Source organism: Gopherus flavomarginatus, chromosome 24, assembly GCF_025201925.1.
Source record: "Gopherus flavomarginatus isolate rGopFla2 chromosome 24, rGopFla2.mat.asm, whole genome shotgun sequence".
NCBI lineage: Eukaryota > Metazoa > Chordata > Testudines > Testudinidae > Gopherus > Gopherus flavomarginatus.
Window position 1 is genome coordinate 10,717,580 of NC_066640.1, and position 69,161 is coordinate 10,786,740.

Here is a 69,161-nt window from a genome sequence, read left to right on the forward strand (position 1 = left end):
CAGCAGCTTCTGAGCATCCCGGGCTGCAATCTAACCTCTCTGCTGTGTGGATTTGCCTGTTTTCCTGTCTGGATTGTCTTGAGTTTTCTTTCCAGCAAGAGCCCTTCTGCTCTAGACTGCTGGGAAGAAGAGTGTTATTGGCTTTGAAGAAAACAAGCTTTGAATAGAACTTTTTTTTTTTTTTTAATCGCCACTCCCTTCGTTCTAAGCCAAAGAGTCTCTTGCCCCTTGGAGGTTGTATCGGTAGTGCCCGACCCTCTTTCCTGACCTAGCTGCCCTCCTTGTAAGCTCCGTCTTTCTCCTCTGTGCCCTCTTCCGCTCCCCTGAAACCCACACTCTATCCTCTGTGGCATGGGGATATCTAATCCAGGGGAGAGTGTCAATTAGTTTGCAAGAGCACAAGCAACTCTGCTTGCTTCTGTATGACTCTCCGCATTTAGCTCAACAGCTGACTCTCAGGGCCAGCAGTCACTCCATAATTGCATAATCTCTCTGCAGGAGGGACCTTTGGGGAGGAGCATCCAAAGGGTGACCCAGGGCTCCTGCACAGGAAGAGATGTGACAGAATTGAGCCTCGTGTGCAGCAAACCCAAGGTGGGGAGCGGGTGTAAGTTTGACTTCGTCATCTGGGCAAGCAGCATAGAGGCAACGGTTCAACAGCATTGGGTAGCCCTGAGCGCTAAGTTACCAGAACGGAGAAAGGGACCAATACAACCAGCAGGGTTAAATGACCTCTCACCCCCACCCCCCATGGGCTAGCATGGAAGAGGGGACAGGGAGGTCGGGCTAAAGCGCACAAATCAGTGTCAAGTGGGGGCCTCTTAATGGCTCTGCCACTGACTTGCTTTGTGAACTTGGACAAGTCACTTAATCTCTTTGCTGCTTCTCCTGCCTTGTTCTAGAGCCAGTGATTCCAGCCCATAACCCTGGAGTTGGCAATTCCCCAGTTCCTTCTGGTAATTCCAGCTCCATCTAACTTCCCCTCCCTGCCCTTGAAGGGAATCTAGAATGGAGTTTCACATACCAGGTTTCCTGGCGTCAGTTATCTTTCATTTCAACTACAATGTAAATCCCAGATCAGAGAGAAGATACCATTAAACGTCTGAGCTTCTGCTTGTCATTAATCTTCCCTGAAGTGATGATTAGAAGTTAAAAATACCATCTCTGTGTTGGGGGGCGGGTTCATCTTGCTTTACTTTGATTTGCGCTCAAGCTGATGTTTCAGCTAATTGGAGTTTCAGGTTTAGTTGGCTGGCTTTCTCTGGAGTTTTGGGACTCCACATACAGAGCACAGGCCAGCTGGGGCACTGAGCTGCGCTCTGACAGACTGTTGTTTCTCCTGCTCTTGTGGCTGGTAATCAGGAATGCCCTGGAGTGAGTTGCAGCTTGAGCATCCTCTGTTGTGAATTCCATCTGTGCATGAAACCTGAAGCCATAGATCAGGAGAATGAAAATGCCCAGTGTGCTGCTTGCTGTTAAACTGCTCTCCAACCAAGGCTCGCAGCTGTTCAAACAAGGTACTTAAGAGTGCTCAATGAGGTTCAGGGCCACAGTGTGCTACAAACAGAGGAAGAGGTAGCCCATCCCCTGAACCATGTGCAGTTAAGATGACAAACATAGGAAGGGTTGTAGAAAGGAGAGATTGAAATGTATGTGCCCATGCTATGTACGCCAATTTGAGATCCCCAGTTGTCCCTCTGCTTGGTCGTAATTGGCTGATTTCTTACAGGTGTCCAGTAGAAGTGAAACTTTTTGGTAGTGGTTTGAAGATGGCAGTTCAGGAAGAGTTTCTCTCACCCAAAGGGCAGCATGGATGACGTGGAGAAAGTTGATAAACTAGTGAACTATGCTGGTGTCACCTAAGCACAGGGGATGGCGGAGAGGGTGACCTGATGAATGGATGAGCAGAGAGGAGCAGAGGTATGAAGGGCCTTGAAGATGAGGGCAAGCGGCTTGGATATGAAGGGGAGCCAGTGGAGGTATTCAAAGAGGGCCAGAGAGATTGCCACAGTGCTCCTGGATGGTGATCTTAGCATATGGTTTGCATGGATTGGAGAAGGGTGAAGTGGATGTCAGGCTAACAAAGAGGCGCTTACGGTAACAGACAGGAGACAATATGAGACTTGGGTGAGTGTTTTGGCCATCTAGACTGAAAATTTAAAACCAGGTTTCGGGAATGTGACGGAAGGAAAGGCAGCGACAAAGCTGAGATGTGCTCAGAGAGAGAGAGAGAACAGTCGGAAATGACCTTGAGATTACAGGCGTGAGTTGCCTCTTAAAGAGATCCTCATCCATGACCAGTGCTGTAGAGGAAGTGCCCTGGGTGGCCGTGATAGGCATTCCAAAGCGCCGGGTATTTTCCGGCATGAGAGAGGCTAGCGGGAGGCAGTGGACAAACCTGGCCGCTTTGTGGTTAACAAAACAAATAGGAATCTCCCAGAAGTAATGGTGGAGAGTCAGGAAATGGATTTGCTAACACAGGATGGAAGAGAACCAAAAAAACCCAAAAGCCATAAATCATTCGGACTTTGGCTGTTCTCACACAATCCAGTTCCAGGATGTTTACGTAGGACTTCCTTTGCCATCAGGAGAAAGTAAACTGTCAGAGATCCATTAATTATCCAGTTATCCGGGGAAAAGAATACGCCATGTGCTAGCAGCCCCCTGCATCGAGTGCTCTGCTGGGAAGTCACTGGCTCTATACAGACCTCTCCAGTTTCTGTAAGAACCTCCAGGGGCCAAGAGTCTTCTTCCTCTATAGAGCATTGTGATGGGAAACTGGAGAGGCCTCCATGGAGATCCAAACCAGCTGGTGCCTGTTGCTTCCTGAAGCTACTGCACTTCCCAGGTAGCCCAGGTCCCACAGTAAGTGAAGCAGACCCACCTGAGCGGGATGTAGGCAGCAGTGATCTTTTTCCTCCCCCCCCACCCCTGGTGTCTCACTGGGGAGGCAGATCATTAAGGTAGAAGCAGTCACAAGACCACCAGCACAGAGGCTAGGAACCATCTCTGTGGCATGTGTGTGAGAGAGGATGTCAGGAGAAATTCTTCAGAACGTTACCGACACCATTGCAAGAGACACCCACCCCTTCACCCATCGCATGTTACTGACCTTCACAGAAAGCGCCATCTGCTAACCCCTCCTTTGTCCATGCGCAGCTACTGTCCTGCGTATACACACTGTTTCCTTACCCAAGGGGATCTGGCATCCTGTTACGGGTCGCCTTCCCTTCCTGCCTTAATGATGTATCTTTGCAGCCTCAGCACTTCTGGAGAGTTGCATCCTTGACTGACAAGACTAGTTCTTCCTGTACGGCCCATGGCCGCCACTTAGCCTCTGCAATGGGGAAGTCACCTCCAGGTTCCTTAACTCCTGCTCCTTTTGTTGCTCCTTCCTATAGCCAGACTCTTGGAGGTACAGGAACTGAGCGCTCAGGGGAGAAACCCTCATTGGTTTGCTTGTGAGATGCATTGACAAATGTTTCAGCTGGTACCTCTCACTTTCATTCAGTCCTAGGCTTACCCTTTATTGCTCCATCAAAGCCCCCTCCATGCCCTCGCCAGGGTGAGATGCAACCGTCATCTTTGGCAGGGGCCACGAGAGTGTCTCTATGTTGGGAATATGGCTTTCCTCTCACAGCTCACCAGGAAAGTCAGACCCTAGATCAGTGGTTCTCAACCTATTTACCATTGTGGGCTGCATATGCGTCTCTCTGTGTTGTGTGGGCCCCATCCACATGTGTATGCACTGCACTGTATGGCCCTGAATATGTCACATGGGCCACAGCTCTGTGCTGACTGGGCCATAAGTGGGTGGCAGGTTGAGAACCACTGCCTTAAATGGAACCACTTCCTGGGCTGGAATGGAGTCTTGTTACCAGATTTGTCCATTACTTTGTGGTATGCTCATGTATTAGGGTTACCCTTCCTGCGGGGGAGGAGGAGGATCTGTACTTCTATCAATATACTGCTGGTGTCACTTGTGTTCTCATATGGAGATCTAATTCTCTCTGCTGCAAGTTCATAGAATCTCAGGGTTGGAAGGGACCTCAGGAGGCCATCTGGTCCAACCCCCTGCTCAAAGCAGGACTAACCCCAACTAAATCATCCCAGCCAAGGCTTTGTCAAGCTGGGCCTTAAAAACCTCTAAGGAAGGCGATTTCACCCTCCCTAGGTAACCCATTCCAGTGCTTCACCACCCTCCTAGTGAAAAAGTTTTTCCTAATATCCAACCTAGACCTCCCCCACTGCAACTTGAGACCATTGCTCCTCATTCTGTCATCTGCTACCACTGAGAACAGTCTAGATCCATCCTATTTGGAACCCCCCTTCAGGTAGTTGAAAGCAGCTATCAAATCCCCCCTCACTCGTCTCTTCTGCAGACTAAACTATCCCAGTTCCCTCAACTTCTCCTCATAAGTCATGTGCTCCAGCCCAAATAGTTCCCTCCCAACAGAGCTATCCACGTTCCCCAGGGCTGGGTTCTTCCAGCTGCAGAATCAGCTGAACACACATACACGTTAACCAAGCGTGTCTGAGAGGAGCAGGTTACTCAGCGCTTCCAAGCTGCCGCCATCATCTGTCCCAGGTTCAGCGTGTCCCTACCCCCACTTTCACATTAGAATTGTGCTGGTAGTAACACACTTGATGAGCAAACCCCACAGGATTTTGGGGCTCTGCAGGGATCTTTAACTTGGGTACGAGGAGAGTTGCTGCAGAACGAATGGGGAAGCCAAGAAAACACCCACCCGGGGGTGGGAGAGAGAAGCAACCAGCTTAACCATGAAAGTTATTTATTGCCAGGTAATAACCATACTAGGGAGCCAAACAAACCAACCAGTTATGTTAAATTGAACTTAAATTTGATTATAAAAGTCAGGTTTAGAAAAGCATAACTGATCCCACTGGTCAGGGTCAGAAGGCTACACCGAGAGCGGGGTTCTGTCTGTGAAGTGTGAATTGATTGGGGGTCCCAGGTGGCGGTGGTAGCTGAAGGTCCAGAGTGCTGGAGACAAGGCGCAGAGCCCCTAACGCAATCAGGAGAAGATGAAGTCCCAATGGAACAGATGCAGATGTTGGATACACTCAGAGCATTGGTGGGGGTTTGTAGGGAAACAGTAATGATTCAAGGTAGAACACTAGATCTATTTATGGGTAAACCAATGACTCAAAAGAGTATCCAAAGTTGTTTTGTTCAGGCTAGACAATAGGAACTGATCATTCCTGGCTATGGGCAGTGCTCCTTCCAGGGAGCTCACAATGCAATCAGGGAACTTCAGTATTTTGGATCCTGATAACATTTATTACTAGAATCAGTCTGATAACTGCTGAGCTGGGTGTGGGCAGGCGGGTTCACTGACATCTGGAGCAGAGATCCCCCATCATGCTCTGCTTTCCTGCATTTCTGGTCGGTGCGGTTCTTGTCTTGCAATCTCTGTTCTCCATTCTGTACGCTAATAGAGATGCCTCCCTGTGCCATCTTTGAGGCAAATGAGGTTAGGGGAGTTTCCTTAATCCTGTCACCCTTGTCCCAGGGATTTAGGTGTGTCTCCCACGGCCTTTTCATTGTCTTCCGATCGGTTTGGGTTAAAGCAGAGGCTGGGCGACGGGGGTGAGTCAGGCTGGGTACTGCGCCCTGGTTCCCCAAGAACACAGAGCTGATGGGTAACAGTCTCCCTGGGCATTCTGATCTGTATGCAGTGGTGGTGGAGCCGTGGTGGTCTCAGAATATTAGAGAGACAAGGTGGGTGAGGTAATACATTCTGTGGGTGAAAAAGACAAGTTTTCAAGGGTGCACAGAGCTCTTTTTCAGAAGCTCGGAGTGAGCTCAAAAGCTCGTCTCACCAACAGAAGTGGGTCCAATAAAAGGTATTACCTCCCCTGCCTTGTCATTCTGATCTATGTCAATTAAGTCCAACCCTGGCCTGGAATGTACCCTCCTCTGCTTGACATGAGCTGTAGGCTGTCCTTTGCTGTTCCTTTCCTTGGAGAAATTCACTACAGGATCCTGGTCTTTTCTTTTCTGCTAAATGGGTACCAGGAACTTCCCCATCATCTTCGTAATTCTTCAGCATCAGGAAGAGGATCCTTTTTGGGGGGATGATAATGGGGGTGATCATCTCCCTCCTGGGACTGTTGTCGGCACATAGGTGTACCCTATGAATCCCACTGTAGTTACTGGCTGTAACTGCAATTGTTACCAGGCCAGACAAACTCACTACACCTAACATGCTGTTTATAATGTTTATCCAAAGAGTGTCCTGTAAGGTATCATATGAAAGTTGGTGACCTCTTGTCACTGATATTCTTGGGTGATGTATGCATGGTTAGCGTCTAAAGAGTTATGTAGGCATGCTGAAAATGTTCCTGAAATGTGTTTAGACCAAGTAATCTATGTAGAGCTAATAACCAGGTTTCTTCTAGACAAAGCAATGTATATTGGCTGGTCTGCAGGAGTCAAGCTTTGTAAACCAGAGACTGTGGATCATACATGGGCATCTGTGGTAAACAGTTCTATCACTCTAACAGACAAAGGGTGAAACAGCCTGGGCTGATTACAGACAAAAGAGAGTGAAAACACATTTGCATATAAGGTAAACAGCGATCAGGAAGAAGAGCCCAGGATGGTAGAAAACAAACAGCACGGTCAGAGTCTGAGCCTCCAGGGGGTCATCGGGTTTGGGGAAATACAAGGAGAAGCAAAAAGCCATTTTGGCATCCATCACTCAGGGGACAAAAGGGTCAGTGCCCTCCGATTCTGAGAACGGGAGAACCTGCCTGCCTGTGGGGCTGGAGATGTAAGTGAGAAAGCTGTGTAGGCAAAGATCGTAGCTTGCTAGAGCCAAATTGTCGCAGCTAGAAATTGCAGTTACACTTGTTTGATTTGTAACCATTTTCTGTTACCTCTGCGTAGCATCACTTAAATCTGTGTTTTTATTCGTGGATTTATTCTTGTTTTATTATAAATTCCTCTCAGTGCTGCTCTGCTAAAGGCAGGTGGGTATCCTCAGTTGAACCAACAGGCTGGTTTTGTCTCTTTGGAGACCACGAAGTTGGTAATTTCAGAATGGGTCCATTGCTAGGGGCTGAGGGCTGCCGGGGAATCCTCTTCCAGCAGCTTGTGGGACCGATGCTGACTGAATGCTACCTGCAAGGCAAGGGTTAGAGTGGCAGAGTTGAAAGGCATTTGCTGGTCAGGCTGACAGATTAGCGTGGCAGAGAGCTGGCTCATTCAAGCTCCACCAAAAGCGCCGTCTTGCGGAGGAGCAACACAATGGCTTATGGTTCTGAGTGCCCCAACAGTGTCACAACAGGTGCCAAGGCCTGGAACCTCTCACTCAGTTTAGCTTCCTCCTCTGCCTAGCTGCGGTGGTCATTTAGGATTTTGGGGTGGGTTCTGTGAGCTTTAGGTAATCTTGTAACCTGGTCCATGCATGAGTGTGCATGCGGTGGGATAAAAGTGAGATTTGATCAGTGTGCCTTACTCCCTGCAAGCCTTCAGGTCATCTCTGTAAGTTGCACTGAAGGGGCGATAGGCATGAGCGCACTGTTGTTGCTGAGAAGCACCTCTGGCTCCATTTTTGATCTCTTGCCCTTGTGCTCTGCAACATTCTTTGCTTCCCACCTCTCCTCCCTTCTGGAAGCACGTTGTGATAAAGCTGCATTGTGCCGCCGCTGATCAAAGCCAGATCCATTGGGCTGCCTCTCCCGGGCTGAGGACACTCAGGGTGGGGTCCGTAAACCGCCTCACACCATCTAAACAGAACTAGGTTTGTCGTGAGATTGAAGGCCATTATCTAAAGGAGATGATTTTCCTCCGGAGATGATTGCGGCTTTGGTAAATGCTTCCACAGGCTTCTTTTGAAGTTCCTGCGCTGTAAACGGAGCCAAGTTCCTGTCGGTTTATGGAAGGAGGGTAGTCACGGTCCAGGGGTCAGCAAGGAGGCAGGAGTGGGGAATACCAGGCGGCCCCTGATAGCCAGTTAGGATTACAGGAGTGATCTGGGGAAAGCGCTCTCAGCTCCCAGTGGCCATAGTTGGGAATTGCACTTTTATCACACGATAACTATTTATCTCACCTACATAGGGTCCTCATCTGCCTAGTCACACCTGTCATGTATTTATCTTCCCACCAACCCTATGGGGTTGGGGATTTTACAGAGGGGGAATTGAGGCATAGACAGAGGAGCTATCTCACCCACCAAGAGTGTGGCAGAGAAGGTCTCCTGAAGCCCGTGCTAAGGCCCAAACCACTGAACACCCTTCCAATGAACGTGAGCTTGGACAGCACAAATTGTAGAGCTAAGGGATTGCTGGTGAGCTGAACCCCCATGAAGGGCCCTGAGATACTGGTCAGGGAACTAAATTTGAGGAGCTCGATGTTTAGTGGACCCAGATCCCGTTCAGCCTTCTCTGGCCACGAGCAACTCCTTGAAGAAACCTCATGTACCAAGAGTGATGGAGCAAAGGGTGCTCTCCCTTGATTCCCCACCTCTGCATGAAGATCGAAGAAGAAAGAAACAGAGGATCTTGCAATGGCGAGTCTGCTATAGACCACCAAATCAGCAGGGTGGAGGTGGATGAGGCATTTCTGGAACAAATAACAAATATCGCAAAACCTGGTAGTCGTGGGAGACGTTAACCACAACAGCTGTCTGGGTAGTTAATGTCCCATATAGAGTAAAACACAAAATCTCCAATAACTTCTTGTTTCAGAAGGTGGAGGAAGGAACTAGGGGACACCAATTTTAAACTTGATTCTCATGGAAGAATTTTCTAATCTGAAGGTCAGAAGCAATTTGGGTGAATGTGACCATGAAATGATAGATTACTCAATTCTAAGGAGCGGAAAGAGTGAGAGCTGCAGAATAAAAACAATGGACTTCAGAAAAGCAGAGTTTAATAAACGCAGAACTGGTACATTTTCTTCCCCTGGGCTCTACCTAAGGGATAAAGGAGGTCAGGAGAGCTGGCAGTTTCTCAAAGAGACAGTATTAGAAGTGCAACAGCAACCTATCCCAATGCAAAGGAAAGATAAGAATAGTAATAGACTAATCGGGCTCCATCGGGAGCTCTTTAATAACCTGCAGATCAAAAAGCAATCCTACAAAAAGTGGAAATATGGATGAATTGCTAAGGAGGAATCCAGAAGAGTAGCACAAGCATGTAGGAACGAAATCAGAAAGGCTAAGGTGCAAAATGTGTTACACCTAGCAAGGGACACAAAAGGTAACAAGAAGAGGATCTTTAAATACATTAGGTGCACAAGAAAGACAAAGGAAAGTGTAGGTCCTCTGCTTAGCAAGGAAGGAGACCTAATAATGGACAGCATCAAGAATGCTGAGATACTTAATGCCTATTTTACTTCAGTTTTCACTAAGAAGAAAATTGGCGACCAGATACTTAACATGATAAATATTACCAGCAAGGGGAAAGGAACACAAGCCAAAATGGAGAAAGAACATTTTAAATAATATTTAGATAAGTTAGAAGTATTCAAGTTAGCCGGGCCTGATGAAATTCACCCTGTGGTACTTAAGGAATTAGGTGAAGCAATGTCCGAACCATTCGTGATTATCTTTGGAGGATGGGTTTGGTCCCAGAGGACTGGAGGAAAAACAGGCATAGTCACTGTCTATAAAAAGGAGAACAAAGAGGGCTTGGGGAATTATAGGTGAGTCAACCTAATGTGAATACCTGGAAATATACTGGAACAAATTATTAAACAATTAATTTGTAAGCACCTAGAGGACAATAGGGTTACAAGGAATAGCCAACATAGATTTGTCAAGAACAAATCATGCCAAACCAACCTAATATCCTTTTTTGACAAGGCTACTGGCTTAGTGGATGGGGTGGGGGAGATGGGGAGGGGACTGTAGACATGATATAACCTTATTTTAATAAGGCTTTTGACACAGTCCCACATGATATTCTCATAAGCGAACTAGGGAAATGTGGTCTAGATGGAATTCCTATAAGCCAGGTGCAAAACTGGTTGAAAGACTGTATTCAAAGAGGAGTTCTCAATGGTTCAGTGTCAAACTGAGGGGAATGTATCTATTTGGATCCTGCAAGGATCTGTGCTTGGTCTGGTACTATTCAATAGTTCAGGAATCGGCAACCTTTGGCCCGCGGCCCGCCAGGGAAAGCCGCTGGCAGGCTGGGACAGTTTGTTTACCTGCCATGTCTGCAGGTTTGGCCAATTGCAGCTCCCACTGGCCACGGTTTGCCGTGCCAGGTCAGTGGGGGCTGCGGGAAGGGGCAGCCAGGACATCCCTCAGCCCAGCGCAAACCAGCCCACCAGCGGCTTTCCCTGGCGGGCCGTGTGCCAAAGGCTGCTGATCGCTGCAAGAGTTTCATAAATGACTTGGATAATGGAGTGGAGATTGTGCTGATAAAATTTGGAGATGACACCAAGCAGGAAGGGCTCACTAGCACTTTGGAGGACAGGATTAGAATTCAAGAGTCTTGACAAATTGGAGAATTGGTCTGAAATCAACAAGATGAAATTCAATAAAGACAAGTGGAAAGTACTTCACCTAGGAAGGCAAAATCAGCTGCACAACTACAAAAAGGAGATTAACCTGCTAGGCAATAAGATCAGTCAGAAGTACTGCAGAAAAGGATCTGGCATTATAGTGGATCACAAATTGAATATCATCTACAATGTGATGCAGTTGTGAAAAAGACTAATATTCTGGGGTGCATTAACCCTGTATGTAAGGCCCTAGAGGTATAGCGAGAGGGCGTGGCCTCCCTCTGAGGTGCATAGGGAGGAAACCAAACCCATCTCTGGGTGGGCAGAGCCGGGCAAGCCACACCTGCCATGCCAGAAGCACGCACCCCATACATACACCACACAGTGATTTTGGAGCTAGCGTTTTACCAGTTTGTATCTGATGCCCTACGTGACACCTTTTAGATACGGATTATGACAACGGTGTTAGATGTAATGAGCATGTCAGGCCTAACAAGTTGCTGACATAGCACAGTGAATCCTCAGTGGGCCTCTGTCTCACAGTCCCACTTTACTTAGCGTTGATGAGACCTCAGCTAGGGCACTATGTCCGATTCTGAGGGCCACACGTTAGGACAGACTGGAGGGAGTCCACAGGGAGTAACAAAAATGATCAAAGTTTTCCAAGGCCTGACCTATGAGGAAAGGGTCAAAAGCTGCGCATGTTTACTCTTGAGAAAAAAAGACTGAGGTGGGAACCAGATAAGTTTTCAGTTGTGCTAAGGGTTGTTATGAGGAGGCCGGGGCTCAGTTCTCCACGTCCACTGAAAGTAGGGCAAGAAGCAATGGGCTTAATCTACAGTAAGGGAGAGATGGGTTAGATATTAGGAAAAAAATTCTAACTATAAGGACAGTTAAGCTCTGGAATAGGTATTCAAGAGAGGTTGTGGAATCCCCGTCATTGGAGGTGATTAAGAACAGGTTGGACAAACCTGTCGGGGATGGTTCTAGGGTTACCTGGTCCTGCCTCAGCACAGGGTGCTGGACTAGATTACCTCCTGAGGTGCCTTCCAGCCCTGCATTTCTATGTTCCGGGCAATGCTTTCCGCCCCGCTCTGAACTGTCTGGGACATCTACTCAAGAAGATCTCTTCCTGTCACTAGTGCTACAGACGCCACCTCAGGCAGTCCTCTTGTGAATAATAGGAGCTGTTGCACCTGGAGATGAGAGTGTAACGAGTTGTGTGTCTATGCTGTGCCACCTCCTGTACCGTGCTCTTGTAATGGCTCCCCAGAATAGTGGGCCCAGAGTAGGTGAATTCTTCCAGGGGAGTGCTCCCAGAAATGTCTGGGTGCTTGAGGTAGTTTTCATGATTGTGGGGGGGGTGTCCTTCCTGGCAAAGCGGTAAGGAGTCCTACACCAACAGTGCCCACACCACACTTGTAAAGTGTCAATGCTCACAAGCAATAAGGACCTTGGTTAAAAGGCAGCCCTGACTCAGGATGAAGAGCTCTCTGCAGCATTGCTCTCATTTCCTGGCTGTAAATGAAGACTTTGTTGACAGGATTACGATATCGCTGGCTGCAAATATTAAAAAATCATGAGTCTGAAACCAAAAAAATCAAGACTAGCTTAAAAAAAAAATGTTAGGGTATTTTCACGTGCCCTCTAGTTTCTGAGCCTTTAGGTCACGCTCAGGTCACATCTTCAAGCTTTTGTCCACAACCCTGAGATCTAAAAACTCAACTATTTTTTTAATGACGGTTCAGATCCTATTGTGATTCCAGGAATTGGGGCTTTCGTAAAAAGCCAAATAGTGAAAGACTTGTGATTAAACCCATGAGAGTTGGCAACCCTGGGCCAATAGATTGGCTGAAAACAGCTTCCACTTCGGAAGGTCTGTGGGACCTTTAATGTGCATCGGAATCTTGTGACCCCACCTCTGCTTCCAGTTCTGGGCCCATTTAAAACTAGAATGAGTAAAGATAGTGAAAGATAGAAAGTAGGGCACAATCATGTGTTGGCCAGGGAGGTGGACTTGATGGGACCTACCAGACCTTTGGGCTCTTGTTTCCAGCCTAAGAGGAAGAGCTATTTCTGAATCGGGCCTGTAGGCCCCTGTGCCCCCAGTCTTTTTCTGACAGAGTGAATCTTCAGGTTCGCTTCATGATTTCTGCATCTGTTGGATGGTACAGCTTCCCTACAAATAATAATCCTTCCTGTGTGCTTAGAGTTCTTCTGTAGGTCACAAAGACCCGTTAGTTATTTGATGGATGGGGCAACAAGGTCATGGAAAAGGGAATGTGATTGGCCTACGCTCACACAGCACATCCGTTAAAGAGCTGCGAATGGATCTCAGATGTCCTAGCTCCTACCCTTGTGCCCTTGTCGCAGGACCAGCCCCCATAAGAACTGTTATTTAATTCAACTCACTGCTATTCTGTGCTATTAGCTTCTCAGTCAGGATTTAGATGGATGCAAAGAGCAGAAGGGGCAGGTTTGCATTAGGGGTGTGTGTGACGGTCTGAAGGTGCCGAGAGCAGCTCTATAATTTAAGGCTGCATCAAGCAGGAACCTTTTCTCTGACCCTCACTTTTGTTTATATATAAAATCACGGCGTTGAGGGGCCTTAGGCAGTCTCAGAACCTGCTCTGTGAAACTGACAAGGAAACATTTGCTGGGAACCGGGAGGTTATTTGGAAGACTTTGCAGATCACATTCTTCCCAGTGTCTGGGAGAAGCTGGTACAAGTTAACTGTAGAGAACATAGAAAGGGTAGCTGTGTAAACTCCCACTGACTGAGCTGCTCTTTACCTTCCAGCTTTAACCCTTGCTGTGCCACAGGACTCAAACCCCATCTTGTTACTGGCAGATGCTTTTTGAATGCCACTTAAAATGCACGCTCCCTTCTTGTCAAGAGTTACGGCATGGCCTTGGACTTCTTCCCAGGCATATGTGGCTTTCCTTCCCTTCCTGGCCAATACCCGTTCTCTGAAGCCCCCCCGATTTCACTCGTTTCACTAGTCCTCCTCACTTGGTGAGAAATTCAGTGCCCAGTGAAGGCCATGGCAAAACCGCTATTGACTTCAGTGGGGGCAGGATTCCCTCCCTGGGCTCTCCCTTCCATCTCTTTATTGAGGGGATAGGATTGGCTGGGGGAGATTCTGGGTCTTCCTTCCTTATGTTGCTGAGAATTAATTGGAAACTTGAAAAGCAGCCAGTCTGTTTCCTGCTGTCCCCTGGCGCTCCTGGAACAAGGGGGTGCAGCATGTCTGACTGCTTGCTTCTGAGTCCTTGGAGAATCTCTCCCCAGACACATCACCTGAGCTGATAATGCCCTGTGTTCAATAGCTCAGAACTGGGAGCAACTGTGGACATGGCTTCCAGATATTGAGACAAAGGGGTTTCATCCTCCAGGGTCTTGGGTTGAATTCCTACATCCTGCCTCTCCAAACGCTTCCTGCAGAAGGATCTTGTGGGTGACCCACTATCCCCTATTTTAAGGGATCACCCCATAATCCACCAATTTGTAATGAGCTGGACGTGTTCTCTACTATCTGTTTTATGCAGCACTGATGTATTCTTCCCCAGAGGTAACTGCATTTCAGGGCTGGGCAAAGCAATTTGTGGGTGTACAGTCTAACCCGTTTATGAGCGCCCATGGCTCTTTGGGTGGCTGGGTTTCTATAAATGTCTGATGATTATTATTATTTATTGATTATAGGTACACCTCAGTGTCTGTGAAGTCATGAGGATCCCAGTGCTCTTGGGAAATTGAAGTAGGTGGGGGAAAGGGGACTGCTCTTTGGACTCACAAGCATGTCAGATCAGAGAGTTTATTGAAAATTCTGAGGGCTTTTCATCTATGGATCACAAAGGGCTTTACCATTGTCCCCATTTTACAGATGCAGAAACTGAGGCACAGTGAGGGGACGTGACTCACCTGTGGTCACTGGCAAAGCAGGGCTTAGGCCTTAGGTCTCCTGACTCCCAGTGCAGTGCCCCATCCACTGCATGGCCAGGATTTTCATCCCCTCAGTGTATGCCCATGCGTCTGTATGCAGGGGTGTAAATGGCTGTGTGGCAGGAGGGGGTGGAAGAGAGCATATAGGACTGTGTGTTAGGGAGTGGGGTGAAACATGTCTAGGCATCTACTCGGTGTATCGAATGGGGAGGGGAGTAACACAGTTCTGTAGAATGGGAGGGGTGGGTGGCACATATGGGGTTCAGTGGCAGGTTTTGTATAGAGATGTTGATAGGGTCTGGGTGCTTATTTGGGAGAGACGAGGCATGTTCCCATGTCCTGTAATTCACCCATCCAATCCAGGCAGTTCGCATTTGTTTCCCTGTAGGAGGCAGTTGTGATTTTGGGGGTGTCTATGCAGAACAGAATCCTTAGCGTGTGGAGCCAGGTAGTCTGAGGTTAAAGCCATTTACCACAAGGCTAAAATTCCCCGGGCTGGAAATTCCCAGCTGACCAGCAGGGTCAAGAGCCTATTATCTGGGCTGGTGCTTACTGTCAGCGGGCGGTTCCTATTTAAGACTTTAAAGAGGTGCGTGAGGATGGGACTTCTAGGCAGAAAGAGATCCGCCCCAGGCAGAGTCCATCCAGCTGGCTGGTGGGAAAGAAACAGCTGCCTGCAGATCCCTGTCACAGAGAAGAGATTAGCTGGAGTGAAAACATTTCCCTGTAGCCACAGCAATGGAGCCAACTCTTCTCCTCTTGCTCCTCAGCCTTGGCTGGACTTGCAGCGGTAAGTTCCCTGGAGACCACAGCAGATCAGAGGTTCTCTCTGGGCTGGAGGGATTGGGGGTTCCCTGCCTCGTGAAGGACTGAGCTATTCTTTTCAGCTATTTCTCCATGCTGGTCCTGGGTGCTGTTCTGAAGTTTTCCCTGTTTGCGGTTCACTACACAACTGCTTTGCCGATGGCATCCCCTGCAGCTCTGCTGCCTGGTGTGTCGGCGTGAGCAGCTGCGGCTCTGTCCAGATGTGATCTGTGTGTCAAGGGCTCCCAGCGATGCTCTGTGCCCAGTTTGGATTGGCTGTGCTAGCCTCGGGGTGCTCAGGAGGGGACTGTTAACAGAGCTGTCTCCATCCTTGGGTACACATGGGTCTGCATTTTGTTCTGTGGTTATACAGTGCCTGGCACAGTGGCTCCTGGTTTGTGACCAGGGTCCTGGGCACTCCAGTAATATAACCAATAATCCCACTTTCTTTCTGACGCCCCCTCTCCGCGAACCTCCACTGCGCACGGATCTTTGAGCTTGGAGAAAAATAAATCAGCAACTTAAACATTGTTAAAACTGATTCCAAAAGAGAGGGAAAAAACACATCACTTGTCCCCCGGACTTTGGCTCCGTCTTGAATGAAATGAATAGGGTTATAGAACGGTGACACATCTGAATCTCAGAGAACATTTAGTTTAGCTCTTAGAACAATACAAATCACTCAGAGCCTAATTTTTACATCCGCGGATGAATATTGGCCCATAGACAGGTCTACGCAGCATCAGTGACATGAGATGTGAGCATACTGGGCTGCTAAGCGCTCTCGAAAAGAAACACTCTCGTAACGGTGCCAACGGCTACAACAGTGTCACTGCCACATTCGGGGCTAGTGCTGGCGTACTTTTAGAAAGATGCAATGAGATGGCTCTATTGCACAGCTTTACTTTTGAGACAATCCTTCATACAAACAGCATCCCAGAGTGCTGTGGCGCAGGGGTGCTCATATTTTCATAGGGGGACCACGTAATAGACCGCTGGTCTCATGGACCCTCTTCCTTCCCATGTGCCATTGCCCACCCCGCCCCTCCCATTCACGATCACCTGTGGTCCTGCCTCCCCCCTGTTCTTCTTCATCTAGTTGGCACAGGGACACTGCACAATTACCTGCATTGAAAATGAATGTTGGGAAAGCATTTAGGAGCTGAGTACCCACCCCCTGCAACTGAAGTTGTGGGAGCTGCTGGCTCTCAGCACCTTCCATCATCATGCCCTTAGGGGTATTTTAGCTGACTTGTGATGCCCTCTAGCAGCTGGAAATCAGACCCACGTAACCAGCTGCAAGTGCTCCGCAGACACCCAGTCCTGCCCGGAAAGCAATCTGGGAACTGCCTTTGCAGAGAGTTAGTTAAAGCCGGATGCTCAGTGGCTGTAAATTGCTGTTGCTCCGTTAGCTTCAAGGAGTTGGGTCAATGTTCTCCAGCTGAGGGGCTGACCCAGACAGTACAAGAGTTGACAGCCTGCTGGGAAAAATGGGAAACGATTTTGTTTTGTTCCCTGGGCCACTCCAGTGAGTCATTAAAAAGCAAGCTGCTGCCCTCTGGGTCGTTGCACAGACACTACAGATCTTTGGGTCGTTTTCAGAACAGCCAAGGTTTGTCCTTTGTCAAAATTTCCGCCCTGTTTGCTGCGCACCCCAGAGGTGGCTGCATTTCAGCAGTGGTGTGGGCAGGGCACCTTAACATGAAAGTCTCTAGTGAGATGTACAGATTCAATCCAAGTCACTCATGGTTTACCTCTGCATTCTCTCCTTTAACGTTTGCAGTGGTTTTGTAACAAAAAACAGTTTAAATGCATATGTCATTTTCTTGCTTGGGCAAACCAAAGCTAAAATATTCTGGATTTAATTAAAATCAAGTATTTAGTGCTTTGTCTTTAAACACAGTAACCAGAGTGTGGGATTTGTATGCTTTACGTCTGATTGGCAGCCTGGTTCCCAGGAGAGCAGCAGCAGCAAGGGGTTAACCGGTGGAGGATGACGGGTGTTCAGGCTTATTTTTTTGAATAACCACTTGTAAAATCTTTGTGGAAAGTAGAGACTCAGATGAAGTTAAACCCAGGCTGTGTTACAGGGAGAATCTCATCCCATGGAAACATCTGCAGTTAAATAACATTCCTTCCACTGTAGCGGCATCTTTCCTCCCTGAGGGATCCTGGGGATCAGCACTGAAATGCTGCCACCTCTGAGGTGGAAGAAACCTGCCACTGCATTGCATGACAGTTGTGGGGAGGGGGAATCAGAGCCAACAACCCAGGAACAAACACTTGCTCTTCTGGAAAGTCTGAGGGAATGTTTGAATGCAGTTTTGTTTTTGAGGTCACGGTGCAAAGAGGGGAAGTTTGAGGGGAAGTGGAGTGAAAGCGAGAAATCCTGCCTCTTTTTGCCATGATCTTCAAATTACCCTTAACTTCACCAGGGCCAGAATTTCACCTATGTTACATCTGCAGTGTTACTGACCCCTCCCATTTTATTGCAAGTCATGTGATTGGTGTTTTTTTAAAAAGCCCCAGCTCCAGGAGTCCTGTGATTATGGGAGCATCTCAGCTTTAAAAACAAAACAAAAACAGTTGCTAGCCCTCTTGATTGTGGAGGTGATCTGAGTGCACCTTAGCGGTTCAGAAACCAGAGCACTGAACCCAAAATCTCACCATGTCCGTGCTGCCCTTTCCACTGGGAACAGCTGCCTAAGCTAATGCTGGATATTCACTGCTCTTCTCTGAATGACTCTTGTTTTCTCCACTTGCTGCTTTTCCCCTTCCCTCCACTCCACCCAGGCCAGCTGACGGTGCTGCCCCAGGAGCCGCTCGTCCAGATTGGAGGATCCATTCAGTTGAACTGCTCCTTGGACTGTCCGGATGGGAAGCCCCAGTGGAAGGGGCTGGACACCAACCTAGGGAACATCATCTCCACCCCCACCTATAGCCTCCTGCTCGTCACCAATGCTGCCGTAGCCATGGAGGGCATGAAGTTCTGCATGGGGAACTGCCAAGGGAAGTCCCACCAGGGGTCGACCAACCTGCAGGTGTACTGTAAGTGCCCTGGGTTGATGCAGTTACCCCCCAGCTGCAGGACGGTCTAGACTCCAAACACATTGTAGCCCAAAGGGGGGACAGTCAGATTGAAACCTAGAGGTTTTACCGTCACATTGGCCTGGTGTTTTTCTAACCCAGGCAAACAGGAGGGACTGACCGACCGTGCTGGGGAACCAGCCAAGCCGACCCTGCACAAAAAGTGCTGCCAAATCACAAAGACTTCAGAATGAAAGAAAATCACTTCCCCGCTCGTCCCTTTCAGTTAGTGTTGCCTCCGGAGCCACTCGCAACAAACCTCAGATAACGGGCACTTGACTGTGTCCATTTGGGGGCCTGATCCTATATCAGCTGCAATCTTCCACCCTCCCCGCTTCACAGAATCCAGCTAACCTTGGAACTGCCCAATGGTCCATCCTGACACTGACCAAGGCAGAATGTTTAGAGGAAGGTATCAAGCCTTCGTATGCCATCCTGTACCGTAGGATTCTTCCTGGCTCAGCTGATGATCAGTTTATGTCCAGAAGCATGAGGATTGATCACTAAAATGCAGTCCCTTCTGGGGTGGAGGATGGCCACAAACCAGGGCAAGAGAGCAGTTAAGATCAGAAGGCCTGGTTCTCAGAGGTGAGGGGCACCTGCAGCACCACTGGAAGCAATGGGAGCGGCTGGTACCCAGCCCCTCTGAACATCGGGCCCTGGGGTTTAAGGGCTGACTTGCAAGGCTCTCTCCAATGCCTGGACTCCCCCCGGCAGACATGGCCATGGGAATGGCCATGATAAGTCAGCCAGGAATGTAGTTTTGTGGCTTCTAGAGTGGATCAGAAATTGGCCACTGTTCCCAGGAGTGATCTCAGTGATGAATCCTTAGGGGAAGAGGGCAAGAACTGATTGCATCCCACTGACTCCCCTCTGCATGGAGGCTCTGCAGATGCCACAACTGACAGGACGTGCACTTCACACCTGAAAGTGGGTGGGAGCCTCAGAAGGGGCAAGTGACTTAGAAGCACAAATCCTGCAGATTTTCAAAGGGACTTTGTGTATCTAACTCTCATAGGTGCTTTTGAAAATCCCACCTAATGTCTCCGTTGGCCACTCCCGGCCCTGATCTCCTGGGCACCCTGTCCCATAGTAGGTGATGTAGCTAGGAAGCCTGCCGTTCCTCATGTGCCATTCATTTTTCAGCTCTTCCAGACACCTTGCAGCTGGAAACCCAGCCAAAGGAGCTGGTGGCTGGTCAGCCAGCCCATCTCCACTGCTCTATTAGCAAGGTGTACCCACCCGGCTCCTTGACTCTGAGCTGGTATCGGGGGGACCAGAGACTGGAGAGCCCAGACCCTGAAGAAGCGCCTGATGACGAGGAGCTGTTCAGTTATGACTCTGAGCTGGAGGTCCCAGGGGAGAAGGTGACGGAGAGCATGGAGTTCAGGTGTGAGGTGGAGCTGCTGCTGCCCTCAGACAAGAGTTTCCACCGGGCCACAGCAGTGACTGTGAGCAGAAAAGGTAAGTCTTGGAGAGCCGAGCTAGGAATCTTAGCACGGTGGGTGTGCAAATTCTCCTGCCAAAGCCATTTCCGCATGTCGCTTGCAATACTTGTCTGCCGGGGGTGAAAACATCTCCTGCTTCCAGGCTGCTAATATGAACTCTGTGTGGTCTGTAATTCCCTATGCAGCATGGGAACCAGGGTAACATCAAGCTGAATGGGCCTCAATCCACCCACCTGGGGACCTTTTGCTAAACCCTTCCAGCTCTCCAGGAGAGATGCAGCTTCCTCTCAGCTCCTGGCACCTCCCCTGTGCCCCACCAGATCTCCTTGATTCATGCTGTTATCCCACCCCATGCATCCTTCCTCCTAGCCCCAGATACTCTTCTCCTGAGTCCTCTTGCTAGCCCATGCTGTGAAGTTACGGATCAAGGGAAGGCCCTGTGTGTGCTTGTCCTCTTCTCTGTCTAGGGCCCTAATCCCAAGGATCCTGCCTCAGCCCACACACAGCTGGCATGAAAGGTGCCTGTGCAGGGTCTGTTGCGTATACGAAGGTGTCAGGGTTCCTCCCCCACTCTGAACTTTAGGGTACAGATGTGGGGACCTGCATGGACACTTCTAAGCTTAATTACTAGCTTAGATCTGGCAACACTGCCACCATCCAGAAATTTCAGTGTCTGGAACACTTCCTGTCCCCCCAAAACCTTCCCCTCCCTGGGCAGCCTTGAGAGGGTTTTTCACCAAGTTCCTGGTGAACACCGATCCAACCCCTTGGATCTTAACACAAGGAGAATTTAACCATCCCCCCTCCTTTCCCCCACCAATTCCTGGTGAGTCCAGACCCAATCCCCTTGGATCTTAACACAAGGAAAAATCAATCAGGTTCTTAAAAAGAAAGCTTTTAATTAAAGAAAGAAAGGTAAAAATCATCTCTGTAAAATCAGAATGGAAAATACTTTACAGGGTAATCAGATTCATATAGCCCAGAGGAACCCTCGCTAGCCTTAGGTTCAAAGTTACAGCAAACAGAGGTAAAATCCTCTCAGCAAAAAGGAACATTTACAAGTTGAGAAAACAAAAATAAGACTAACATGCCTTGCCTGGCTAATTACTTACAAGTTTGAAACATGAGAGACTGATTCAGAAAGAGCCTGGATGTACGTCTGGTACCTCTTAGTCCCAAGAGTGAACAACCCCCAAAACAAAGAGCACAAACAAAAGCCTTCCCCCCAACAAGATTTGCAAGTATCTCCTCCCTTTATTGGTCCTCTGGTCAGGTGTCAGCCAGGTTTACTGAGCTTCTTAACCCTTTACAGGTAAAAGAGGCATTAACCCTTAACTATCTGTTTATGACAGAAGGGGAGAGCAAAGCAGGGGATAGGGTGTGAGGTTTCTGACACAGCCATATCTCTGGAGCTGGGTTCAGAGGGGTGGAGAGAGCCAGCAACCACTTCAATCCCCTCCCAGGGGATGGAGGATCATTCGGTGACAGCCGTGGTCAGAGGGCCACCTACCTGGCTTGCATGGACCCAGCTCCTTAAGGACAAGGGCACGGAGTATGTGTAACGAAGCGTCAAGAGACTAATCAAAATCTTCTGTTTACAGCTGTAGCAGAGCAGCCCACAACTGAGTCAGTTTCTGGCCAAGAGAATCCCAGAACTGAGTCTCCGGCTACTACAGAGAACCCCCCTGCTACTGACTGCAGCCCCACAACTGGGCTTGGGGCTACTACAGAGAGCCCCACCACAGAACTGACTTCTGCAGAGACCCCCACCACAGAGTTCATTGTCACATCTCACAAGTCCAGTGCCAAAGCCACCTCTGTTCCCTGGCTGGTGACCACAGAGACCCTCGCCACCGAGTCCAGGGCTGCCTCACAGCACCCCAGTGCAGGCACAGCCACAACAGACTGGAGTCCCAGCAGCGGCTTGAGTTCTGCTATAGAGAACCCCACCACAGGGGATGTGGCTAGCACAGAGAACCCCACCACAGGAGATGTGGCTAGCACAGAGAACTCTCTCACCAAGAAAGCTACTAGTGTCCAGAGCCCCAGAACAGAGTCTGTCTGCAACCTGCAGATCAGGCCTGTCCCTTCTAAAGGGACCACCGGGGAAGCCCTGAAGATCATATGCGAGGCAGAGTGCGGTGAGGATATTACCATCAGGTGGCTGAAAACCCCTGTGGAACTCTCTCAGTATCAGGAGGAGGCGTCCAAGAGCAAATCCATCCTGACGGTTGACCATGTAGATCTCAACCACCAAGGGATCTATGAGTGCGTCATGCTGAGTAGGAGACTCCAGGTGGCAAGCCTCCACATCGCTGTGTCTGCTGGTGAGTGGCTGCCAAGGGCTTTGCATTCAGGAGTGGTTGGTCGCTGTGGGGAGGTGCAAGCCAGCCCAGGGAGGAGAGGGCATCCCAGTGATCGTGTTTGTTTCCTTCCCCAATCTGTACTCCCACAGGTAACAACAGAACAGAAAACTACAGCTTATGCTCAGCATAACCCTCCGCCCAAAACCATGGGATGGGGAGAGGCAGAGTGCCTGTGTTCAAGGGCCAAGCATCACATATAGGTCTTAGCCACACACTTTTCTTGGTTGTTGAACGCTACAGTGAATAACGGTTGGGGAAGGTTGCTGGGCTGACAGCCGTGAAATTCCATCCACAGGAACCAGTACAACACGGGCAGCAGCAGTGCAAGCTTCCCTGCCCATGTGCCTTAACCTGGGGCTGGAGGGATCAATCTCTAGGCAGGAGCCTGTTGTTAGCCTGTACAGCCCGTTAAATCCTCTCTGCTGAGGCTGCTGATCAGTCCCACTGGCCCTGGGGGGCCGTGTGATGTGAAGATGCAGCTGTTGGTGGCTGGCTGGTGTTAAAGGACGCCTAAGACACACCGGGACCCAGGCTGGGATGTTTATACTTGTTGATTGTTGAGCCCGAGCCATGCTAAGGGCTCAGCCACACCAACTGACAATTTCTCGTCTCTTCTTTGCAGCTACCTTCAGCACCGACTCTGCCATTGCGATCGGGACGGCAAGCTCCCTCCTGGGCCTGATCGTCACAGCGTTTGTGTCACATCGCCTGTGGAGACGACTCCACCCACCGGGCATGATGAGCCCTAAAGGGAACAGTGTTTAGGTGCCTCTGGCCCCGTCGGGACTCGTTTTGAACATTCATCCTCTTTCCACTGACGAGCTTGCCCGTTGTTATGGAAAGCTTGGTATTAGAGCCAGCCGGGCCCCTTGGACTGCACCTGACCAGAGACGGGAGTGGAGGAGCTGCCTGATGCTTGGGCTGCTGCTGGGAGAGCTGGGTAAATGGTCAAGCTGGAAACTGCCCAGCAGAGCTGAGCAGACCTTTGGGGTGACCAGTCTCTTTCCTTTCCTCCACTTCACTCCTTGGCATCATGGTTTCCACTGGTTTCAAGTGCAATGGGAGCATTTTGCTCCAAAGTCCAGGCAAGTGCTGAGACTTAGCTCCTACAGACACACCTGTGGGACTCAGACAAGAGCTTCCCCAAGGAGATGAACAGGTCACAGGTGCCAGGGTACAGCAGTTTCTAAAACAGACCAATGGATTTTCCCTTCACAGTATATTGAAAACTCTCTCCTTGCTTGAGGCTTCCAGCTGAGGGGATGCCAGTAATATTTCCTGTCGGATTGGTTTGAAATCCCTGATCCTTTCTGGATTTGCTACATTTGTTTTCGCGGTGGCTTCTTATTTCAAAACTCTCTAAGGTCAGTTGTTCCTGTTTTTGTTCCCAAGTATGTTGGGTATTTCCAGTGGGGGTGGGGAAGAGAAGATGGGGGGTGGGGGGGAATTCCAGGTGCATTGAAGATTGGCTAGGGAGGGACAAGGTGAGACTATGCTCAGCCATAGCCCCTTGGAACTGAGTGGAGACTTTAAGCAAATGCACCACAGCGACGAACTATCAGTGAGATGCTCTGTACTGCTCATACAGCTCCATCTCCAGGCCCTGGGTTTCTCTGCACTACTCTGAGACAGGGCTGCAACCACTTCTGGAGAGGACTGTGGGGCAGCTGCCTGGTTTCCTTCCACGCCAAGACCGTACATGCACCAGCCCCGTCTCAGGGATGGGATGGAAACTGAAGTCAGTTCATCTCTGTATTTAAAATATCCTAAAAAACCCCTCCCAACTGCTGTAATCTGTCAAAACAGGCTGCTTGTAAATAACCTGTATTGAATGTTGAGAACGCAGTAGACCTGCAGGGTATATCGAGAACTGCTGCTCTAATAAAGATCTGGTTTGACATATTCCTGCTAGTGGTTTCCTTGGCAAGTATCGCTTCTCTGTACCCTGGCCCTACGGTTTGCCTGCAGCAGCAGGGCCATGAGTATGCTTGTATTCCACACAGAAGGCAGATGGGGGCAGGGAGAGCACCTAGCTTCTTGCAAAATAGCCCCACTGAGTGGGCATTTTGACTTCAGCCAGGTATAATGGGCGCCATCAGAATTCACAAGAGGCACTGAATTGCAACTTGCTGATTAGACGCTGACATGAGGGCTCTAAAACAGAATACCTGGTTCTTGTACCTGAAGCAGAGGGATGCCTCCCTTGATCCTAGAGAGAGATGGGAATCCCAGAAATACCTTACTGAGAAAAACTAGCTCTCCCTGAATCCAAAAACCAGACCTACACCATCTGTGCTTCACACACTCCCGGCCTCAACCCCCTCAGCCGTTGGTCTCAGTTCCTTATGACACAGCAGCACGTCTCTACACTAGTTCACATGTAACCATCTCAGCAAGGAAATCCCCACAGCTGGTATCTGGGCTGCCATTTATGGCCCCTGGGGAAACTTCCCAGAGCAAACGCCGCTGTTCTGAACTTGGGATCCTGCTTCCCGAGCTCAAGCCTTGTCAGGGCAGGGAAGCAATGCCACCTTCAGCAAGGGCAGAGATAAAGGAGCAATCAGAAACCAGCCCAGCGAGTCCTAAATCAGTCAACAGATGCTTTAGCAAAGCACCTTCCTCCTCCTGCCTGGCAGGGTGGAACAGCCCTGGGCCTAGCAGGGTCAGTACTGCCACATTCATACTCCCGCAGGCGGCCTAGCGTTTGTGCTCAGCTGGGGAAGACTGTGGCCAAAGCAGCTGCCAAGCAAGCTGAGTCTGGCCTTGTCCCTGCAGGGAAAGCTGTGGTGGTGTATGAAGCCCAGTTGGTCACCTTGGGGAAGCAGGGAGAGCACAGAAAGCCCAGCGGGGTCATTGGCCAGGGCAAAGCTGGTCATTTCTCCTTGCAGCTGCAGCACTCACAGCTTTCATTCTCCAGCTACCTGCCACACATCTGGCGGCTGGGGCCAGGACTGCAGAAAGGGGCCATAGACGGAGCCAGAACAGAAAGCTGCCCCCCCCCCCCACTCCCCCGGCGCGTGCACATGCACGCCAGGAGCTAGCTGCAGGTTGGGGACACCAGAGAAAGGGACAAGATCCCTTTGCAAAGAACTTGGCTACAGCCCATCTCAGTGAAAGTTCCCTGTAGGGTAGGAAAAGTGATAGCTTGGGCCTTGCGTGTCTGGAATTAAGTACGCAATTCCTGCCTGTTCCTTGTGCAGAGAAACTCCTCTTTGGACCTAGCGCTCAGAAAGCTCTCATTGCTCTGCAGCAATTTCTGTGTGTGTGTCGTCAGATGTCCACTCTCTGACCTCCCCGCTCCACTGAACAAATACCAGACTCAGCACTGCTCAGGAACCTGCCACCTGCAGCAACCACACACCTACATTTAAAGAAAAGGAGACCTCCTGCATATCCAGCTGGAAGGGGGTATTCATGCAGCAGAATAGTTATCCCTGTTGAAATGAAAGCTAGAATACTGGGGTTAACAAAGGCCTCACAGCTTGTGTACTCAACAACCAGAGTGGGTGCAGTTAAAAAAAACATCCCTAGCGATCTGTAGTCCCTCTGATTGTGAGCCATAGCAGAGCAGTGCACTCCAATGCTGCAGTGGGGTACGGGGGAGGGGGCAGTGGTCTTGCCTCCTAAAATCAGCACCAGTTCCTGCGTGTTACCTAAAGGTCTCTCCTCCAAACACTGACCTGGCCCAGGCCTGCGTTGCATGACAGCAGATGAAGTCCTAGCTAAGGTGGAAAGACTGCAGGCTGCTGCCATGCTCCCAGTTATTAGCAGCCAAGGTTTGTTGCTTGGAGTTCAGAATGCACAAGCAAAAAAACCCCAAACTTTATTTAAAAAGGAAACACAAAGCCCTGCACGTACTCAAAATGCCCCTCCTCCGGCACCTGCAGAAAACACTGTTTTAAAGCCACAACCAAGGGTAGCCTCATGTTTGGTAACTGGCTTCTTGTTAAACCACAGCCTGCCTACTGCAAGCACATCTCGTGGGCCACTGCCATTTACCCATTCCGCTGTCACAGAGCGGATCCAAGGGCAACATCATCCAGTTGCCAGCTGCTCCATTTAAGTTTTCTTTAGGTACGAGGAGCCTTTTGATCCCTGCCCGCTGGGAGGGAGACTGATCAGAGATGTTTGCTGTGCTGCTGTTTCAAGTGAACAGTGCTGGACAATGAAACCTTTATTCAGAGAACAGGTAGCAGGAAAGCTTCCCAGCCTCCCAACTCCACCCTCGAGACCCACTTCTCCCAGGCACAGGGCAGCTCACTCAACCCGTGGCATGTTGTGGGGCAGTCTCTGAGAGATCCATTTGGAACAGGACTATGACTATTGCACTGGTGCCCTGACCAGCTGAGCAGAAAGCCAGGATTGACAGAACACTGGCCTGTGACTGAAATGTCCCCTGCCTTCTAGGAGCCCATTGCCAGACTAAAAACTGTTCAAAGCAAAGCTACAAAATTCAGGGTTTAAAGAGGTAACACCCCATGTTTCTGCCACGATTAATGGAGGGATGGCTACACCACTGGAAGGGCAATCCAGTTGTGGCGTACGCCACTCCCATGGGGGAAATGTCCTTCCCTGACCTCAGCCCCTTTGTCTCTGCACTGATGCAATTTGGTTCAGAGCGGTGCGTTTGGTTCCAGAAGAGTGGACCATTTCCCTCCCTGGTAAAGTCCTAACTCTGGCGTCCAAATGCACATCTGTGCTTATAAGCTAGCACAGAGGGGCTGCATTGTAGCTGACCTCAGACCCCAGCATTGCTCTAGCTTTGGGTAGGAATCAAGCAATCCTTTGTCTTCCTTTGATACTTTTGTTTAAAACCCCCTTGAGCAGCCCTCATGTCCCTGACGCTCTGGGGGCAGAATGAGTTATGCTGGCCCAGTTCTGCAGAACTAACGTTATGAGCTTGTTTATTAGTGACCAGAGGAAAATACTCAAAGACTTTCAAGTTAAACCCTGTCGTTGGGCTGGAGCCCATCCCTCCTTAGGAGCTGTGCGTATTGGGGGAAAAAGAGGGACAATCTCCAGCGGTTCACATACACGCCTCCCCTCTCAAGTTTGCTCCTCAGCCCTTCTTCTGTCAGGAAGTAGAGGTCCAGCACCCGCGCCCTGGAGCATAAAGCATTAGATCAAAGATTCTTGGAGGTGGGGATCTCCTTTGCTTGCAAGGTCTGTCCATCATTGCAGAACACAGTAAAGTGGACAAGCTTAACTGAACTACAGTGGCAATCAGATTACAGTGAAAACCTCTAAGGGACATGATACAGAATTCCCCCCAGAAGGCGCTACTGCCACATTGAGGTAGATGCATGATAAAAAAACATGACATTGACAGGCTCGTGATTTAAAGCAGCCACAGGCAGTGTTTACGGGAACTGAGTGGCCACAGGAACACTCTTTCCATCAAACAGACTATGCAGCTGCTTCCTGGAAACCATTCTGTTTGGGATCTGTCTCAAGAGCGCATGGAACAATGATAATACGGATGCATCCAGTCAAAAACAAGCCACCCCCAGGAGGTGGAATGCCAGCCCTTTTTCCCTTCACCCAAACCTCAGATGCACTAGACATGATCTTAGCTCACAGAGTTCCTACAGCATTGAAACCAAGATGAGGGGGATGGGGGGCTCAACGGAGGCAGCAGAAGCAAAGACACCCGCTGCAGTTTGTAGTGTATGAAAGACCAACTGCATCCGTAGGACAGACGGCAGCATCACTTAGTGGCACTCTGCTCAGATCTGAGCTTGGAACACAGAAGATCTCTGTCCTGGATTAAATTGGCAAGTGTCACCATCCTGAAGGATCTTTAAGAAGCAGGATCACAAGGGAACCTTTGGTTAGACTGTAAACCAGAGTCCAGCCATCTGATAGCAGCTCCTGCACCAGTTCTGCTGCACCGATATCATCTGTGCACCGCCACTGCCTGCAGCTTCCCATTCAACGGGAAGCATTATAACTGGCATGGTGCTTGAGCTGCTCCAAACCCCAGTCTCCTTATCACACACACTCAAGGTTCTGCTTCCCTTCCTTAAGGCCCAGCTTCTGCACTGGGTTTCAGCACATTTCCAGCCTCCAGCAGAGTATGGGCAGACTCCGAGACTGGGGCAGCCTAAGCAAGTTACACTGATCAGAGCTGCATGGCAGCAGGACCCGGGAACTTGCCCGCTCCTAGCCATGTACCGTGCGCTGGTGCTTCAGTAGGTTGGATTTGTGGTTAAAGGACTTGGAGCAGCATTTGCAGCTGAACTGCTTCTTGTTCTGGTGAGTTCTCTTGTGCTGCAGAAAGGTGGAGAAGTGGGTGAAGCTCTTGGGACAGTGCTCGCACTTGAAAGGTTTCTCGCCTGTGTGGATGCGCTGATGCTCCTTGACCGAGGCTTCCCATTTGAACCTCTTGCTGCACTGGGAGCATTTGAAAGGCTTCTCCTCGGTGTGGATGCGGAGATGCTTGATGAGACAGGACGTTCGCTTGAAGCGCTTGGAGCACACGTCGCACTTGAAGGGCGCCTCGTCCGAATGGACCTTGCTGTGCTTGGCCAGGTCCCCGGCCAGCTTGAAGTGCTTGCCACAGGCATCGCAGCAGTGGGGCCGACTGTCCGAGTGGACCAGGCGGTGCTTAATGAGGTCAGCGCAGCGGATGAAGTTCTTCTGGCAGGTCTCACAGTGGTAGGGCCGCTCGCCTGTGTGGATGCGTTGGTGCTCCTGGAAGTTGGAGAGGTGTTTGATGTCCTTCTTGCAGATGTCACAGCGGTAGAACTCCAGGGGAACAGCGGCACGGCTGAGGAGCCGCTGTGATCGCTTCCGCTTTCTCCTGACTGGGGACTTTCGAGGGCTTTTCCCTGCTTCCATGAGGTTGGCAATCACACCTGGCAAAGCAAGGATTTAATATAACACTGTATGCGCTTGCTCTGCACTTTACAAAGCATGAAAGAAGGCAAGGTTCCCACCTTGAGCACCTTCCAGTCTAACACAGGCAACTATGGGGCCTCATTTCGGGCTGTTAGAAACTGCAGAGATCAGTGCTAGAGATTTAAAGACAGAAGCAGCTCTGAAGGAGGGCACAGGAACAGTGAGTTGGTCCAAAGGCAGGAGACATCATGAAAGAAGGGGAGGGTGGGATTAAAAAAGGAATAGCTGGGAAAGAGGATGCAGAAAACAGGGAGGAGGAGGAAATATTATTAACCACACACTGCCCTTTCTCTAGTACACCTTCCCTCTGATGACACAGAGCTAGAACATCAACAACCCAGGACTCCTGCTTCCATCACTTGCTCTACCCACTAGACAGCCTGTGACGAAATGGGAATGTGCTTAATGTTTTTTCTGAATACTGTGTGGGTGCCTCAGTTTCCCCAATGCATTTCATAAGTATCTAGGTGGCGGGATAATGGTTGCAGAGCCCTAGGCAGGTGTGATGCTGTCTGCACAGAGAATGGCCGGCACCCTGTCTCCTGATGGCTTTGGCCCCTCCTCTGCAAGGTGCTGACTAAAGGCTCTGGAGAACAAAGAGATCAGGTGGCCTCCTGGCCCGGGAAAGAGACAAAGGCCTGGGGAGGGGCTGGAGAGTCCAGTTTGGAGCTGGCTGGGGAAGCGGAGGGAGGCCCAGCACGGGGACGTACTGAGGGAGGGATCCTGTTCTCTGTACCTACAAGCTCTGCTCTGACCCTGTTCCTGGCGTCTAATAAACCTCCTGTGTCACCGGCCGGCTGGGCCTCAGGGTGAATGGCAGGAAGTGGCGGGTGCAGGGCCCGGCCTCCCCCACACTCCGGGACAGGGCTGCTGGGGGGCCACGTGGCAGGGGCAGGAGGGAGTAACCCGCCCCTCCCTCACGCGCCCCCAGCCCGCAATGATTAGCGGGATCCCGCCCCCGCCGAAGGGGGTTGAACCCGGGCCTGTTACACACACTCCCCAAACGGGGGGGGGGCAGAACCTCCTGCCCCCGCCCAGAGCACGGGGGGGTCCCCTCCCCCCACAGGACCCGCGTTACCTGCAGCCGCCAGGCCTGGAGCAGGAAGGGCACTAAAAGCTCCTCCCTCTACCTAGAGCTCAGCTACGCCCCTCGGCAGGCCCCCCCCCCCGCACCCCACTTCCTCAGTGAGGGAAGAGGTCAAAGGGCAGCGGATATAGAAACCCAGGTCAGAGGTCAGCGTCCTTAGCTACCCGTTGCTAGGCATGGGGCATTTGCCCACATTAACTATGGTAACCGAGGTGCTTCCGGGATGTGGCCGGATGTAGACACTAGGGGCCAAGGTTCACCGCAGTCCCAGGGACATAGGGCCTGAAGATACCAGGACTAAGATGGAGGCGACCACGCTTCATTGCCCACAGTAAAGATGGCAGCCCCCAATGCTTTCTCTAATTGGCTTAGACTAGAGCAAGATGGCGGCCACCAGCTTCCCTTGCCGGTTGATTGGCTGCCTAGGTGCAAGATGGCGACCAACGGTCTTCTTCACCCACTGATTGGATGACAGCGAGCAATATGGCGGACAGGCGGTTCCTTACCAAGTTATTGGAATCCCTCAGTCAAGATGGCGGCAAGGTGGCCTCACTGCCCACAATCAAGATGGCGTCCTGCGAGAAGCGGCGCTCTGCTCCTGCCCCGGCGACTGGGAGCGGGCTCGTGGAGCCGGTTCGGGCGGGATCCGGAGTCCGGGAGCTGGAGAGCGAGGCCGAGTTCCTGCTCCAATCCGGGGTGACGTCCATGGTGCGGGAGGCGCTGCTGAAGGTGCTGGAGGCGCGGCCCGAGGAGCCCGTCTCCTTCCTGGCCAGTTACTTCGAAAAGCTGGTGCTCAGCGGCCCCCACGGCGGTGCAGCCGGCGACCGGCACGGGCAGCAGCAACGCCTCGTCCGGGCCCTGTGGTACGTGCGCCTGGCCCACCATTCACACAGGTGCGGAGCGTGAGCTGGGTGACGGGGGTGCGACGCGGGACTACAACTCCCGGCCTGCCTCAAGCTAGGCCCGATAGAACGTTCTCTGGCCTGGCGAGTGGAGCATTCTGGGAGTTGTAGTTTTTGTGAGGCTGCCGCTTTGCCGGGTAAGGGCTACATGATGGGACTTGTAGTCTTCGTGGCTGTATTAATACTGGGCTTTTCCTGCCCTCTTGTTAGGTAAGGGGGTCTGCACGTGCCAGGGGAGGTAGTCCCTACAGTCTGCTGAGAGAGCAGGGCCACGGGGGTTTGCAGTGTCATTAGCCTGCTCCTCCTTGACTGTTCTGTCCTTGGTGCCACAGCCTTGCACAGCAGGTGCAGGGCAGGGGACTGTTGCTCTGCAAGTCAGGTGTGAGGGGAAAGTACCCCCAGGGCCGGCTTTAGGCCGATTCCCCTGATTCCCTAGAATCGGGCCCCGTGCCTAAGGGGGCCCCGCTCCGGGGGTCTTCGGTGGCATTTTGGTGGTGGTGGGGTCCTTCAGTGCCGCTTAATACCGAGAGCAGACCCCCTTCCCGCTAAAATGCCGCCAAAGCCCCGGACCGCTGCCAAGTATTCGAATCAGGCCCTGCGGGTCATAAAGCTGGCCCTGACTACCCCTGAGCCCAGATAAGTTTAAGTGCTATTCATCTCATCCACTCTGAGGAGTAAGCGAATCCGTGTGCCCTGCTTTGCTGTCCAGAACAGTGGATTAATGAGGATGGAGCATTGGCAGATAATGGGTGTGGGGCTCAGTGTGCAGTATAATTCATCTTGCATGGCAGGAGAATGTGTCCAGAACTGTAGATGGACTGGACTGTTGCAGGCTTCACCCAGTTGTGTTTTGGTCGCAGTTCCTTTAGCTATGGATCTGTAACTTGGAACTTCCCCCTCCCCACCAGCCCCAGCCCTGTGGGCTAACAAATTATTTGATTGTGTGTCATGGCAGGACTGCCTTTAACAACAACGTCAGCATGGCTTACGAGTGCCTGAGTGCCAGAGGCAGGAGGAAGAAGGCAGGAGTCAATGGGAGAATCTACAGTGAGTTGCTCAAAAAGATCTGCCAAGATGGGGAGGCCCCTGAAGAGGTTGTTTCTTTTTTGCTGAGGAAGATCCAATGCCGGGACCATGAGGCAGTGCCTTTTGATGTCTTCCGTTACGGGGTGCTCAGCTGCTTCGTGCTTCTTGAGTTTGTCGCCAAGGCTGATACTTTGTACAATGTACTTGATGATGGTTCTGGCGTGGCGGATAAAAGGGTTTGCCAGGCAGTCCTGGACACTCTGGAAGACGCTCTCGGAGCCAGCGACTTCTCTGTCCCCATCCATTACTTGGAGGCTGGCTCCAAGCTGGGACCAGACTATTTGGCTTTGGCCATGGACAAAGCATTGCTAGAGAGGAAGATTTGCTCTTCCATGAACAGGGAAGAGTTTCTAAAGAAAGCCACAGCCCTATTCATTGCAAAAGTAAAACCCATTGACTGATGCTCTCCAGTGGGGACAACACTTCCTGTGTTAGGGCTTCAAATGAAGCAGATTATTCTGGGGAAACATCAAATCCTGGGACTTCAGGTGGCCACAGGGGGAGCAAGGTGTGCCTGCCAGTTCTTGTCCTTGCCTGAAGAGCTCTGGATCTACTTGACTAGAGAATGCTTGTCTTAAATTTCCTATTCACCTCCTAACTCCATCCTGAACACCTTAAATTCCAGCCACCTGAAGCATTTCATCTGCTGGCTTATATATCCACAACTGAGAACCTCCCTTTTAAAAATGTTTTATTTCCAATAGCTATTGTAAACCTCTGCTTATAGCTTGGGGAACATCCAGGGAAACCCAGGAATTCCAGGGCATTGCTAGAAACTAAAAATGAGCCATTGTGGCCTGAGCACAGGACTTGGAGTTAGGGACTTCTGAGCTGTGGTCCTGCTCTGCCACTGATATATTTTGTAACTTTGGGCAAGTCACTTAGGTTTGTTTTCCTGTCTATAAAATGGAGGTAAGACCTTCAGAGGATTGTGCTGAGGCATAACAGGTAAATGCAGCACTTGGAGGATTTAAAGTGCTATTTCAGTGTTATTAATTAAGTGATGTCATTTTGTTAAATAGGTAAGATGATGAATATCTGGCAAGAAATGAGAATTCATCAAAAGCAGAGATCATACGTGACTGGTAATCTGTAAAGCAAAACTGTGGTATATTAAAGATTTGCTAGTAAGTTTGGAATTTAAACACCTGATAATGAAGCAAAAACAGGATACATTCTAATTCCCTTCTGGGCTAATACACCTTGCTATGTTTACTTCAACTGGCGATGCTGGTTGGACCATACCTTATTTATTTGTGCGTTTAGATCTATGATTATTCATGCAATGCAATGATTTATTTGTTAGAGGACATTAAACTGTTTAAACTTTTAGTTTGGCTGTAAACATCTTTCTTAATTGCATGGTAGCCTTTACTGTCAGCAACGCTGCATTTTATAGTCCGCTTTCTGTGAGGATTTCAAAGCATTGGCAGCCCTCTGTGACTTTAAGAAATGTCCCCATTTTGTAGAAAGGGGCAGCAAGGGGAGAAATAGAGGCCTCTTTTCAAAGTCTCCTCCTCTAATTTTACGTGCTCAGTGTTTAGCATCTAGGGCTCAGGGGGGCTGGAACATTTTTTATAGTGGGGGGGGGGGGTGAGAGCCATTGAACCAAACCGTAAAGCCTGTATATAATGGAAACCACTTCAAGCCAGGGGGTAAGGCAGTACCCCCAGCAGCCTTGGTTCCAGTACCTATGCTAGGGCTTCATTTTTTTTCAGAGATGCTAAGCACCCACAATGCTAACAGGAGCTCTGCCAATCAGGTCCCTGAGGTTAGAATTTGGTCACCCAAAATTAGAGGCCACCTTTCTTGACCTGCCTTAGCGAGTGAGGCAGAGCAGGGAATGCAGCCCGGGATCCTGGCTCATAGTTCTGTGCTCTAAGCAGCTAATTCATAGATTCTAAGGTGAGAGAAAGGACCATTGTGATCATCTAGTCTGTCCTCCTGTATAACAGATCACAGGGCAGCCGTGGTCATTCCCAACCTATTTACAGCAGCAAATGCTGATTTTAGTTTCATTGTGTTCCCTTCCTGGGCAAGGAGGTTGAGAGGTTTCAAGAACACTTCCTTTGTAGGCTATTCTGATGGAAGCAGACTCAGTGGCTGTGTAGGGCTCCTTTCCTTTGTTCTCTGCTTCCCAGCTGTGGATGTAGGGTGACCAGACCAAATGAGAAAAATCAGGACAGGGGGTGGGGGTAATAGGAGCCTATATAAGAAAAAGACCTGTAAAATCAGGACATCTGGTCACCCTATGTGGCTGTAACAGGAGTAAACTTGCAGTCTTGTTGTTGTGGAGCATGTGATGTACGTAATATTATCCAGCTAAAAGCCCAACACACCCCAGTGCCAGATTATACTAGGAAATGCACCGTGATTCTTTCCTAGAACACGTGCAGTGCTAATGTGTTTTGCCAAGCTGCTCAACACTGTTGCATTCTCAGCAATGCCAATTGCTTCAGTGTTTCCTGTTTACGCCCCAGCTGTACCCTACTTTCCGGTTGAAACAGAACCCCACCCCACTCCCATCTCAGAGCCTGACCCTCTAAATCCCCGCAGCCCCCTGCTCCTGTCCCCTTCTTCCTCCCCGCCCCCATCCTGTTCTTGCTCTAATTCCCCAGCCTTGCCCCCCTCCCGGGCCCAAACCCCCCCACTACGCCTCCCCTAGGGGGCGGTATCCCCTCCGTGAAGTCACAAATCCCCGCCTCCCTCGCAAAAGCTGCTGGGAGCTGGAGTCCCTCACCGTCTGGCCCCGCCCCCACGCCAGGTCCTGAGCCTCCCATAGGTTGGCGCGAGCGCGGTGGGCGGGGTCGCCTCCCCACCCCACTCGGAGAACTACAGGTCCCGTCGTGCCCCGCGCGCGCGAGAGGCTCCGTTCGGCCGCAGCAGGAGGAAGCGGTTCGTAAGGCGCCATCCCGCTCGCCCGGCCGCCGCGCTCAGGCGAGTCCCCGGCTTCTCCGCGGCCTACCTCGGTTGTCGGCATGGCCCGGCCGCTGGTGCCCAGCTCGCAGAAGGCGCTGCTGCTGGAGCTGAAGGGGCTGCAGGAGGAGCCCGTGGAGGGGTTCCGGGTCACGCTGGTGGACGAGGGCGACCTGTACAACTGGGAGGTGGCGATCTTCGGGCCCCCCAACACCCACTACGAGGGCGGGTACTTCAAGGTGAGGGGGGCGCCTGGTCTGGCCTGGAGGGGGGTCCCTGGCCAGGGGCTTGGCCGGGGGGGGCTGAGGGACCTGGCCCAGAGGGATTGAGGGGGCTGGAGGGGGCGTCCTGTGGGGATTTGGGAGCCCGTTGGGGGTGTCCCGAGGTGAGGGGCTTGGTCTGGGGGGGCCCCGTGGGGATGGGGGGGTCTGGGGGACCTTGCCCAGAAGGATTTGGGGGGGCGTCCTGTGGGGATTCGGGGTCCCGTGGGGGGTCTCGTAGAGAGGGGCTTGGCCTGGGGGAGCTGTGGGGATTGGGGAGGGTCTGGGGGACCTTGCCCAGAGGGATTGGGGGAGGCTGGAGGGGTCGTCCTGTCGGGATTCGGGGACCCGTGGGGTGGGGCCCGTGGTGAGGGGTTTGGTCTGTGGGGGGGTCCCTGGGGATGGGGGACCTTGCCCAGAGAGAGTGGGGGGTTCGACCTGTGGGGATTCGGGGTCCCATGGCGAGGGGCCTGGCCTGTGGGGGTGTCCCGTGGTGAGGGAGCATTGCCCAGGGGGATCTGGGTGGGGGGGTCATCCTGTGGGGTTTGGGACAGGTCCCGTGGGGCTGGAGGGGGCTGTGGAGAATAGCCCGGTGAGCAGTGGCTAGGAGGGCTCCTGTTCTCTGCCCCTTAGCGGAGTGACATCAAAGGATGTCAGAGAAGCTTGAGGGGCTTTTCTAATGAGAGCGATGCTGGAGGCAGGGTTTGTCAGCTTCCTTTGGGTGGGGTATTGAGGTGGCTGTTCGTAGGGGAGCTCTCCCTTCAAGGCGAGGGACTTGCCCTGGGAGCTGGAGGGGGTTGAGGGATCCAGTTTGGGTGGGGATTGCTTTTCCTGGTAATTTCTCCCCTGAGAGGGGGCTTAATTCCCAGTAGTTTTGGGGACCTGCTCCCCACCTGGTCCATGGGTAGAGGAGAGGCCATTAGAGGAAACCTTTTTCGTATCCTTTAGGAGCTGCTTTCCCTACACCTGGCATTTGGAGAGCTGCTGCTGTCCTGTGCGGGGCGGGGGGATAAGGGTCTCTTAGCGTTGTCACAGCCCCTCATACCCAACTCCAAGATGGAGACAAAGGACTCAGGCCCTGCGTAGAGTAGTTCAGGCCTAGTGAGCTGTTCCTTAGTGATAGAGTGTAGGTCCTTCTGGGGAAGTGGGTGGGGGTATTGTTTTAACGAAGGCCCCTGGAGATATGGTGGGGGGTGTCTGTGTGTGTATGTTGGGTGACATATAGAGGAGGTGTGTATGTCAATATTGAGTCTGTGCAATCCGGGAAGTTGCTCAGTCTCCTTCCTTCCCCTTCTTCTCAACCCTGGGGATGACTGAGTGGAAATGAGCCCAGGGAGTGAGTCAGCTGGGCCCAACAACCTGAGAGATGCCTCTTCCCTGTGCCTAGGCAGGCAGATCTGCCGCCTGCAATACCCAGTTTGCCATCTAAACTGTAGACGAGTCTGCTGCCTGACCCCATCTTTCAGGCTGGGCTGGGACTTGTCTGTGCCTAACTAGGCTCTCTGTGAGGCTCTGATGGCTCCCCTTGGAATCCTTGAATTCTTAACACATACCCCTCAACAGCTCGTGCCTTCCCCTTTAGACCTGTCTTCTTAGCCAATACATTGATCCATGGACAATAGACGGCTCCCTGCGTGGGGCGGGGGCGGACTTCTCCTCGAACTTGTGTTAATGTCAGCATGCGCAGTTCATAGCAAAGCACTGTTGTTTTCAAGGATTCCCTTCTTGGGAACTCTCTGCCTCTGGAAGGTTTTGTTCTGATCCTCGCTAGCACAACAAAGGGGATTATTCCGAGAACTTCTGCTGTTTCTGATCAGAGCTCACTGCATGGCCTTGTCCATGTGGGGAGGGGGAAACCTGAACAATATGAAGCTATGCAAAAAATCTTGTTTCTAAGTCCCAACTCCTTATTTTCACCCCTCTTTCTGTGTCCCGGAGAACAGGATAGTCAAACAAAGGACTGATTGAAGGCAAGATGGTAACATATTTAAAGAGACAGTAGACCCAGTAATAATCCCCCTTCCTTCTCACAGTTGTGCAGAGTTCTTTGACCCAAGACCTAACTTGTAGCTGAGGATTGAGTTTAGCAGGGAAAAGTGATGGGGAGTGGAGGAGGAAGCCATTTCAACTGTGGATCAAATTCAGGCCCATTTGGGGAAGGGTGGGACAGCGAAGGCTGTCTGAATCCAGTGTAACAAAGCAGATGTCTCCGCATTTTACACTAATCTATTAATGTCTGTTTCCCAATGGCTCAGTAAGGCAGCATCCTGTGTTGTTCAGGTTGTAATTACAAAAGTGTCCTAAACCTTGTCTGTGATTACCTTCCTGAATGAGGCCTGTGTCGGGATGGTGGGTCTGGGACCACAGAGGTGAGGTGAGAATATGCTGTCCAGTGAAGCAGGATTATTTTACTGAGCCAGAAGCATTTTTAGTTGGCACCGTTCCTGAACAGGCTTTACCTTTCAACTCCCACATACAGGGTCCCAGGGACTCTGCTGTAAAGCACTTCAGAAAGTTACAACACATTTTAAACCTTAATCTTGCCATTTCATCTGTCAGTGGTTGTGCTGACCTTTCTGCGAGCTGAATGGTCAGTTGCTATGTGCAGCCTACTGCTGGCACTCCTCTACCTGTCTCTGGAAATCCCCACAGGGATGGTGCATCACCCCTAGGCTACACAGTGACATAACTGAAGTGGCGCATCTTTTTATATGGCTCTAATCTACATGGAAAGTCTGTGTGCCTGCAAACTGGAGTCCTGGCTCTACAGGGAAGGGTACAGCACTTGGCAGGGATGTTGCTGGCTTCCCACACACCACCCAGCATGTGATTTCATCTCTGACTCTGAAGGCTGAGTGAAAGTCTGTCTCCATGGCCCACTTTAATCCTTGGCTTCCCTGTTGCTACTGCCTGCAAGAGGACCCCATTGTGATGGCTCAGTTTGCTAGAGAGCTGGACTGATGTGCCAAATTCATAGGGGTTTATTTTTAGCATCTAAAGTATGCATCCCTGCCAGTTTTTGCTTGGTCTTTCTCAACGGGGACCAGCTATTCTTAGGGTTTAAATCAACTTGCATTAATCACAAAGCTCCAATTCCCCACAAGAACTGAAGATCTGCAAGTTGCGTACAGACAGCTAAGCCAAACTGGAGGAAGGTACTATTCCCATTTTGCAGATCAGAGAACTGAGGCACAGAAGTTGAGCAAGTTGCTTAAAGTCACATAGGAAGTCTGACAGTTAATGCTTAACCTCAGCTCTTCTAACTGCAGCTTTGACCAATAGACCGAACAGATTTCTGATTCTCAAAACCAGCTTCGGTGTTAGGTGGTGGTTTTGTGCAGACATGCTCTGGCTGCTCACTTGGCTTCAGTGCTTTGAGCTATTTTTGTCTGAGCACTATCACAGTGGGAGTAAGGCTGTTTTCTATGTTTCATGTTAATAAATTGGACTGGGAGCAGGAGCCTTCATTTCAGAATGTCCTGGGAGATTGAGCTGAGTGTGCTCAGGTGGAAAGCACGTCTGAGACCAGCATCGTGTTTCACATATCGACTGTCTCTCTGCAGTTCCCTTTTTGGGGAATGGGGGCAGGGGGAGATGGAAGTGCAAGGAACATGGAATAACAATCTGTACCCACTAACAAAGCCCACAGCCTCCCCCCCAGCTGCTTTCCCCCTTCCTTTCTCCCTATTAGAGGAATGTTAATGGGCCACTTCGCTTTGAGTGGTCCCTCGGAATGTGTTAACTTAGGCCAAACTATCTGTTCCATCTTTTATTTAGCTGGGACAGTCTTCGCAAGTTTCCCAGACCTGAAGCAAAGCTCTGTTGAAGCTCAAAGCTTCTCTCTCTTACAACAGAAGTTGGTCCAATAAAAGATATCACCTGGTCTCTCTAATATCCTGGGACCGACACTGCAGCACTACAGGACCAGCATGTCTGTCCCAGGATGGGCCAATATTCATGGGATTGGATCAGGCTAAGATCTTATTTCATGGCAGCTCCTAACCTGTCTAGCTCCTTGGCTTCTGCATTGATCCTCCAAGGCTGCTGCTGAATAAACTGCTGATCCTTTTCAACAAAACTCACCACCACTACGTAACACTGTCAGCTCTTTCATTTATGCTGTTACTGGCATTTGGGAAGGAATGTGGCTGGAGACCATGACTGGGATCAGGATTTCTCAGGTATATGCCTGACTCTGTCACAGCCCACTAACTTGGCAAGTTATTTAACCTGTCAATGCCTTGATTGTTCCATCTGTAAAATGGTGAAACTTACCTGCCTGACGTGAGGCTTAATCTTTGTAAAGAGCTTTTAAGGTCCTGACATGAAATTGCCCTAGAAGAGCAAAGTGCTTGATTGAGGAAAGTTTCTTGAAGTTCTGTAAAGGGTAAACAAAACTCTTGTAGCTATAGCAGTTGAAAGTTTTAGACAGAGTCTAGGTTTATGACAGGGGTAGGCAACCTATGGCATCTGTGTCAAAGGCAGCACCTGAGCTAATTTTCAGTGGCGCTCTCACTGCCAGGGTCCTGGCCACCGGTCTGGGGGGCTCTGCATTTTAATTTAATTTTAAATGAAGCTTCTTAAAACATTTTAAAAACCTTGTTTACTTTACATACAACAATAGTTCAGTTATATATTATAGACTTATAGAAAGAGACCTTCTAAAAACATTAAAATGTTTTACTGGCACGCGAAACCTTAAATTAGAGTGAATAAATGAAGACTCGGCACACCACTTCTGAAAGATTACCGACCCCTGGGCTATGGTGTTCCTTTAAATGTTATCCAGTCCTGACTAGATCTGTGTCCAGGCCCCAAACTGAATTTATCTTTGGAAACAAAACAACTTATTAAACCCAGACTGCTGTATTCCTGTCAACTAAGAAAAAGCCCTGCTTGTTTTTGTTATGCTGGCTCTGCTGACCTCTTGTTTGTTTGTCTCGAGTGCTGATCTGGTTTCACTTCAGAGTGTGAAACAGGAAGACCCAGAGCTGCAAATTCTCATCCAAACTTCAACAAGGTGTTTGAGGGGCGGCCTTGATCTAGGATGGTGGAGTCCATCTTTCTAGATCCAGGGGAGAGGCTCTATTTCCTGTCTCTAAAGGAATTTACCCTGAAGAACTTGTTAGGCAGAAAGCCTGAACTTCTTGCCTTAAGAGCTATTATTATGTCACAGGAACAAAGTTTGCCACACTCTGTCTCTCCGGTAAACATAGTGACTGCCAGCAAACCTGACCTAATTACCAGGCTGCCTGGCTGTCTGAAGATGCCCCTCCATAGATCCGAGGAGAAAAGAATTTGATCCACAGGCAGTGCCCTAATGCCTGTATGGCAAGAGTACTCTCCGGAGGGTAATTTTCTGATACCATCTTGGTATTTCCTCCTGTTGCCACAAGAGTCTTGCGGTTAGTTTTGTTTTGTTTTCTCCCATACCTGGCTGGCCTCTTGAGCAGTGACTCATCCCTCACCTGGGAGGAAACAATACACGTTGGAGGGAATCGTCTGCACTGGGGAATTGGTAGAGACCTGGTACTCTGCTGGGTCTCCTGAAGTGGGGAGGCTTGGTGATGGGATGGGGAATACAAGGAGGCAGATTTGATAAGAAGGCGAGACTGCCATGATCTCTTGAAAGTCCCCTCCAAAAAGTGCCATAAATCCACCCTGGGAAGTCTCCCTGTCCACTGCTCTGAATCTTTGCCAAAGCTCAGACCACCAGTGTTCTTGTCAATGTCTTCCTGGAAGCCTGACACTGTAGGGATGCCTCTGTCATCAGCCAGTATTGCTGAGTAGCAAGGCACTCCCCTTCCTAGGGAATGGGATTACATGGCTTCCATCCAGCAACGCAGAGCTGTTCCACTGGAGCTGCAGGACCTGACCTCCACTTCTCCAAGGGGAGGGATTTCAGGGGGCTGTTAACACCCAAGACAGTTGAAAGTGCCTAAAATCCTTCTGAGCAGGTTTATATCCGACCTTCCATAGCACTGTCTACCTAGATCTGAAAGTGCTTATTATGAGCAGTGGTCATATCCTTCCAGTTACACACCCTGTCTCCAGGGAAGCTGTCATCCTCACTTCACAGGTAGGGAAAGAGGCATAGGGTTAGTGACTTGCCCCAGGTCCCAGTCTGTGACTCAGCTGTGAATAGTACTCTTATTTTCTGTGCCTGTGCTCTAACCACTCAACCATGCGTCCTCCACCACTCAGCAGTAGTAAAGAGAAGCTGGGAGCTTTGGACTTAGCTACTGCATGGGAATTGGTACTGGTGCTCCCTCTGGATGAAGCTTGACGGTCACTTCTTGTTGGAGGAGCAGGGGAAAGGGTCTGTCTCCTGTCCGTGTGCAGCGTGCCAGTAGGGGCGTATGTGAGCTGCATTGCCCGCACAACTCATTTGGTTTTGTATACAATCTTGCCTGGGGCTCCACAGCTCCCCTCCGCCCCGAAGCATCAGCATGGCCATGACACCCCACCGCTGCCACTAATGAACTCTTTGTTTCTTCACAGGCTCGTCTCAGGTTTCCTATTGATTATCCCTATTCGCCCCCCGCCTTTAGGTTCCTGACCAAAATGTGGCACCCTAACATCTATGAGGTACGTCACTCGGACTGTCTTCTCATCTGCGCCCGGGACAGACTGGGTTTCTAGTCAATTGCTGTAGTAGCACCAAGCCCTCTGGATCGCACTGAAGTGTTGACCTTGGTGTTGAACACCAGCCTGTATTGACGTGTCCTGTAGTGGAGGAGGGTTTTAAGCAAATACAGTGGGGTTCTCCTGGAAGTGTCTTGTACCTTTTTCAGTTTGTGTTGGAAACACAGCAGCCAGCCCAGGCTTGTCCTGGGCTCAGAAAGTTCATCTCCTTTCTTGGAATCCGTTCCAGAACTAATCTGTCTGTCCAGTCTTGCAGTCTTCTGTGTTTACTGTATTTGCCCACAGCACCTGGCTGGAATGTGGTCATGCCCTGTAAGATCCAGGGGGAGATACTGAGCGAGCAAGCAGCTTGCAGGACTCTCAGTGCATACCTGCTGTGGCTGGCTGCAGAAAATATTTCGGGTACTCAGTGCCCTGTGTGTACTTGCGCCTCATTCAGAGCACTGGGGGATACGGCCCATGCAGGCAGGCAGGGCTTCTCTCCAAGTGTCCCAGGACAGAGATCAGTGCTTTGTGCAAATGACTCATCATTCCGAAGTCACTGACTGCCATCCATTACCTGTCCTGTAGTAACTATGGCAATCTCTAGTACTCGTAAGGGCTGGCAGGTGCGTAGTGGGTGTGATTTAGATCAGTGCTCTTCACTGCAGTGGTGATGGGAGTGAACCTCTCCCTAAAGAGACTCCCCAGGGCATCATATCTGTAGTGGCTCAGCCCACAGGCACGTACAGTTCAGCTTGAGAAGGTTCTTTGCTGGATCTGTCATAGCAAGACACTTCGCTCCCTGCTCTGTGAGACCTTTCAGGCTAATTGAAATCTGCCTGAGCTGCTAGCTTAGGAGAGGCCAGGAGAGCCTTGAGGTCCTGTCCTGGGACTTGCTCTCCAAGATGTGGCTGAAGATAGGACAGCTGAACTGATCCTGGCTCTTCTCTGGGCATTGGCGACAGTGATTGGCTGTTTGTTCCGAGTTACTTGTAAGCCACTTGGTGGCATTTTCCTCAGATCTGCCCTGGACGCAAAAGGTGGGTGGGGGGAGGGGGGGAGAGCGAGCAAACAGGGCACAGGCACAATAAATCAACCACCTTGTAGAGTGGTTTGGAGTGCCTGGGGTTGGGACATCAGTGCCTGTGTAATCAGACTCTCTCTCTGTGTGCTTTCAGACTGGTGATGTCTGTATTTCAATTCTCCACCCTCCGGTGGATGACCCGCAGAGCGGGGAGCTGCCTTCAGAGCGATGGAACCCTACCCAGAATGTACGGTAAGGCCTCGAGGAGGGAGGGGAGGAACGCACTGGATGCGAGATGCTTAGCAGATCTGATGCAGAGGGTGGAGAAGGTGCCCGAAGGAAACAGCTGGGAAAAGCCTTTCTAATCCTAGAGGTTGCAGGAAATACCTGGATTTATTTTCTTTTGAAATTCAAAGGCAAATCAGTTTCTTACAGGCTGGATGTCAGCACTGTTGAAAGGCAGTGTAAGCTGGCAAAGGAATTCAGGTCTTTCATGCACCAGAGACCAGCTTGCCTTCCAGTTGGCATTCAGTTTCTCCTTCAGCTTAAGACGGTCATGGCGTCTGACCTGCTCGTGGGAGTTAGGATGTGGTCACTGTTGTGACATGCAGTGTAAGTGGATGCTGCTCTTGCAAACTGACCAGGTTCTATTAAACTCCTCACCATGAGAAGATGCTGTGATTTCCGGTCCCTCTCAGATCTGGGTGGTGCAGGTTGGCCGATCACCTGTCTTGGCTCTTACCGCTCGTTAACTGGTTTTCAGGACTATCCTTCTGAGTGTGATCTCGCTGCTCAACGAGCCCAACACCTTCTCACCTGCAAATGTGGATGCCTCTGTGATGTACAGGAAGTGGAAGGACACCAAAGGGAAGGATCGGGAGTACACAGACATCATCAGGTGCATGGCAAGCTGAACTCTGGCTTCTCAGAACTTGCATTTAAACAAGAGGGGAGGACTGCCTTGCTTGGGAGTGTTTATCTAAATGGTCCCGTATAGACTTTGGGGTGAATGCCTAGGAGGTGACTGAATGCAGGAGGGATTCTAGTTCCACTGTTGCTGTAGTCCTGTCCTCCCCAGTTGGTTAACATTGTGAAAGCTCACTGCTACCAGGAAGGTTGGGGACTATAAGACGTGGATTTCTGCAGAGAACAAAACATGCAGAGGCCTCAATGCAGATCCTACTCTATGGCAAAGGGCCTGGGCTGGGTGTGATGTGCAGGTCTAGAGGGGAAAACTCTGCTGTGTTTGTCTGCAAACCTGGGTTCTAGGACCTGCTCTGCCCCTTGGACTTAGTGTGGTGCGTGGAGCTAGTCTCTTACCTTTCCCTGTACCTCAGATTAAAATGGGAGGGGCGTTGTGAGGCATAAATGTTTAACGGAATTGGCCTCTGAAAGGTGCAAGGGAAGCAACAATTCATGGCTCAAAACCTGGAGGTTGTTGAGGCTGGAATAGTAACGGAAAGATTTCCACCTTAGTCACACGCTTAGTGGTTGGGCTGGACTGTATTTGTTGTGGCATTACATGAAGATGTGGATCAGAGTTCTGTGCAGACACACAGGCCCTGCTCTGAAGAGCTCACACTATGGGATTTGTATCACATGGTACTGATTGGTAATGACACTACCTCATCCACTTATGTATATCAAATGAGTCTGTTCTCGGTGGATAGACGTCCCTCACATTGTTCCCTTTGGTGGCCATCGGAACATTCTGGGGTGCAGGCCAGACCAGTGAGAGTTTGTCACCACTTGCCCTGTAACCTCCGATGCCTTAAAATGCTCTGCTGCTGTCTCCCCCTTGTCTGGATGCTCCTGGCCAGTGTACAAGCTCACACTGAGTCTCTGTGTGATAAGCAGCCCTTGATCAGCAACTTTGACTCCAGCAGCCTGCTTGTTACCCCCCACAGCCACAGTCTCATCCCCACCAGCCTTGGTTACTACTAGGCAAGTGACCCCAAAATACCCCGAGTCCTAAATTCCCCCAAAACCATCTGCCCTGAAATGTCCAACCCTTTCCTGGACCGCTCAGAAGTAATAAGGTTTGTCTGCTCTTTCAAAGAGACAGTACCCGGCAGTTTGCCACATTAACAATCCCTTCAGTTCAAATTCAGCACTAGCTTGGTTTAGATTAAAATAAAACCAGGTTACTGACACGACATGGGTTAAATAAAGCCAAGTAAAAGAAGTGAAGGTACAGATGGTTACAAGCAAATAAAAAAGAAAAACACTTTCTAGTGACTGAGACTTAACAAATCAGTCTTGGTTCAAGGTGGAGGATCTTCCACAGGTGCTGGTTTCCCTTGTCTTCCTCGGTGGAAGGTCTTTGCCTAAGCAGGTTTCTCACTTAGTTTCAGTTCCCAGAGAGTTCATCCCCGTTGGTTGAAGGACCCACTTTATCAGCTTGCAAGAGCTTTGGGCTGGCCCCTTGTCTGTCCAGTGATGGATGGCAAAATGGCTTCTTCTCTCTTTATGTTTTCCCAAACTCGCGGCTTGGTCCCCAGACACAAGATGACCTCATGTCAGACTTCCCATCCCTCTGCTAATTTGTATGTAAATTAAGCTTCCATTTTTTTCGTCACACCTTGCTTAATTTCATTAGAGACAGGTAGATAGCTGGCTTCCCTCCTGTCGGCAGTGAAGGAAGGCAGAATCTGTTTCTCCCTGCATTTTGGTCAGATTTTAAGGCATGATATCACTGAGGTATCGATATTTCCTCATATAGTGTTGCTTCATAGATGTCACAATGATCTTAATAGCCAGTGTCATTAGCGTTCATAAAAGACGTTGCAGTAATATTGTATACGAATGTGTATCAAGTATTATAAATCAATTGATTCAGTTACTTATCATATGAGATTTAGCCCTCCCTAGGTTGGTGGCTTTACCTTTTATGTAAATGTGCCTTTATTGTCTCAGCCTGACAACCAGGCTGGTCAGACAGACAAACACACGTTCCTTTAAGGCAGATTGAGCTGCTAGTATTGCTTGCCAAACATAATTCTAGCACATATTCATGACTCTTTGTATGAACTGTGAACATACATCATGCAAGATATTAATGATCGGTGAGCTGCTCGTTTTCCAATGATATCTTCTTACCAGACACAGTTTAGATGCAGATTATGACAACAATGTGTTAGGCATAGTGAGTATTTCAGGCCTGACAAGAGCTGCTGACACAGAATAGTGAATGACCAGTGGCCTCAGGCATGAGATGGATGTGACAGAGTAGACCCTGGAGACAGACCTGTCTTTTTATCCCTAGAGGTGTGGGCATGCATCAGTGCCCATTGGCAGGCCAGAACGAGAGACGTATGTCCAGCTCTGTGGAAGACGTCAGCGTTCAGGACTGGCACCTCTCCTGGCCTTCAGACCTTGATTGAATAACTGCTCCGTGTCTCTGCCCTGTTCTCATCTGTTCCTTGCCCCTTTCAGGAAGCAAGTCCTGGGAACCAAGGTGGATGCTGAACGGGATGGCGTGAAGGTCCCCACCACGTTGGCAGAGTATTGTGTGAAGACCAAGACTCCAGCCCCGGATGAAGGCTCAGACCTTTTCTACGACGACTACTACGAGGATGATGAGATGGAGGAGGAGGCAGACAGTTGCTATGGCGATGAGGATGATTCTGGCAATGAGGAATCCTGACGCCCTTCTGGCAATCGCAAAACTTATCATAAACTATTGAATTTTACCTCAACTAGGACACACAAACTGGCTTGAATTTAGGATCTGTCAGCCCTGAAATTAACTCTCTACCTCACAGGGAGACTGTTCTGCTGTAAAGGAAAAACCACAACTGTCTTTGTAAAAACCCTGTTTTATAAACTTCCCTGAGGGTGGGGGGTGAATACATGGAGCGTTTACAAATCCACCTTGAGCTGGGAACCTAGCAAGCCTGGTTACGCTATGGAGACGGTGACAGACAACCTGGCAAATCATGTGTGGCACTTGGGGATGTGTCTTTGTCTTAAATCCTGCACAGGAGAAATGGTTTCTGGGAGGTTGCAGCGTTGGTGAAAGGTTACGTGCAGGAGGTGGAGGGGTTGGGGGGAATGTGTGTGCTTATGACTAGTTCACTGCAGTCTGTGAACTGATCATAACGGTAACTGGTCCCTCCCCAGCACTGTTTTTTTTAAAGTTTCAGCTTTTTCATCCTGGTGTGGCTCTGCAGAACCAGGCCAGGCCATCAGAGGGCAGCATGCTCAAAAGGCTGCCCAGCCAGCATTCGACCCATGGGCCCTAGAGAGTAAGTTAGCTACTTTCTGCCACTGCACATGAGAGCCTCTCTTTCGCAATTGCCTGGCTTTGGGCAGTGGAGCCTAGCGTGACGCTGGCAGGGATGGGGAGGAGTGAAGAGTGTTCCTGGGCAGAACATCAGGGCTGCACTGACAAGCCTGGGGTGGGGGGAGTTTTTAGTTCTTAGCTGGGTGGGGGGGTTAATTTTCAATCTTTTGGCTTCTGTTTTTTGCAAAGTATTTAATAAAGTACTTTCAGGGACTAGCCGTGTGGCTTGTGACCACTAGGGAGTGCTGCCTCAGCATGGTCTGATGATTTGCCTCTGAGGGTTGGAGACTTGCCTGTGGGACTGAATATTTATCTCAAGTCTTTCAAGGCTACAACAGCAATTGGGGGAGCTGCAGGGCGGGTGAGAGATCTCTGCAGTACATGGGACAAGGCGCCCTGAGTGAACTGGAAAAGGGTCTAACAAAGTGAGGCCACTAAATAACATCTGCTCCGTGTGTTGGGGTTGACAAGTGGGAGTCATTGAATAGGTTCCTGCTGTCTGTTATGACTACGTACTAGCTCTGTGAACACACAAGTGCTAAACTGTATCCCCCACCACGGCCCCCTTTTGAGGATCAAGGATTGTGTAGCCAGGGACTTTGTCATCCCCACAGCAGGATCTGGTCTGCCGGGCACTCAGGCTGGGATGTTGCAGTCTCTGACTGTCTACGCTACAGAACCTCAGTCTCTCTTTTAGGTAGGATGACCAGATAGCAACTGTGAAAAAAACAGAACAGGGAGTGGGAGAGTAATAGGTGCCTATATAAGAAAAAGTCCCCCAAAACAGGACTGTTCTTATAAAAATGGGACATCTGGTCACCCTACTCTTAGGTACTTACCTGGCGCCCAACACTAGTATCCGAGCACCTCAAAATCTTTAACATTCCTCCTCACAAGTTCCCTGTGAGGCAGGTCAGTGTGACTGCCCCCATTTTACAGATGGGAAAACTGAGGCCCAGAAGGGCCAAGTGACTCAACCACGGTCACCGGGCAGAGCAGGGAGTTGAAGCTGGGTCTCCCAAGTCCTCATCTAGTGCTCTAACCGCTGAGCCATTCTTCCTCTTTCCCATTTCAATCTCTCCTTCATTTCACTTCCCCACTTTCTTTTCCCCCTTCTGGGACCCCACACCCTACTTAAGACAGATCAGCACAAGCCACGGTCTACAATCAGTATGATGGGCTTGAAAGGGCAGCCGCTGATGCTCGCAGAGAGGTCTCTGGGTCTTGCTGCTGTCCCTGCCCTGCTGTTCCTCTTAACTTCCCATTTTTGGTTTTCAGACCTTTGCTGTGTAGCTTTGGCGCTCTGACGTGACTGTAATGATGGGTTCTTGACTGGAAAGCCCTGGGCTGGGAGTTGAGTCACTGGGGTTCGATTACTGAGTGCCAAGTTTCTGGGTGACTACACCCACTGCTTCCCTGCGTGTAAACAGGGATCAGAGGTGTTCCAGCATGGGCGTGTGAGGGTTATTTGCAAAGCACTGAGTCACTTCTATAGCAGCTTCTCTCCAGTGTGTGGTTGTATGATGGGCTTGTGGTGAATACACACCACTTGCCATGTGGCCAATACATCCTACAGCATAACTAAGAACCCAGAAATCTTTCCCTACGCATAGTTTTTACCACTTCACTCCTGCTATTAATTTTACATGCAAAGTGCTCTGATGGGCAGCAGGAGAAAACCCAAAGGATACAGTACGTAGACTCTGTCTACATTGTGGAGTATTAGGGCTAGGCGCTGTATATATATGTTTGTTCCTGCTCAGCCCTGTTTTCTGTATGGCTGGGTCAGATCTGCTGATTGCCGTGACCTAAACAAACTTCACCTCCTATTAAGAAAGGATCATCCTAGCTAGGAGTCATGCAACAACTTGAACTCAGCTGTGTTTTCCTCAACTTCGTTTGGTCCCAATTCCATGAATGTGTCTGTAGCTGAGTAATTCTAGCCAGCAGGACCAGGCATGTGCAGAAGTATTTGCTGAGCAGGGCCTTAGGTTACAAATTCTTCAGTGCTGGGACTGTCTTCTGCTGGATGCTGAAAACAACTCAGCCCTGAGCTTGATTATGGAGCAAACTGGATTCTATAGTGCCCCCTGAGTCCCCAGCAAAACTGCCTCCTCTGGTCTGAATGCAGCCCCGTCAATGCTGGAGATGAGAGGCAGGAAGATTTCAACATCTCTTGGCTCCCAGGCTGAGTTTGCAGCATGAGCAGCTGGAGAAATATCTGGAGGTGAAAATGTAGGCGCTGGAATTGAGAATTAAATGCGAGTCCTGGCCTAACGTTTGTGTTCAAAGTCACGTCTCTGATGGCAGAGGCACCAGCCATCCCTTCAAGGTGGGGCAGGCGTTCAGAACTCAAACCGTCCTGAGATCTGGTGCTGTCTTGCAGATGGCAGGCGTTGCCAGTCTGTAGTATCTGAGCTGGTGAGACTCAAGGGTTGGAAGGAAGGTCAGCGTGGGCTGGGAGGCAGTTTCTTCTTCTCGGCCATTATGATCTATCTTGGGGTGTGGTCCAGCGTGCGTTGGCTGAACAAAAGGGTGACACCCCTTGGGGTAACGGCCGTGCTTGTTTTAGTAGTGAGCTGGCTCTAGAAATGGAGGAGGCCCTACTGCATTATCCCTTAGCGCAAGGGTGGGCAAACTACGACCTGTGGGCCTCATCTGGCCTGTCAAACCATTTAATCCGGCCCTCAGCTCCTGCCAGGGAGTGGGGTCGGGTTTGTCCCACTCTGGTGCTCCAGTACTCCAGCTGGGGAGCAGAGTCGGGGGCTTGCCCCGCTCCACGCGGCTCCCAGGAAGCAGCATGACCCCCCCTCCAGCTCCTATGTAGTATGTGAAGGTGCGGCCCGGTGGCTCTGCGTGCTGCCCTGCCTGCAGACACCGCCCCCGCAGCTCCTATTGGCTGGGGTTCCTGGCCAATAGGAGCTGCATGGGTGGTGCCTGCGGACGGGGCAGCGCGCAGAACCGCCTGGCCGTGCCTCGGAATTGGAGCAGGGACATGATCCAGGAGCTGCTTATGGTTAAGTACTGCCCGGAGCCTGCACCTCGGAGCCCCCTCCCGCTCTCTGAACTCATTGGTCCCAGTCTGGAGCACCCTCCTGCACCCCAAACCCCTCATCCCTGGCCCCACCCCAGAGCCCGCACCTCCAGCTGGAGCCCTCACACTCCTCCCCCATACCTCAACCTCCTGCCCCAGCCCTGACACCCCTCCCACCCTCTGAACCCTTCGGTCCCAGCCTGGAGCCCCCTCCTGCACCTCAAACCCCTCAATCCCAGAGCCCTCACTCCCCCCACACCCCAACCCAGAGCCCCCTCCCACACCCTGAATTCCTCATTTCTAGCCCCACCTCAGAGCCCACACCCCCAACTGGAGCCCTCACCCCTTCCCGCACCCATACCCCCAATTTTGTGAGCATTCATGGCCCACCATACAATTTCTATACTCCAATGTGGCCCTCAGGCCAAAAAGTTCCCCCCGTCCCCCACCTTAGTGCCTTCCACGTGAGGATCTCGTAACACTTTACAAACCCTAATGAATCCCTCCTAGCCCCAATCCTGACTGCGACAGTATGTGCTGGTATCCCTCTCTCGGCAAGCTAAGCTAAGGCACAGGGAGGGAAAGTAGCTTGCCCAGGGTATGTGACAAGTCAGTAGCAGTGTCTTGTCTCCCATGCTGCCTTCCTCAGTGGGCACTGTTACGACTCCTGCCTCCTTCTCCTTCCAAGGCATAAAGAAGAACTCAAGGGCACGCATGTCTTGTCCTGCAGGGTAGAGTTTCATGTCTCTCAACAGGAACAGAAACCTGCCCAAGCACAGCCAAAAACTGCACAACAACAGTGCAGAACCTGTCTGCTCCTGGTCCTGTTGCTTGGCTAATCCATCCCCCTTAGCTCTGGCTACTGGGTCCACACTGATTTGTTTTCCTTTCAAGCTTGGTCCAATTGATTTTTGTCTCTAGTGCTCAGGTGTCACGTACCCTGACCCATGCCTGCCTTGAGATGTGTGCAGGCTCTGCCTCGTTGAGCCACCAAACTTGGCTGGGGGGAGGCAGTGGGATCGTTTTAGAAGGCCCAGTGCATACATTCAACAGGCCATGTCACAAAGAGCTTACACACTAAACAGAGAAGGTGGGTAAATGCTGGGAGGAAGGCAGGATTGTGTGTGTGTGTGTGTGTGTGTGAGAGAGAGAGAGAGCCACAGTGGGGTCCTGGCCCTTAACCAGAAGTCTCTGGCGTTTCCCTTCTCTGGATCCTCTCACTGAAAACTCCCCTCCCCCTGTCCCGGACTCCACCCAGTCCGTAACCTGATGCTGGAACTAAAATGCCTCCTCCAAGTTAATCATGGAGAGGGAGAGCCAGCAAGCTGTCGATGATGGGAAAACACAAGCAAATCCATCTATGGCCCTGCACAAAGGGGCCTGTTCATTGTCACTTGCTGCTGCATCAGTGGGGACAGTTCTGGCCTCTTGCCTGTTCTGCTAGGTCTGTCCCAACACGGAGCGGCCCTGAGGGGAGGCCAAAGAGGGGTGTGTGGCTGAGAGAGAAATAGAAGGAACAAAGATCAAGGAGATGCTGCCACCCTGGACTCTTCTGGCGTTTTGAGCCAAGAGGTTTGCTGAGGCTGAGTGTTCTACCAGCTCTGGGATAGACAGACTTCCTGGGAACGTGGATGAGGTCCAATCTCAGCTGGGTCAGCTCAGCCCCGCCTGCCTCCCTAGATAAAATGCATCTCAAGAAGATGACTGCTTGCTTCTAATATCTTAGTGCCTAGGAGCCCTGGCTCATGGACCACAACCCCACTGTGCCAGGGGCTGCACAGAACAAAAAGACAGTCCCTGCTCTTAGTTCTTCAGAGAAGATCCTTTAAAAAATGCAAGGTCCTGTCTGCTCTGAAGGAGCACCAGACCCTACAGTTCCTCTCATAAGGGTGGTGGGCTTGACTAGGACTCGACTCTACAACTGGGTCCTGCATGGCACCCCAGAGGTGGCTGCATTTCAGCATTGTGCTGCATGTGTATTGTTTGTGAAGCACTTTAGAATCATTCCATAGGGACAGACAAACAGTGGCATGTCCTGAGAGCCTTTAGGCTGGAGAGAAATGGATAATACTATTCCCAAACGCTCAAGTGGGATATTCAGAAAGCCACGCAACGAAAGCATAACGCGTAGGAAATACAAGGGCTTTGAGCAAGCCAGCATGCTAAAATAGCAGCAAATAAATGGTAACCTCCAGCACTTGGAACAGTTTGGGTGTAAAATACTTGGAGATCTGCCCGTGAAATGCTCTAAAATTGTCTTATTTTTCTCTTCCTTGGTCAGTCTTTTTTAGCCCATCACATGGGCTGGGGATCAAAGCTGGAGTGCCTTTCTCTTCGGAAGTGTCTCTTTCTTGCTTTATTTTTACGGACACTATCTTAGGAATTTTTAAAAACATCTTTCCTGTATCTTTGGAAATATCCGGGTTTCTAGATATTGCTACTTTTTTCCCTCTCTGTCCATGTCTTGTTCAGACACAGTTCTGCAGACACTGGGTTGCTCACTCCCATGATTTTACCATGGGTCTCACTAGATGTGTTGTGGGTTTTTTCTTAAAGTTTCAGCTCCTGGAGTCATGTAACTCGGTGAGAATTTTGGCTTTTTTTTGAAAGTATGTTTCTAATTGAGCTGGTCAGATTTTTCAGTGGACCATGTTTCTGTTGGCAAAAGCTGATTTGAAGAAATCAAAACATGGTGGGAACATATTGGGATTTTTTTGTGGTTGAAAGTCCTGATAGGAAATGATCAAAGCATTACTTTTGCTGAGCTTGAAATGTTTCATTTAGTCTTCTAATTTAAATATATAAGTCAAAACAAATGTTTTGACCTCAGCTAAATGTTCTGGAATGCTTTGTTTCATGAAAAATTCAGAACTTCTACTTTGGCCCCATGCAGAGTGAAATTATATTGCAAAATCTCAGAATTTCACATGAGATGCAACCTTTTCTGTTTTTTAAAACCAGCTCCAGCGCCTAAGCCTCATGGTAGCAGAGAAAAGCCTGAAGACAGAACCTGAGTATTCGCCAAAGCCTGAAGGCAAAGTAAAAGAACCCAACTTCTATTATTTTTTAAAATCTCAGGATTTTATTGGGGCTTGACTCATGATGGTCACACATGTGGGACTTGGTGATAGGGCAGACGCTGTGGCTTGCTCCTTTCAAATCCAATGGCTGGAAGTCAGGAAATGCAACCATGGAACAGACCAATGCTTCATGTATCCTGCCCCCAACAGGGGTCTGCTTCAGCAGAAAGTCAACGCCTCTGTCATAAACAGATAGCTAAGGGTTAATGTCTCTTTCACCTGAAGCACCTGACCAGAGGACCAATCAGAAAACCGGATTTTTTCAACTTTGGGTGGAGGGAATTTTGTGTCTGAGACCTTGGCTACACTCACACTTTACAGCGCTGCAACTGGGGTGTGAAAAAACACCCCCCTGGGCGCTGCAAGATACAGCGCTGTAAAGCGTCAGTGTAATCAGGGCAGCAGCGCTGGGAGCGCGGCTCCCAGCGCTGCACGCTACACCCGTAAGGGATGTGGTTTACATGCAGCGCTGGGAGAGCTCTCTCCCAGCGCTGCCGCTCTGACTACACTCACACTTCAAAGCGCTGCCGCGGCAGCGCTCCCGCAGCGCTGCCGGGGCAGCACTTTGAAATTCCAGATGTAGCCATACCCTGAGTCTTTGTTTTCTGTCTGCCTGCTTTCTCTGAGCTTTGGAGAAGTAGTTTCTACTTTCTAATCTCCTGTTTCTAAGTGTAAGGACAAAGAGATCAGATAGTAAGTTATATGGTTTCTTTTCTTTGGTATTTGCATGAATATAAGTGCTGGAGTGCTTTGATTTGTATTCTTTTTGAATAAGGCTGTTTATTCAATATTCTTTTAAGCAATCGACCCTGTATTTTATCACCTTAATACAGAGAGACCATTTGTATGTATTTTTCCTTTCTTTTTATATAAAGCTTTCTTTTAAGACCTGTTGGAGTTTTTCTTTACTTCAGGGAAATTGAGTCTGTACTCACCAGGGAATTGGTGGGAGGAAGAAATCAGGGGAGATCTGTGTGTTGGATTTGCTAGCCTGATTTTGCATTCCCTCTGGGGGAATAGGAAAGTGCTTTTGGTTTCCAGGAGCACCTGGAGGGGGGGAAGGGAAAAAGGATTATTTCCCTTTGTTGTGAGACTCAAGGGATTTGGGTCTTGGGGTCCCCAGGGAAGGTTTCAGGGGGACCAGAGTGCCCCAAAACACTCTAATTTTTTGGGTGGTGGCAGCAAGTACCAGGTCCAAGCTGGTAGCTAAGCTTGGAGGTTTTCATGCTAACCCCCATATTTTGGACGCTAAGGTCCAAATCTGGGACTAAGGTTATGACAGCCTCTCCTCACATAATGCCCCTGGCCATTTGCTCGGTGGGATAAACACGTTGAAAGGGGTGGACACATCCTTCCTGATCCTGCCCTCTGCCTCCGAATCATCTTTGTCTGGAGGTATGATCCTAGTGGCTTGAGAAACACTGTGGGTGATGTCAGTTGACCTAAACCCAAGGGATGTCCTTAGCCTTTGAAGTCAACTCACCCCTGGCTTTGACTTTGTTATGCTGCCAGTGCATTGTTCTCTTCCCTGGCTCCCCAGTGCCTCCCCTCTTGTTTAAATATTCTCTCCTGGGCTGACAGACCAAAGCAACTCGGAGGACCAATGAAAGGGCAGATGTGGGGAAAGTAGAGGAATGAGAGGCACTATCTGAGAACCAAGCATCCTTCACTGCAGCTGGAAGCCCCTAGATCCTCTGGCTAACGAGCACATCAGCACACTGGTATAATTAGCTCCTCTAAGCTTGTTTCTTCCATTCCCCTTCCTTCCAATTACATCGAATGTTGCAAATTGCTTTCTGTAAACAACGATCCACTGCGTGGGCATTCGGGGAAGGGCTCGAGTTCTCAAGCAGGGCTGGCCGTCTCTGCTGGCTGACTCCCGTCCTGTGCGGTCACCGTTCAGGCTGCGCTTCAGCGTCATTGGAAAGTTCGGTGTTGCCATTCACTGAGGAAACGGCCTAGTGCAGTTAAAGGGCAACGCGCTGATACCTAGAGAAGTGCCCCAGGTGAAAGGACGCAGCATTTAGTGTGGGTGAGAAACTTCGCTCAGGGCCACACCCATCTCTTAAAACCCTTTACAAGGTGCCTGCTGACCTAGGTTCCTTCCATAAAAATTAAAGTTTAACACGTGTGTCTGTAAGAGAAACAGCTGGAGGTGGCCTGTGAAGGGGTCAGGCTTGTTGTTAACCTGGGTACAAAGTCCCCAGGCATGAGACTTGTGGGGAGAAAGGAGGATAATCATTAATGGGAGGCTTTGGCTACTGAAGCAAACCAGCCTTCCGCAGAACTTGTATTCTAACAGTGTTGCCTTTAATCCAGCACGCCTGGTCCTGGTCCTGCACGGGCCACTCCCATTGGAAACATTAGAACCCACAGGATCCGGACTTCTATATCCAGGAATCTCATCTCTCCCTTCCCCCACTAAAATGCAGCCATTTCTGGGATGGAACACAGCTGCTCACAGCAAGACCAAGCTTATTTTAACAACCGTGTGTTTAAAGACAAGTGTGACTATTCGGAGGAGCCGTACAGACAGAGGAAAGATGGAATGAAAAGCAACATGCTAGAGGAGCCATCATGCTGTTTCCATAATTTTTGTTCTGCCTTTTTGGCTGTTCTTTATCCAATTAACATTCAGCATCAATATGGGGAGGGCAGTTCCAGCTGACAGTGACGAATGGAAAAACTGAGAGGCGGTGGAAAATTTTTACATGGGCAGAATGTAACGATCTGAGCTGGAATTTGGCCTGGATGCTAATCTGTAGGGGGTCCTAGAAAGAGAGTGATCTGCAAATACAGACCTGGTCAAAGTGCAGTGACATGGAGCATCATCCCCTATATCTAGCTTTACGTGGGCGGGAGTGGAGGTGCGGGGGGAGGAGGGAGGCTTTTTCTACAGCAGCCTTTCACCAGCCAGCCCTGGCAAGTGAGGGCCCTGGCTGCTGCAGAGAAGACACTGGTACAGTGGAGGTCATATCTCTCTAAGCTTGTACACAAAGCCCCAGAGAAGCTATGCAGCTGCCCATGTGATTCTACGGTAACAGGCACTGCTGAGGCAACCCTCAGTAAGAACCCACCCTGGCCTGCCACAAGCAACATACTAGCCGTGGATCACATGGCTTTTTCCTGCAGCAGCCAGCAATTAAAGCGGCTCTGCGTTCCAGACTTCTGTGGACAGGTCTCTCTGAAAGTTGGCATGTGATCTTCACAAACAGAACAAAACACGGTGATAGAGGGATCCCTAGTGTATACAGGATACAGAGGGAATATAGCTGCTCCTAGGCGGTTGCATCTAACTGGCGAGATGTACAATCCCTGGTGCTACTTTGGGGCATCTGAAATGCTTTGTCACTAAGCTTAAGAGGTTTGGAATTTTTAGCACCGAGTCTCCTGGAGTAGATGAGGTTAGTCTCAGGCAGATTCCATCTCTGGATCTCTCACTGTGTTATGCAGCTGCTTACGCTTTAAGCTGCCCTACCCATGGACTGTCTCGTCTGTCATGTCTTGTACACTTCCAAGTTCACTGGCAACAATTAATAGTATAAATGCTATAGTGGATGCTGTTAGTGCGGTTTAGAAAGTGACATGCATAGGGGCTGGAAATCTTTAACCACACACAAGTCCTTCTGTGTGTCTTTTAATTCAAAGCTGAATTTTTTGGGGGTTGGAACAAACTGAAAATAGTGAGTGCCTCATTTCAACTGTCCTTGTTCAACTGAAACTAGACGAGGCTGGTCGATTTCGCTGTCCTTCTGAGGTGTTTTCACTCTCTGATTATTGCCAGTTACATAGCACCATGAATGTGCGGGTAGCTTGATAGCAAATGGTTTGCCCAGAAGAATGTACAGTCTCAGATCCCGATCCTGCCAGCTGTTAAACTTGTGAGGGAATTCGTGCCTGAATGAGTCATCTCGTTAAACATTATGGGATAATTCATTCACATGCACAGCCTACATGCTGTCTACATTTGAAATGACACAGCTGTAGCTGCACTGCTATAGCACTTCAGTGTAGACGCTATCTACGCCAAAAGCAGGGGTGCTCCTGTGAGCATAGGTAATCCACCTCGCCACGAGGCAGGAGCAGGGTGAATGGAAAAATTCTTTTTGTCAACTTAGTGCTGTCCACACTGGGCGTTAGACTGGTACAGCTACATCTCTCAGGGGTGTGGACTTTTCACACCCAGAGACACAAACATAGCTACACCGATTTAAGATTTCAGGGTGGACCGAGCCTTAAGTGAGTGCAGAACTGGGGCCCAGTCCTGGAAAGGGATGTAGCTGGGTGGATGCTTATGTCCATTTGCAATCCCAATTAAGCCAATGCAGTTGCACTACAGCCTATGTTGGCAAAACTTACGTTGCTCAGGGATGTGAATATTCAACCTCCTTGAGCAACATAAGTCACACTGACACAAGCGTTATGTCGTCAGGAGAGCTTCTCCCAGCAGCATAGCTTATGTCGCTCACGGAGGTGGGGTTTTTATGCGAAGGAGAGAGTGCTCGTCTGTTGGCATACAGCTGTACTGGGACAGCTGCACCGCTGTATGGATAGGCATGGCCTCAATGAAGACAAGTGCAAAATACTTTGCTTAAGAAGGAAAAATCAGATGCATAACTACAAAATGGGGAATAACCTGCAAAGCAGTAAGACTGCTCTAAAGGATCTGGGAGTTAAAGTGAATCACAAATTGAATATGAGTCAACAATGTGATGCAGTTGCAAAAAAAGGTGAATGTTCTGGGGAACATTAACAGGAGTCTTGGATGTGAGACGGGAAGTAATGGTTCAGCTTTACTCAACAGTGGTGAGGCCCTTGCTGGAGTATAGTGTGCAGCCTTGGCCGTCCCACTTCAGGAAAGATGTGGATGAACTGGAGAAAGTCCAGAGGAGAGCAACAAAAACGATCAAAGTTTCAGAAAACCTGACCTGTGAAGACAGGTTAAAAAACGGGGCATGTTTACTCTTGAGAAAAGAAGACCAAGAGGGAATCCAATAACAGTCCAGGGCTGCCTGGGTAGGGGGAAGTGGGGCAATTTGCCCTGGTTTTTCGAGGCCGCTGGAACGTGGTCTTTCACTCACTCCGGGGCCCTGGAAAACTCACACAGGGCCCAGGCCCCCGAAGCTTCTTCTGCTCCGGGTCTTTGGCGGCGGGGGGTCCTACTGCTCCGGGAACCACTGCCAAAGTGCCCCGAAGACCCGCGGCGCGGGGTCCTTCTGCCCCAGGACCCGCTGCCGACGTGCTGGGTCTTCGGTGGCAAGGCCCCCTGAATCCTCTGGGCGGCCCTGTAACAGTCTGCAATTCTGTTAAGGACTGTTACAAAGAGGACTGAGATCAATTGTTCTCCATGTCCACTGAAGGTAGGACAAGAAGTAATCAGTTTAAGCTGCAGTAAGGGAGCTTTAGGTTAGATATTAGGAAAAAACTTTCTAACTACAAGGATAGTTAAGCACTCGAATGGGTTACAAAGAGAGGCTGTGGAATCCCCATCAGTGGAGGTTTTAAAGAACAGCTTAATAAAAACCTGTCAGGGGTTACGTATACCTGGGGGGCTCGACTAGGTGGCCTTTTCCAGCCCCACATTTCTGTGAATCTGTAATAGCACCTGGTATTATTGCCCTAGGTACTGCCATGGTGCAGAGGATGTTCCAGCTGGTAGGACTTTCTGCACTTCCCTTTGGATGAAAGGAGCTAGGTGTCAAAGCACTTTATGAAGGTGGGCAATGTTACCCCCTGTAAAAGGCTAGCAGACTCTGGCCCTGTATAGGAATGTACAGGTCTTCTGTTAAATCAGCCAAAGCTTGTATGATAAAAGAGGCAGGGTAAGTGCTGCTGAGTCATAGGGACAAACTTAGCTGCAACCTGGATATAAAGGCGGTGCAGAGGGAGTGCCTTTCTGGTTAGCGGGTGTTCCTGGAGAGAGACCCAACCTTGCTTCTTCATGTACTGCTGGTGTCATTGACAATTCAAACCCTGAGGGTGGAGAGTTTTGATACCAACTTAGAGTCTACGTTGAAGAGTGGGTGGGATGTAGAAGAGGAGATACAAAAATGAAATGATCAGAGAGTAAGTGGCGGAGTTGAGAACAGAGCCCAGATTTTAAGCCCACTTGCGGTATATGCTGGATAAATGAATCACTGCCCAACAATCCAGGCCATAAGCAGGTTTGGAGCAAAGTGCGGTACTGGGTCTTAGTTTTATTGCAGCCTTAAGCAATTCTTCTAGGTGTAGGAGGTAGTGCATATAGTGAGCTGGAGGAGGACAGGTAGGACAACTGCAGTTTGCTCTTGTCTGCTCCCAGCTCTGCTGACGACTTACTGTGTGACTTCAGGCAACTTATTAACTGCTCCTTGCCTCAGTTTCCCTATCTGTAACATAGGGACATGATGCCTCAAAAGCATCACAGAAGGTTTCAGATGCCTTGTTAATTTAATGTGAGCAAAGTGGCATGAAATTGCCATCTGGAAGGGGAGACAGTTATCTGCTATGTTGAGTGCCTAAGCCTAATCTTCCCTCTGGCATGATGTTAAAAACCATGGGACAGATTCTATGCTGTCTCATGTTCGCTGGTCAGCATAGAAGATGCTGTCCAAGAGAAGGAGGGGGTGGTGAACATGACTTTTGGCCACGTTTGTGCTGCTAGGATTCAACCTGCAGCAGGAGCCACTGCAGTCCTTAGTATAAGTTTAGAATAGCTCCTGGTGGTGCTCTAACTCATGGCAGCCTTAGTAGGGCAAGCTATGGGCTTCCTCCCGATCGCCAAAGCACAAAATGTATATCCATGCCACTCCTGCCAGCCTCAGCCACATCCCGCTCATGTCCTCTATGCCAAGAGCTGCAAGAACCGGGGAGCACAGAGCTGCTCCTTTGGCAGGGAAATTGTCCCCTGCGTTCGAGGACTGCTCCACTAGTCCGATGCCTCAGTGGGCTGGGTGAGCTACAGGAAAAACTGACTGTGAAGGCCCAGTCTCTGCTTTCCCCCCACTCTCTCCCTCTCCCCACATGCTTCCTCTGGGCTCATCCAAGGCAGGGGGTGGATGTCGCACTGCTTGGAGGCCTATCCCCTTGGGACCTCTGAGTTAGCCTCATTCTAAAGCATAGGGGTGAGGGAGCTTTGCTGCTGAGTTGAACTGTATGCAAGGCTGTCTACACTACATAGCTTTTAGTGACACGGCTCTGTAGCTACAGCTGTGCCGCTAAAAGTCATGCAGTCCACAGACTGTTTGTCGGCTGTCTGCCGACAAAAAACATCCACCCCCAACGAGCGGCGTTTGCGTTTTCCTGCTGACAACACACTGTTCACACTGGTGCTTGTCACAGTAAAACTTTTGTCTTTTGGGGGTGGAGGGGATCAGGGTCGGCTTTAGGAAGTGCGGCGCCCAATTCAAACAATTTTGAGGGGGACCTGGCAGGAATGAATTAAAAAAAAAAAAACACATAAAAAAACACATGGGGCTCGTATTCACCGGGCGGTGCTCTGAGTCGTTGGCGGCACTGCGGCAGTGGGTCCTTCACTCACTCCAGGTCTAAGGACCCACTGCCGAAGTGTCGCCAAAGACCCAGACTAAGCGAAGGACCCCACCGCTGAAGTGCTGCTGAAGACCCAAGCGCCGCCAGGTGAGTAAAAATTAAAAAGCCGCCTCTAGCCACGGAAGGGATTCTCACTGGGACCGGGGCCCTCTTAGGTGTGAAACCCGATTCGGGGGAATTAGTGGAATAGGCCTAAAGCCGGCCCGGCCTAAGGGTAGGGCACTTGGAGCTAGGGTTAGGGTTCCTATGGGTAGGGGTCTAGGAGCTAGGGTTAGGGTTCCTATGGGTACAGCTCTTGGAGCTAGGGTTAGGGTTCCTATGGGTACAGCTCTTGGAGCTAGGGTTAGGGTTCCTATGGGTAGGGGTCTAGGAGCTAGGGTTAGGGTTCCTATGGGTACAGCTCTTGGAGCTAGGGTTAGGGATCCTATGGGTAGGGCTCTAGGAGTTATGTTTAGGGTTCCTATGGGTAGGGCACTTGGAGCTAGGGTTAGGGTTCCTATGGGTAGAGAACTTGGATCTAGGGTTAGGGTTCCTATGGGTAGGTCTCTAGGAGTTAGGGTTAGGGTTCCTATGGGTAGGTATCTTGGAGCTAAGGTTAGGGTTCCTATGGGTAGGTATCTTGGAGCTAGAGTTAGGGTTCCTATGGGCACAGAACTTGGATCTAGGGTTAGGGTTCCTCAGGGTAGGGCTCTTGGGGCTAGGGTAGGGTTCCTATGCATAGGGCGACCCGCCCTAGGGTAGGGTTCCTATGGTATGGTACTTGGAGCTAGGGTTAGGATTCCCATGGATAGGGCTTTGCGCCCTAGGGTTAGGGCTCCTATGGGTAGGACACTTGGAGCTAGGGTTAGCGTTCCTATGCATATGGCTTCTCGCCTTAGGGTTAGGGTTCCTAAGGGTAGTTCACTTCGAGCTAGAGTTAGGATTTCTATGGGTAGGGTTTCCCGCCCTAGGGTTAGGGTTCGTATGGGTAGGGCACTTGGAGCTAGGGTTAAGGTTCCTGTGGGTAGGGGCTTCCCGCCCTAGGGTTAGGGTTCCTATTGCTAGGGCACTTGGAACTAGGGTTAGGGTTCCCATGGATAGGGCTTTCTGCCGTAGGGTTAGGGTTCTTATGGGCAGGGCTTCCCGCACTAGTGTTAGGGTTGCTAAGGGTAAGGCACTTGGAACTAGGTTTAGGGTTCCTGTTGGTAGGGCTTCCCGCCTTAGCATTAGAGTTACCACGGGCAGGGCCGGCTTTAGGAAATGCGGGGCCAAATTCAAACAGTTTCCATGGGGCCCTGGCAGGGATGACTGAAAAAAAAAAACCACATGTAAAAAAAGCACATGGGGCTCGTATTCACCAGGCGGTGCTCTGAGTCTTTTGTGGCACTTCGGCAGCAGGTCCTTTAATTGTTCCAGGTCTTCAGCTGCACTGAAGGATCTGCTGCCGAAGTGTCGCCGAAGACCCAGAGTAAGTGAAGGACCCGCCACTGAAGTGCCGCTGAAGACCCAAAGCGCCGCCAGGTGAGTAAAAATTAAAAAGGCTTCTCTAGCCAGGGAAGGGATAATCACTGGGCGCGCGGCCCTCTTAGGCACGGGGCCCGATTCAGGGGAATTGGTGGAATGGGCCTAAAGCCGGCCCTGGAGGGGACTGACACCTCTGAAAGACGAATATTTTGTTGTTCAATTGTCTTCCCCACCCCCTTCCTGTCTCAGCCCCCTGCCCCCATACCCTTTGCCCTTCCCCCACCCCTGCCTGTCTCAGCCCCCCGCCCCCACCTCCTGCCTGTCTCAGCCCCCTGCCCCCATTCCCTTTGCCCTTCCCCCACCCCCTGCCTGTCTCAGCCCCCTGCCCCCATTCCCTTTGCCCTTCCCCCACGCCCTGCCTGTCTCAGCCCCCTGCCCCCATTCCCTTTGCCCTTCCCTCACCCCCTGCCTGTCTCAGCCCCCTGCCCCCATTCCCTTTGCCCTTCCCCCACCCCCTACCGGTCTCAGCCCCCCGCCTCCACCCCCTTTGCCCTTCCCCCACCCCCTGCCTGTCTCAGCCCCCTGCCCCCACCCCCTTTGCCCGCCCCCCACCCCCTGCCTGTCTCAGCCCCCCGCCCCCACCCCTTTGCCCGCCCCCCACCCCCTGCCTGTCTCAGCCCCCCGCCTCCACCCCCTTTGCCCTTCCCCCACCCCCTGCCTGTCTCAGCCCCCTGCCCCCACCCCCTTTGCCCGCCCCCCACCCCCTGCCTGTCTCAGCCCCCCGCCCCCACCCCTTGCCTGTCTCAGCCCCCCGCCCCCACCCGCTTTGCCCTTCCCCCACCCCCTGCCTGTCTCAGCCCCCCGCCCCCACCCCTTTTGCCCGCCCCCCACCCCCTGCCTGTCTCAGCCCCCCGCCCCTGGCTGCCTGGACCCCTCCCCCGCGGCAGACCTTCCTCCCGCTATTCTCATCGCACCCGCTCCCTCGTCCCAAGAGGCGCACGTGACTCTCCTCATGCAGCCTCGCCCCTCCCTGCTCCTTGAGGACACGGCCCTGACGGTCACATGTCCCCTCTCGGATTCCGTCCTTCGCTGTTGTCGAAGGTCAGTGGGCGGAGCCCGTCTGGCCGAGTGGGCGGGGCGTTACCCCCTTCGGCGTAGTGATTGGCCGCCGCGGGCTGCTGGCGGGGCGTGGCCGGCTGCCGGGGTGTGAGGTGACTTGGCGCGGCGCGGCGCGGCGCGGCTCTTGGCGGGGCCGGTGGAGCAGCGAGCGGGGTCGGCGATGCGGGCGGCCGGGGCCACGGGACTGGTGCTGCTGGGAGCGCTGCTGTGCGCCGGGAGAGGCGCCTCCGGGGCAGGTAGGAGCCGGGGGGAGGGGCGCTGGGACCCCCTGGGGGGAGGCCCATGTGGGACCCTGCAGTGGGGGGGGAACCCCCACGGTGGGAGGGGAGACTAGGACCCCGCGTGGGGGAGGGGGAGATCTGTTGGTGACCCCATAGTGGGAGCCCGTATAGGACCCTGCAGTAGGAGGGGGGGCCCCACGGCGGGAGTGGAGAGGGGAGACTGGGACCCCCTGGTTGGAGCCCATGGCAGGCCGTGCAGTGGGAGGGGGGACCCCCTGTAGGGGGAGTTGAGACTGGGACCCCCTGGTGGGAGGCTTGTGGGGGACCCTGCAGTGGGAGGGGGGGGAGATTGAGTCCCAGAAGGGCAGGAGGGGGATCCAGGGGAAAGGGAGGCTTGTGGGGGACCTTGCTGGAGGTCTGGGGGAAGGAGACTTGTGGGGCAGTTGTGGGTGGGGAGGAGGCCAGGACTCTGATGAGGGGGCCCCCAAGGGTGAGGGGAGACTGGAACTCCTCTGTGGGGAGCTCTTGTGGGTGTTTGGGGGAGGCTGGGAACAGAATGACAGTGGTGAGGATCTCTGGTGTGAGAGGTACACTAGCTTAAGGGACTCTCCCCACCCTTGCTAAGGTGAGATGGGATGAGGAGCATGAACAGAGGAACCCTGAAGGAGTGGGAGCTTGTCTGGGGCACATGTGAACAGGGGGAGTCCCCCGTGGGGAATGGCACATGTGATCCTTGGGTGAGGGACTTGGTATCTTGGGGGAGGAGAATGTAGGCGCTGCAGCTGGGACTGTTGTGTGTGTCTAGGGCATATCACACTGGGGTGGGGAAAGGGGAAGGCAGGTGATGTATATGGGACTCTTCCTTACTTTCACCCCAAGGTAGAATGTGCCCAAACACAGGGAAATCTGGGATGATCATCCTCCTTCCCTAGGGACTTGTACCACCACCATTTCCCATGATAAGAGGGTGGGGGTGGGCTGGAGACCACTGTCCCAGGATGGCATCTGATCTGAGGGAGTGTTGGGAGGCAGGTGTTCATAGTCTCCCCAGGGTGAGCTCTTCACCTGCGGATGGTCCCCAGAGTAAGGCTGTCAAGGAAATGGTGGGTGGGTTGACTATTCCACTCACCCCAGAAGTGCTGTGAGCTGCCATTTCTCAGCCCATCATCTCCCCATGAATGCGCTTGCTGATGGGAACAGTCCCTTAAAAGGTTAATCTGTAATTAGCATTTTCTGTTTTTAATGTGAAGCTGGTTTGATGCTCTCTCCTTTCTCTGTTGTGTTCATTTTGAAATAAAGCAAAAAATAGAGAGAGAAAACTAAGGTGGCTCGTTGTTGCCAGTCTAGTTAATGTCAGAGCATAAGTTCATCAGCTCAAAAGGTTTTTCAGTAGTAACTAATCTTCAGACTTTAAAACCCTGTAAATGTGTACATGGGGCTTCACTTGGTAATCTGCTAATGGAGCAACGGTTCTGCCTTATCTATCTCTTAGGTGTTTATAATGTGCCAGTAGTACCAAGGATTGCCTGTATGGTGGCCATGTTAAAGCTGTGCACTAGTGTGATGGTGGGCATGGCTAGAAATATGACTGTAAATGAGGCAGGCTTTGGCATTTCCGGCTGCTTTGTGACATTTCAGTTTCCCAACTCTTGTGCTGTTGTCAGAGAAGTTTGCTGGATTTATTTACACAGAGCCCCGGGTGTGCCTTAGGCCATAGGGGGTTTTAAAGAACAAATAAGACCCAGGACTCTAATTCAACCTAACACAGCACAGAATGATGGGAAATGCTTTGTCCTTCAGGGAATGCAGGGTTGGCTTGCAGTTGTGGTGACTTTCCTGTTTCACACTTGTGTGGCTGTGGGATCTTTGGTCTGTGTGTGGTTTTTCTAAATCATAAATACATTTGGTACCTCATGAAAAATCAGAGGTGGCAAGTATATGGGGGAGAGAAATGCATGGATAGTAATAAAATGGCTTTGCTCTCTCTCTGCCCCACAGCAAAACTGCGTCTTGTTTACATAGCAGGATTAAAGGCAGAAAATTGTGTGTGTTCTCTTTTCCCCTCTCTCTTCCTCCACCCCCTCAACCTTCCATCCCCTAAGGCTTGTGACAGTGTCCAACAAATTAAACTCGAACAGCTGGTGTTCTGGGCTACATTTGGGGTATTTGCATTCCTCCCTCCCCATGTAGTGAGCTTGAATTCTTCTATAAAGGACTGACACTAACCCTACACTTTAATACCTAGCACTGCTTTTCAGAATTAAGGTAGTATGTTGCCCATGTGTAGTATGTGACCGGCTAATGCTTGTGCTGTATGTAAAGGTCTGATTTCCCATGAGATGCTTCAGAAATCAGAGTTGAGACACTAACACCCCTTGGTTCCCCCCACCCCTCCGCCCTGGCAAAGCAGAAAGCTTTGGCTAGTGTATATCTTCTCTCTTGCAGATGAATTTGTCCTCTTTTAGGTGCTTCAAAGTACAATGGCCTGGCAAGCCACTGGTGCTTCTAGGCAACCTGTCAGTAGTCTGGAACTTTACCAGCTGGTCTTCTGTAGTCACATGTCTGTCCCTTTGGTCAGTTTACATCTGATTTTCTATGTCAGTGTCGTTCTGTGATGTAATTTGTCAAGTATTGGTCTTGCTGTAAATTTGTTCTGTTGCTATTGGGCTTTGTCTGTGCAGCTGTTCCGGTTTTTTTGCTTAAATAGAGGGGTCTCTGTACAGACAACTTCTTTCCTTCCCTATTCGCTGTCAAAACCTGATGCTATAGCTAACATTTTTTAACCTCAAGAAAGCTTTGAGGGGGGTTCCTTAATACACTAGTCAGTTCTGCGGTGCCCCCTTAACTATAGCGGGTTTCTGCAATGATATGGATTTTCCTGAGCTTCATGTTTCCAGCTCCTTCTTTCCCAAGGAATGAGACCATGGGCCACAGTGTCTTATGTCAGCTAGGGTGCCAGCGCTAGGCAAAACCATGAAAAAAATAGTTTAGTAGGATAATTCAGGCCCCTATTCGGGCAGCTCAGTAACTTGTGGCTCTGAGAACTGTGTGGTGTCAGTATCGTTATATTTTGGCTTCTTTTATTAGGACTTTAAAGGTTACAGAGTGAGTCTGGCTCAACACAGAATCTTTAAATGGAGCTCAGAAGCCTTCCATTTATGGCTTGATTCTGTTAAAGGGACTGGGATGAAAAAAATAATTTAAACTTGAAAGCAGCAAATACAGAAATGTCTGACAGGCTGGTTTGCTGGTCTGTAGTGATGTGTGTAAGTGAGAGAAATGACTCAAAATTTTCAGATCTAATTCATTGATTCTCACAAAAAATGGTCAAACTATCTTGACTGCATTGAGGACATGGATTTAGCTGCTCCTACAAACTCCAGTAGCATATCTGGGCAAATGCTTGCAAGTTTTTTCTTCCTATTCCTTTATGATTCTGTATGAAGAACTTTCCCTCTTTCCTTATTGAACAAAATTAAGCTCTAAACATTTTAAAGTATGTTACACTTTTTTAAAAAAAAAGTGTGGATACTGTACTGAGCCCCCTTGAAGAAGTCTGGCTTTCCAACCGTGCTTTATCTTTCCCTCCTTTGTTGCTGTGTGAGACCCAGACAAATAGGAAAATAAAGGGCTATCAATAAACCAAGTAAATAAAATGAGGGTGGAAGGGGAAGCAGATATTTTCCCTCTCTAATCCCTTAATCATGTGTAATGATAGGTTTAAAAGAAAACCGATTTAGACAAATGAGATTTTTGTATGTTAATAGTGACTCTCCTTATAACTTTGCAGTGCCAAGAAATAATTTTTTGGGTATTCTTATTGGAAAGAACAATTGGTGGTCCCCTTCTAAAATCTGCTAATGCTAATCCCACACAGAGGTATCTTGTGTGCATGCTTGGAACCTGCTGTTCTCTGCCAGATTCATGGGGAAGACTGAGCAATTCTGACTCCGGAAGTTCTCTCACCTCTCACTTGGTTACTCATTGACGCTCACTGATGTTATATAAAACATTCCTCTTGTCTTTGGGGGCATGGAGGCTGTATCCAGAGCCTCCATCAGTAGCTGGAACGTTCACATTTCATTTCCTGGACTATGGAACAAGCGTCAACCCTATAAGCAAAGGGGTTTTCAGTGCTGAAAAGACAATATTCTGTTCTGGGAGAGGAGGGGTTGCTAGGCCAGCAGATGTCTGCTAGGCTTAGCCAAAGGGGGACGGACAGACAGATACATGTGCCAGACTGTTATAATGGAGCAGCTCCTCCCTCCGCTCAGAGGGAGGGTCTGCTTTTAGCTGAAGGTGACTTTCATATAGAGAATGTTATTTAGCATGTTGTGGGGGGTTTTCTGTGGGGCAGAGCAGAGTTTGAACAGGCTGTAAAATGGCAGAGTCTCATACACTCATGAGCTCTCAGTTGTCAGAGAATGTCCTGTCCTTTTGCTTGCTTGCTTACCCCTCCTAGTCCAGGGCCAATGAAAACCAAGAGTTAACTTTGCTATTCCAGTGAGTTGATGTTAGTTGTACCTGTATGTTCTACAACAGCAGGAACTCTCATCAGCGCCAGAGAATGCCATATGCTCTCTTGGTGGCTAGCTTATGTACTAACTCATCCAGTTTGTGCTTGGGGGCGGGGGGCGGAGGGGTGGAGATTGTTACTTCCATAAGCAATAGGGGCAATACTTGGGTACTGCAAGTACTGAAGGGTGTCACATGAGCAATGCAGACCTGCTGAGCTACTAGCCCGTTTGAATTGTGAATGAGGGGCTCTGTAACTTAAAGACCCATAATCATGGAGCAGCTCATTTTGTCAAGCACTCTGTAGTCAACTTGGCTGTGTAGCAGTAACCTTTATTTTAATGGCCCCCTTTAAACCAGGCCGTAGTTGAAATGGGACAGGCTCTCACAGGAATAGTATCCGCTTCCTTGACTCTTCAAAATTAGGTAGTTAAGAATGTTTAATCACAGGATTGTGATTCAAAACCAAGCAGTCTTGCAAAATCAAGAGAGTTTGCCAGCCACAGCACACGAACGTACTTGCCCCTTGTGATCAGGTGAGTAAAATCTTGCAAAGTTGTATAATTTGCTCTCTCCTTATTTAATAGTAGAAGGCAGTTGAGGTAGCTGGCAGTGCTACCATTAGGATGCCTGACAGCTGCACAGTCTGGAGTGACTGTACAGGATGCATATGTCACAAATAACCCTAGTTTTTTGGTCAATCTTCCTGAAAACCCGCTGACTCAATGCAGTCGTTTTAGCTGATGTCACTCAGTGTTTCTTCACTGTCCAGAAATGACTTCTCTATAAACACGTTATTTCCTGCAAAGCAACTCTCAGACCTTGGCAGAGGTGGGGGGTGAGGGGAGCAATATATCTACACTACAGTGGCTCTGCGACGGTGGTGCCGCTGTAGCACCACGATATAGACACTTCCTATGTTGATGGAAGGGGTCTTTTCCAATTGTAGTGAAATCTGCTTCAGCTATTTCGGTGGAAGAAGTCTTCCATTAACCTAGCTGTGT

General features: G+C 50.3%; 4 protein-coding genes across 5 annotated transcripts; 3 read left to right on the forward strand and 1 right to left on the reverse strand.

Moving 5' to 3' along the window:
• The first annotated feature begins 14,713 nt into the window (after positions 1–14,713).
• MADCAM1 (mucosal vascular addressin cell adhesion molecule 1) lies at positions 14,714–26,482 on the forward strand. Of its 2 annotated transcripts, XM_050934143.1 has the most exons (5): positions 14,716–15,213; positions 18,021–18,275; positions 19,461–19,778; positions 21,364–22,089; positions 22,751–26,482. In XM_050934143.1, exons 1-5 carry the CDS (start codon positions 15,162–15,164, stop codon positions 22,891–22,893), a joined length of 1,494 nt encoding a protein of 497 aa, XP_050790100.1. In that variant the 5' UTR covers positions 14,716–15,161; the 3' UTR covers positions 22,894–26,482. The 2 variants fall into 2 exon arrangements, with proteins under 2 accessions (XP_050790099.1, XP_050790100.1); XM_050934142.1 differs by having other exon boundaries at positions 14,714–15,213; positions 21,364–22,843.
• A 522-nt stretch (positions 26,483–27,004) lies between these two features.
• On the reverse strand, positions 27,005–30,196 carry LOC127040250 (zinc finger protein 79-like). Its single transcript, XM_050934171.1, has 2 exons — positions 30,107–30,196; positions 27,005–28,985 (listed from the first exon to the last, which is right to left on the reverse strand). Exon 2 carries the CDS (start codon positions 28,966–28,968, stop codon positions 28,291–28,293), a length of 678 nt encoding a protein of 225 aa, XP_050790128.1. The 5' UTR covers positions 28,969–28,985; positions 30,107–30,196; the 3' UTR covers positions 27,005–28,290.
• A 457-nt stretch (positions 30,197–30,653) lies between these two features.
• TPGS1 (tubulin polyglutamylase complex subunit 1) lies at positions 30,654–33,435 on the forward strand. The gene is made up of 2 exons (XM_050934160.1): positions 30,654–31,008; positions 31,973–33,435. The coding sequence occupies exons 1-2, from the start codon at positions 30,683–30,685 to the stop codon at positions 32,502–32,504; spliced, it is 858 nt and encodes a 285-aa protein (XP_050790117.1). The 5' UTR covers positions 30,654–30,682; the 3' UTR covers positions 32,505–33,435.
• A 1,522-nt stretch (positions 33,436–34,957) lies between these two features.
• CDC34 (cell division cycle 34, ubiqiutin conjugating enzyme) lies at positions 34,958–47,428 on the forward strand. Its single transcript, XM_050934168.1, has 5 exons — positions 34,958–35,258; positions 41,781–41,867; positions 43,085–43,182; positions 43,694–43,828; positions 46,366–47,428. The coding sequence occupies exons 1-5, from the start codon at positions 35,082–35,084 to the stop codon at positions 46,574–46,576; spliced, it is 708 nt and encodes a 235-aa protein (XP_050790125.1). The 5' UTR covers positions 34,958–35,081; the 3' UTR covers positions 46,577–47,428.
• The last annotated feature ends 21,733 nt before the right edge of the window (positions 47,429–69,161 follow it).

What these genes read in the sequence shown, in the direction of transcription:
- MADCAM1 (XM_050934142.1), top strand. Translation starts at nt 15,162, where the DNA reads ATGGAGCCAACTCTTCTCCTCTTGCTCCTCAGCCTTGGCTGGACTTGC. An exon ending in CCTTGGCTGGACTTGCAGCG is followed by an intron (nt 15,214 to 18,020) that starts GTAAGTTCCCTG and finishes CACTCCACCCAG; the next exon opens with GCCAGCTGACGGTGCTGCCC. An exon ending in GACCAACCTGCAGGTGTACT is followed by an intron (nt 18,276 to 19,460) that starts GTAAGTGCCCTG and finishes TTCATTTTTCAG; the next exon opens with CTCTTCCAGACACCTTGCAG.
- LOC127040250 (XM_050934171.1), bottom strand. Translation starts at nt 28,968, where the DNA reads ATGGAAGCAGGGAAAAGCCCTCGAAAGTCCCCAGTCAGGAGAAAGCGG.
- CDC34 (XM_050934168.1), top strand. Translation starts at nt 35,082, where the DNA reads ATGGCCCGGCCGCTGGTGCCCAGCTCGCAGAAGGCGCTGCTGCTGGAG. An exon ending in GGCACCCTAACATCTATGAG is followed by an intron (nt 41,868 to 43,084) that starts GTACGTCACTCG and finishes GTGTGCTTTCAG; the next exon opens with ACTGGTGATGTCTGTATTTC. An exon ending in GAGTACACAGACATCATCAG is followed by an intron (nt 43,829 to 46,365) that starts GTGCATGGCAAG and finishes TGCCCCTTTCAG; the next exon opens with GAAGCAAGTCCTGGGAACCA.
- TPGS1 (XM_050934160.1), top strand. Translation starts at nt 30,683, where the DNA reads ATGGCGTCCTGCGAGAAGCGGCGCTCTGCTCCTGCCCCGGCGACTGGG. An exon ending in CTGGCCCACCATTCACACAG is followed by an intron (nt 31,009 to 31,972) that starts GTGCGGAGCGTG and finishes GTGTCATGGCAG; the next exon opens with GACTGCCTTTAACAACAACG.